Below are 72,089 nucleotides of genomic sequence, written 5' to 3'. Positions count from 1 at the left end.
TAGTGGGGGGACCATGGGTCTATATAACCGAGCTTCCAATAAGTAGATCAAGAATTTAACACTAAAATTCACTAACTTATTAATTCTTCGTTGAATCCACTCATAGAACTTAGAATTGCACTCTCAGTATATAGAATGCTCTATATGTTCCACCATATAGACACATCATTAGTTATCCATTGTTATAATCCTAATTTGATCAATGATCCTCTATATGAATGATCTACTCAGTAAAGGGATTAAATTACCGTAACACCCTACTATGTATTTTATCCTTAAAACACTTGACCCCGTATAAATGATATTTCAGCTTATGTGAAATGAGATCTCCACCATTTATTTTCGTTTGGTCAAGCTCGAAGGAGATCATCCTTTACTTACTATTCGCCAGATAGAAACTATAGATTCCATGTTTATGCTAGCGCTCCCACTCAATTGCACTACCGTGTTCCCATAAAGTACGTATCACCCTGACCTAAAAGTAGGCTTAACTTACAATTCAAGGAACACGAATAGCCTTTCAAGATTGAGCCTAATCATAACAGGATTAAGATCATTTGATCTAGGATCAACTAGGCGATATTGACTTGAATAGATTTTACGGTAAGTTTAATTAAATCTAAGTCAAAGTTCAATATCGGTCCCTTCCGATGCATACTCCATGCATCCAACCTGAGCTTTACTTTAACCAATGCTCTGGAAAGAACATAGCACTTCTCCAAATGCAAGTAAACTCTGTTGTAGACTATCATATCAGTAAAACCCTATGTCTGATAAATCTAGGAAACTTTATTCACATAGTCATGTTTACTTTCCAATGTGTTGACGGCACAATAAATAGGATCAAGTATGTGAAAAGTGTTTCAGATGAATCTATACATTATGTACATATAATCATGAAATAAATCATGTGAACCATGCAACATTAAATGTTATTTCTGATCTATATTAATAAGTAAATCTGATTATATTGAAATGAGTTTTATTTAGGGCATAAAACCCAACATGAATAGAGTTGTCAGCTCATCTAAAATGATAACCATTCTAGCAACCTTTTATTCGATCAAGATTGGAATTCAGCGTTGTCCCGTTTAGGCGAGAGTCAAGGTAATTCTATCTTATGAGCTTCCACCATTGTTTCATAATTTGCAAGTCAAGTATGGTCGCCACCATTAGGGTGATCCATACCATACAAAACACTTACAAACTACTTATCATGCGAGGTTAAACGATACGAAATTGCTAATGAACGTTCCTCCATTAGGGAGGATTACTCACTAAAACAAACGCGGTGTAAAACCCACAATGGAGATCGAATATCTTAATAATAATCAAGCTTATTATTTAAAGTGAGTTGTATTTTCTTTGATTCTCTTTATTTAATTCATTTATTTTAAATATATATTTATTTAATTAAAATTTCCAATTTAGAATGTAAAATTCTAAATATAAATTTTAATTTAATATTTATAAATTTTACTTAGATGGATATGAAAATAACATGAATTATTTCCATCTTAGTAATAATTTCCAATAAATATTTAGAAAAATATTCAGTTTAAGTTGTTACAAAATTAATTTAAATTAATTTACAACTCAAATTTAATTTTCTATAAATATATATTGCATTTCGAAAAATTAAAGTATATAAGAATACAATTTTCGAAAAATGCATGTTAAAATAAAAAATTAATCCTGGAAAAATTACTCTAATTTAATGTTGGCCCAAAATCAATTAATAAAATTAATTTACAACAAAAAATATAATTTTTCTAAATAATTAAATATATAAGAAAAATTTCAAATATTTAAGTATGATGATGAAAATCAACTTAAATATTACTTTTCTATTTAATTAAATACACTAGAAAAATACTTCAAGCAAAAATATCATCTATCTAGATTTTCCTTTGACTAATTAATTCAATTTCTAATAATATACTTTAATTTAATTTATTTTAAATTAATCAATAAATGAAAAAATCATTGATTTAAGTTGATCCAAGAATTAATTAAAATAAATAATTAATTTACAACTTAATCTATTTTTCAAGATAAAATTCGAAATTCTAGCATTTAAGAAATGCAATTTCGAAAATTGATTAATAAAATAAAAAAAATATATTTTAAAAATTATTTAAATTTAGTTGAAAAAATAAATTTCAACTAAAAATAATTTTCTATTTAATTAAATGTCATGAAAAAGAAATATTTAAGTATGATGATAAAAATCAACTTAGATATTCAATTTTCAAATTAATTAAATGTATTAAATTCAAGAAATAAATAATTAAGTGTAGAGAAGGCTTAATTATTAGTCTCTAGTTTAATACTAGGAAAAATATACTTAAAATAAATTGTACCAAAATTAATTATATAAATAATTAATTTCACAATGTACAATATTTTCCTATTTAATATTAGAAATAATAAGTAGTCTAGAAATAACTATCTAGAAAATATCTTATTTGACTAAGTATCTTTTCCACAAAATTTGAAAAAATATCTAATTTAAGTTGTATTAGAAAAAATCTAGAACTTAAATATTTTTAAATTTAAATTTAATTAAATATCAAAAATTAAGTTGTAACCACTTAATTTGAAAATATTCCATTTTAAGTTAATATTCGAAAAGATATTAACTTAAAAAATATCTAAAGAATCTTAATAACCAATGCCTAAAATTCCTCAACTTAATTTTGAAATTTGAAATTCAAAAGATATTCAGATTTAAGTTGGTTAGTTGTAGATAACTAAATATCAACTTAAATAAGAATATTTAATGAAAAATTTAAATTAAGTTCCAGAAAGAATCTAGATGGTTATAATTCTATATTTAATTAAATACAAGAAAATACATATAGTTTAGCTTAGAATAAAAAATTCTTTAAACTATAATTTTCTTAAATTAATTTCAAAATAAATGAAATTAATTATGTTGCTAATCAATTTTATTAGGTTAAACTAGTTTAATTAACCTAGTACAGTTGTTCAAATCAGGCAAATGGGCCTTCACAATTGGGGTGGTTCATGTGAGGGGGTGCTGGGTTCAGTATGTCGTACCCACTTCTATGGCTCCCAACTCTCACACAAGGCTCAAAAGAGAGGAATTTAACCTTAATAAGAACAACTGTTATTAATTGAATAAGCCCAATAACTAAATGGTCCTAAATAAATTCTATCAAGAACTGTGATAATTTATTTTAGCAACAAAAACCTATATGCATCTATAATAAAATTAAACACATAGGCTCACACAGGCACACTTTGGATGGGTCCTATCATGTTGCTAGGTCATACACAGATGAAAGAAGATTTTAAATATACCTGTTACAAATTATTATCTTGACCAAGGGAGCCATCAGATCATTAGATCTGGCAAAAAGTAACCATGGCTATTTGCAATCAAGTAATAATAGGTTTTGAAAAGTTACACATAAGCTAAAACACATACTCCTGCAACAAGGTTAGCTGGATAGTTGGATGTAGGATTTATTTAATTTTAAATTAAATATTTAATTTAGAAAATAATTAATTAAATAATAAAAAAAAATTCGAAAATTTTTAAAAAAAATTTGAAAAATTCGAAAATTAAAAAAATTTAAATTTAAAATTAAACCTACAATTTTTGAAAAATTAGGTTTTAACCAACCTAAATATCATTTCAAAAAAAAAAAAAATTGCTAACTACTTTTAAATTTTAAATGTTATTTTATAAATCAAAATTAAATAAAAAATTAGAAAAGATAAATAAATATCTTTTTCAAATTTTAAATGTAATTTAAATAAATAAGATAACAAAATTTTAAAAAAAAAATTAGCAAAATATCTTATATCATTTAAAAATTACATGATTATAAATATCATATTTTAAATTTAAAATAAGATAAGATATAATCAAATTTTAAAATAAGATAGATTTTTAAGCAAGAAGATAGATACTAATTCTATTCAAATTCAAATTACACTAATATCTTGAATTAAATTTAAAAAATATTAAATTAATTCAAAATGATAATTAGAATTGAATTAGGAATAGTAATAGTATAAATACAAAACTATACAAAAGATTGGAAGTTAATTCCATGAAAAAGCATGAAAAATCGAAGAAAAACGAAAAAATTGTGAACTGTACGGACAGATTTGCGATCGCAAGAAAAATTTCAGCAGAGCCCAGATTTTTTCAAATCTTCAAAAAATCATAACTAATTCAAATAAAATCCAAATTAAGTTCTCTAAAAGGCTAACTTGCTTAATTTTTTCTATACTATCCAATAAAAATAATTCCAGAGATAAAATCGCAATTATTTTTCACGAAAATTTTACAAATATCAATCAATCATCAAATAACACTCAATACAACATGATACCTTCCAAAGAACATACAAACAATCGTTTTAAAGTCCAAATTTCTTGCAAGTAAATCAATTACCATGGCTCTGAGGTCAGTTGTTGGAAATTATTTTACCAGGATCTTAGATCTACTCACAAGTATGTTTATTAACATCCTAAATATGAACTTTCTAAAACGATAAATGAAACACATATAAAGTTTAAGAAACCTTACATTGGGTGCAGCGGAATATAATGACTCCTTCCGTTCAGATATCTAGCTCTTGATTCCTTTCTGTAGCAGAGCATTATCAATATCTGAACCTGGATCTCTTTCTCTGAATCTTTGATGCTGAAACTCCTTTGCTGATGCTCTTTCTTCACGATCTTCCTCACTATGATTGAGGTATCACTTGATGTGTGTGGGCACTACTCATACAGTAAGGATTTCGAAATTATAAAGGAAGAGAAAGAAGAAGTGGCAGCTAAAGATAGGGAGAGAGAAGGCTCAGTTTTTTCTGAATCAGAAGTGTGAGAAGAAAAGTCTCTTTTTCCTGAAGCCTTCACTATCTATTTATAGCATTCCACTAGGGTTAGATTTGAATTATATGGCATTAAAATAATAAAAAAAATCAATTTAAATACCTACAAAGGTGGCCGGCCATACACTTAGTGGATTGGGCCTTGTTTTTGCTATTTTGCAATTTTAACACCTTTTGTATCTGATTTTCTCAAAAATGCCAATTTCCTAATTCAACCATTTAAATGCCAATTCTAACTATTTAATAACTATAAATAATTATTAAATAATATTGTCATTTATCATATTTATTAATTGAACCATACAAAGTATCATAATTAACAAATATGCCCCTATAAACTCTTTCTTTACAATTTCGCCCTTACTTAGTGAAAAATTCACAAATAGACATAGTCTATGTAAAGCCCGCTTAGTTAATTTGGAAATTAGCAATTATTTATGATTAATTATGAAATTATTTATAGCTATTTAAATAATTTATTACTGTTATTTATGGAATTCAGAAATGCATGGTTATGTTATTCAGTAGTTTTCATATTTTGCATTTCCGGTGCCCGGTATTTTGGAACTCGGCGTTTGGCTCAGTAGAAATCACAACTTAGCATGTTATTAGTTTGGGACGGGTTTTTAGACATTGGGAATGTCGGGAATGGCCGGGAATTTAGAATTTCCCAAAAATACCCCTTTAGTGATTTTTATGTGATTTTAGTATGGAGGGGCAAAATGGTCTTTTTGCCCCAATGACTTTTTGTCTTTTAGTGGATTGATTCTTTGAATTTAATTTTTTATTTTATTATATTATTGGCTGAAATGAAATATTAAGTGGCTTTTGATTCATTTATTCATTTCCTCATTTTTGCAAAATTACACTTAGAAGAAAAAGTTAGAAATTTTCAAACTCCCTCTCTCCCTTTTCCTCTCTCTCTCTCGGCTGTGCATGTGGGTGCTTGGAGCTGGGTTTTGCTCTAATTTTTCAAGTGAATTCTCATCCAAATCTAAGCATTTTCCAAGCTAGGTTAGCTTCTCTTGATTTCTTCTTTAAAATTATGAAAAAATGATGAAATTGTGAGTGAAATGCATGCTTTTTAATGATGTTGCTGCTGCTGGTTATTGTTGTTGTTTTTATGACTAAAATGTTGAATTAATTATGTTTAATTAAGTTGAATTGCATGCTTGAGTTTCTTTTTCTAGTTGATTAGATTTTTATGTGAAAAAGTTATGATTTTTGAAAGAAATGGTGTGATTTGTTGCTGTATGGTTGCTGGATGTTTTTAGTTGTTTGCAGAGGCTTAATTATGTTGGTTTAAGTAGATTCTAGCTAGTTTGAATGCATCATAGAGGGTTTTGCACAAGTTTGAGTTTAGAACTCAAAGCTTGAGCTTTAATGGCAAATTTTGTATCTGTGATTTCTGGGTAGGTTTGATGCTTTGGTTATGTTCTTTGGGGTATCTAGAGCAGGTCTGGAAAGTTTGAATCAATTTGGGGTTGAATTGGTTGAGATATGAATTTTTGAAGTTCTGTCTGCGAGGAACCGGAATTCCGGTTGTGCATCCGGAATTCCGGATGGGCTTCGAAAATTCCCAGAACCGGAATTCCGGTTGGGCAACCAGTCTGCCGGTTGGGGAATTTTCTGAACCCGTGTTTTTCCTCGTTTTTATGTTTTAAGGGGTATTGCCATGCTTTTTATCGATAGGGAAACTTTTAGTTCCTAGTTTAAGTCCCCGGGAAGTGATTTAGCGTGTCACTTATAGCGTTGTGATTTTTATGGTTTAGGAGCCAGTAATCCGCCGCTCAGCTAAAGTTACAGTCAGGTTGACCGGCACACCTGAATTCGGAATCCAGGTAAGATTAGTATAACAGTATGCATATGTAGATTACATGTTTAGCGTGCATGTAGGAAGCCTGTTAGATTACATTAGTTATGTATATTGGCTTCGAACCATCCAACCCTGTCACGTCGGTACAGGCTGGAGTATGACCAGCAGCCGGAGTATGACCCGTTCGATCGATCAGGTTGACATTTGGTTGGTGGTTCCGTGCTATTGACCTATCCCGTCGGTACAGGCTGGAGTATGACCAGCAGCCGGAGTATGACCGGTTCGACCGATCAGGAGGATACTTGTCAATAGTACCGTCCCTGTGAACGTTCAAAACTCAGTACCATGTTGGACATGGCAGTAGTGGCTCAGTACCGTGTTGGACACGGCAGTTAGAATTATGTATGAGTATTATTATGCTTTTCTTACTGAGTCTGTCGACTCACAGTTTTACGTTTATGTGTAGGTAAAGGTAAGGCTAAAGCTGATGGGCCGTGAGCGAGCTTGTGAAGATTGTACATGTCCGGGCGGTTAGGCCTGGAGCGTACGATCATCAGGACAGCGAGGCTGATTTTTGTAACTGGACGTTAGACGACCTTTATTTTGTGTATCAGTTAAACAGTTAAATCTTTTGTAAATAATTTTATAATCGGGATCCCGAGTCTTTTGTAATATTGTTTTATAAGTTTAATTAAAAAGCAAAATTTTAATTAATCACGTTTTTCCATAAACCTCGTTGATTAGAAACGAGCTGCACAGTACGTTTAAAAATCACGTAATACGCCTATGGTAGTTAGGGTGTTACAATTTGGTATCAGAGCCGCCAGGTTGTCTTCCGAAGATCGTCACGACATGTACAATCATCATCAGCAGTTAGCTCGGTTCACGGTTCAGTAAGCCTTTATTGCTTTAGTAGTTTATTTTATTCAGTTATAAAAAAAAAAAGAAAAGAAAAGCCTGTTAGGAAGCATGTTAGTAGCCTGATAGTAGAATAGGCGCATGTTTCGTTTTTAATTTCCAAATTAAGCGGCATTAGTAAGCTCTCCTTGAATACGACCTGATATGCCAACTCTTGGTTTCGCAGGCGGTTATAATCTGATGGACGCCAGGCGGACTACCAGGAGTCAGGGCAATTCCGTGGGGTCGAACCAAGGACAGGGAGCTCAGTTTCCCCCACCTGTTAGGGGCCGAGGTAGAGGTCCCCGAGGCAGGGCTCGTGGTCGGGGTGATGAGAAACCGCCACAGCTGCCTGTGCTCCCCTGCCCGATCGTGGAGCCCAGACTGGGAGTTACGGTTTGCGGAGATGCAAGCCCGGATCGAAGAGCAAGACCTCGAGATTCAGAGGTTGAGACAGCAGGTGCTCCCGCCAGCCTCGTGCTCCGTAGTTCCAAAGTGGGCACCCGCCCCCGCCGCCTGTGCCGAGATAGTGGTGGCGGCCCATAGATTGGAACCTCCGTACGAACGGTTCGAAGCAAGCACCTCCGGCTTTCCCCGGGAGGTCCTGGACGTGATGAAAGCCGAGCAATGGCTGACGGTGATCACCAAGATCCTGAACTTTATGGGTGTCACCGGTAACGACAGAGTGGTGTGCGCCACATTCCAGTTCCAGGAGGACGCGCTGGTCTGGTGGGACATGGTGTCTCAGATCCATGACGTCACCACCATGACCTGGGAAAGGTTCTAGGAACTCTTTAATGCAAAATACTACAACAAGGCGGTCAGAAGCGCCAAGAGGAAAGAGTTTGCTCACCTGACCCAGCGTGAGAACATGAGCGTCACTGAGTATACTACTCAGTTTGATCGGTTGGCGAGGTTAGCCTCGGGAATTGTGCCGGCCGACTTCAGCAAGAAGGAGAAGTATCTGGACGGGTTGAATGTCAGGATTAGGCATGATTTGATGATCACCACAGACGACAGCACCACCTATGCTCAGATGGTGGAGAAGGCACTGCGTGCTGAGGGCGCAGTTGGGTGTATGTCAGAATCAGCCAGTACTCCGGTGGGTGGCGGAGCTCCTACCCCTCCTGCATCAGGCTTTAGCATGGGGAGTAGCGGTTCGGCCATTGACCAGAGGAAGAGAGCACCCACTGCTTCCGGTGGCACGAGTCAAAACAAGAGGTTCCGGGGGAACCAGAGCAGAGGGAGTCGTCCTGGTGGTACTGAGACCCGATTCTCCTATCCCGAGTGCCCTAGCTGCAGGAGGCACAATCGGGGTGAGTGCAAAGGTCAGGGATGCTTTCATTGTGGCATGCCCGGACACTTCAAGAGGGACTGTCCCTAGCTCCGACCAGAGGCACCGCGAGCTCCAGCGATACCCACTCCAGCCAGGGTGTTCGCTATCACGCAGGCTTATGCAGATGCCACCCATCGCCTGTCACAGTCGCCTTTCTATTAATAACTCACTATATTCGTCTTTGTTTGATTCTCGGGGCTACACATTCTTATGTGGCGGCCGTAGTCTTTAGTAAATTGGGTAGACCCTATGATAGATATGAATCGTGGTTTGGAACCCCGTTACAGCGGAGAATTGGTTATCTCCAATAGGTGGATTAGGTCTATGCCGATCAGGATAGATGGTAGAGAGTTAAGTGCTGATCTGATAGAGATGAGTTTAGTCGAATTCGATATTATTTTAGGAATGGATTTCCTATCTAAATATTCGGCGAGCATTGATTGTAAAAGGAAGATGGTGATTTTCCAACCGGAAAGTGAAGAACCGTTTGTATTTGTTGGTTCAGTTCAGGGATCTCAGATCCCGGTGATCTCGGCTATGTCAGCTAGAGAGTTGTTGCACGGCGGTTGCTTAGGGTTTCTGGCCGTGGTGGTGGACACCACTCGGCCAGATACCATTCGGCCAGAGGACATCAGGGTGGTTCGGGAATTTTTGGATGTTTTTCCCGAAGAACTTCCAGGGTTACCACCTCAGCGGGAGATTGATTTCGTGATTGACTTGGCACCAGGGGTGGAACCGGTTTCCAAAGCCCCGTATAGAATGGCTCCAGCTGAACTTAAGGAATTAAAGATTCAGCTCCAAGGGTTGCTTGACATAGGGTTCATTCGGCCCAGTGTGTCACCCTGGGGAGCCCCGGTTTTATTCGTCAAAAAGAAGGATGGATCTATGAGGATGTGCATCGACTACAGGGAATTGAACAAGCTGACGGTGAAGAATAAATATCCATTACCTAGGATCGATGACTTGTTCAATCAGCTTCAGGGGAAGACAGTCTTTTCTAAGATTGATCTCCGTTCGGGTTATCATCAGTTGAGAATCCGAGAGGAGGACATTCCAAAGACGGCCTTCCGCACTAGGTATGGACATTATGAATTTCTCGGTTATGTCATTCGGACTAACCAATGCTCCCGCAAAGATTCATGGACCTGATGAATAGAGTATTCAAGGATTTCCTCGATATCTGTGTGATTGTGTTTATCGACGACATCCTCGTGTACTCTCAATCAGAAGAGGAGCATGAGTTACATCTTCAGAGGGTACTGCAACGGCTTCGAGAACATAAGCTTTATGCCAAGTTCAAGAAATGTGAGTTTTGGCTATCTCAGGTGTCCTTCCTTGGGCACATTGTGAGCAAAGACGGGATCAAGGTGGATCCCGGGAAGATTGAATCCGTCAGGGATTGGCCGAGACCGAAGACAGTGACAGAGATCAGAAGCTTCTTGGGTTTAGCTGGGTACTACCGTAGGTTCGTCGAAGGGTTCTCCAAAATTTCAATGCCCCTAACCGAGCTTACAAAGAAGAATCAGCGGTTTATCTGGTCAGATAAATGTGAAGCTAGTTTTCAGGAGCTGAAACAGAGGTTGATTACTGCTCCAGTGCTAGCTTTGCCTTCGGACAAGGAGAAGTTCGTAGTATATTGTGACGCATCCAAACAGGGTTTGGGGTGTGTGTTGATGCAAGCCGATCGGGTCATCGCTTATGCCTCCCGTCAGTTAAAGGATTATGAACAGCGATACCCGACTCATGATTTAGAATTGGCCGCAGTGGTTTTTGCACTGAAGATTTGGCGGCATTACCTTTACGGGGAGAAGTGTGAGATCTATATTGACCATAAAAGTCTCAAATATTTCTTTACTCAGAAGGATTTGAATATGAGACAAAGGCGTTGGTTGGAATTAGTGAAGGATTACGATTGTGAGATCCTCTATCATCCCGGAAAAGCCAATGTAGTGGCAGATGCCCTGAGCGTAAAGTGGTCCCGGGCAAGTAGCTAGTATGGTTCAGATCTCACCTCAGCTAGCAGAGGATATGGTTAGATCCAGCATTGAGTTTGTGGTAGGTCAGCTTCACAACTTAACGCTGCAATCTGATCTGTTGGAAAGAATAAAAGTCACTCAGATGACAGATCCGGAGTTAGTGAAAATCCGAGATGAGGTGTTGGCTGGTCAAGCCAAGGACTTTTCAGTGTCAGATAGTGGGATGCTTTTGTATAAAGCCAGGGTTTGTGTTCCGAACAGTGTGGAACTTAGAAATGAGATCTTTGAGGAGGCTCATTCTACCCCGTATTCTCTGTTGGAAATTATTTTACCAGGATCTTAGATCTACTCACAAGTATGTTTATTAACATCCTAAATATGAACTTTCTAAAACGATGAAATAAACACATATAAAGTTTAGGAAACCTTACATTGGGTGCAGCGGAATATAATGACTCATTCCGTTCAGATATCTAGCCCTTGATTCCTTTCTGTAGCAGAGCATTATCAATATCTGAACCTGGATCTCTTTCTCTGAATCTTTGATGCTGAAACTCCTTTGCTGATGATCTTTCTTCACGATCTTCCTCACTATGATTGAGGTATCACTTGATGTGTGTGGGCACTACTCATACACTAAGGATTTCGAAATTCTAAGGAAGAGAAAGAAGAAGTGGCAGCTAAAGATAGGGAGAGAGAAAGGCTCAGGTTTTTCTCTGAAGGAAAAATAGAAAATTTAAGTGTAATTTTCCTGAAGCCTTCACTATCTATTTATAGCATTCCACTAGGGTTAGGCTTGAATTATTTGGCATTAAAATAATGAAAATATCAGTTTAAATTGCCTATAAAAGTGGCTGGCCATGCTTAGTGGATTTGGGCCTCACTTTTTGCAATTTTGCAGTTTTATCTTTTCTGCATCTGATTTTCTCAAAAACGCCAATTTTCTAATTCAACCATTTAAATGCCAATTCTAACTATTTAATAACTATAAATAATTATTAAATAATATTGTCATTTATCATATTTATTAATTGAACCATACAAAGTATCATAATTAACAAATATGCCCCTAAAACTCTTTCTTTACAATTTCGCCCTTACTTAGTGAAAAATTCACAAATAGACATAGTCTAATTTGAGAATTATAATTGATTAATCAAAACCAATTACATGAGTCTTACAAGCAATATTATCTCAACTAGTGGGGGGACCATGGGTCTATATAACCGAGCTTCCAATAAGTAGATCAAGAATTTAGCACTAAAATTCACTAACTTATTAATTCTTCGTTGAATCCACGCATAGAACTTAGAATTGCACTCTCAGTATATAGAATGCTCTATATGTTCCACCATATAGACACATCATTAGTTATCCATTGTTATAATCCTAATGTGATCAATGATCCTCTATATGAATGATCTACACTGTAAAGGGATTAAATTACCGTTACACCCTACAATGTATTTATTCCTTAAAACACTTGACCCCGTATAAATAATATTTCAGCTTATGTGAAATGAGTACTCCACCATTTATGTTCGTTTGGTCAAGCTCGAAGGAGATCATCCTTTGCTTACTATTCGCCAGATAGAAGCTATAGATTCCATGTTTATGATAGCACTCCCACTCAATTGCACTACCGTGTTCCCAAAATGTACGTATCACCCTGACCTAAAAGTAGGCTTAACTAACAAATCAAAGAACACGAATAGCCTCTCGAGATTGAGCCTAATCATATCAGGATTAAGATCATTTGATCTAGGATCAACTAGGCGATATTGACTTGAATAGATATTACGGTAAGTTTAATAAATCTAAGTCAAAGTTCAATATCGGTCCCTTCCGATGCATACTCCATGCATCCAACCTGAGCTTTACTTTAACCAATGCTCTGGAAAGAACATAGCACTTCTCCAAATGCAAGTAAACTCTGTTGTAGATTATCATATCAGTAAAACCCTATGTCTGATAAATCTAGGAAACTTTATTCACATAGTCATGTTTACTTTCCAATGTGTTGACAGCACAATAAACAGGATCAAGTATGTGAAAAGGGTTTCAGATGAATCTATACATTATGTACATATAATCATGAAATAAATCATGTGAACCATGCAACATTAAATGTTATTTCTGATCTATATTAATAAGTAAATCTGATTATATTGAAATGAGTTTTATTTAGGGCATAAAACCCAACAAACTCCCACTTGCACTAATATAAAACAAAAGTGTGTTTCAAATAATCTCAACACCTTGATATACACATCAAGTGTAGTAGTAGTAAACTTCTCGTAATAAGATCTGAAAGGTTGAATTAACCACAACCTTTTCTCCACTATTACTCTTCCTTTAATCACAAAATCATTGATGATGTGAAATTCCTCTCTATATGTCTACTCTCTTGGGATACTGGATTTTATACCTTTGGCAACTACTTTTGGTTAATCAGGAAATTAACACTAGTAGTTTAAGGCAATTTGGAATGGTGCCAAAGATGTATAGAACTTTCCTTAGACTGAATAAGTACCTTTCCTGCAGCTTTAACATTCAGTCTCTCTCTGGTAGACCTAGAGACTTCAGATAGGTTTTTACACTTCTCCAAAATCACTATTCCACCCCCAGAGTAACCACCATCTTATCCGAAAGATTTTTTAGCACAAAGGCAAATTTCGAAATCTGATATGGTGTAGTCTAAGAGTTTTAAACACACCCTTATAGACTAACATATAGTTCCTCTTCTTAATCTTAGGATTTACTTGATTGTCTTCCAATGTTCTTCTCCTGGATTAATCTGATACCTACTCATTACTCCCACTCAACAGCAGGTGTCTGGTCTAAGGCATACAAAAGCATATCTAAGACCTCTCACTGTTGATTTAAGAAATTCTTTCATGGCTTTATCTTTTCTGGAATAGTTAAGACTTTTCCTTAGATAAAATCTATGCCTAAGAAGTTGTGAAGCTTCTATAGATTGCCATTAGAAAGAAAATGCTTCAGCATCTTAATAAAGTAAGTTGCTTGCATTAGAGTAAGTAATTACCTGGTATACCACAAGCCATAGGTTTAGATAAACTCAAACCTATAATACTAGGAACAGGAAGTTTTGTTAAGTCCATTGAATGGACTTATAAACGAAAATTTCCTTTTATGTCCTTGTAATAGAAAACTTTAGGTTATTCCATGTGAATGGATTAAACCATAGTTCTATTGGCTTTCTTCTTAGTTTCTTATCTTGACAATCCATTACTTGTTAAAACTCACAATGGATTTTAATCACTAGTGTCTCCCAAGTCATAAGAAGGTGAGTTCCTAGAAACTCTCCCACTACGACGAGGTACCGTGAATTATGTCTAAGAAAACTAAATGGTATTGATCTCTTCGGTTGTAACAAGACAACAGAGGCAGTGGGATCATCATATATCAAATAAGATGATAGAACACTTTTGGAATCAAGAATTAAATATCTCCTTTATTCGCTACTTGTTTTCAGACTTAGTCATTATCTTAGAAAAGTAGTATTTGTTTGAACAAACACTTTCTTATCTATTGACAATGGGATGGTCCACCCCTAATCACTTAGAACAGCTAACAAACCATGGTTAACAGTTCTAGCTTTTTTAAGATTTTGATTAGGTCATCCATGAATCTAGTAATGATTTACATTAAGTATACAACCATTACATCATTCTGAAATTGTATTACCATAGAAGGAATTAGGCAACGACTAGTAACTAATCATCAACATGCAACTCGAAATTTCTGGGGAGGTAAGTTTGGATATAATTCAAAAATCAATTTAATGATCTTTGAACTGCATATCTACTAACTATTTCTCCACCCCTATCAGTTCGCAAGATCTTTAACCACTTACCTTAATGGTTTTAACCATTGCTAGAAATTAATGAAATATTTAAACATTTCAAATTTCTTGCTAAAAGGTATAATCTAGAGTTATCGTTTTAAGAATACAACGAAAAACTCATATCCACCCCTGAATGTACATCCATCTGCGAATGAGATGAACTACTTTCAGTGGATATAGGCATATTAACTCTTTGCAGAGATTGATCTTGTCAAATCCACTATGAACAAGATACAAATACCATAGATTAAAAAAAAGTGGTAGTGTCTTTTGATGACTTAGGTATAGTTACATCAAAGAGTTCTTAGAATACTTCAAGTGGATCCTGGTCACAGAATACCTAACTCATATTCCATAGAGTTTTAATCCATTAATAGAAGATAGATATTAAACACTTGAGAAAGTGTAACGGTATTGTATTCTGGAATTAGAAATATAAGAAAATTTCAGTTTGGATTCTAAAATTAAAGTCAAAGACTTAAATTCAACCAAATATAATGAGTAATTCTTTCTTGGACCACCACTACTATTTAAACTCTAAGTCAGATTTGCCCATACAAGTAGGAGATTTCTAAGATTGAGGATTTATATCAATTGGGAATAGAATTTCGGGATTATAATCATATGCGTCATATAAAATGACATGAAATGATTTATAGACCATTCATCCAATGATATGTTTTTAAAGCTAATTCGAAATGAATAAGCTAAGAGGAATTAGGATAATTTCGTTTAAAATAAGAATCCAACGATGCTTCGATTAGCGAAAGTCAAAGTAATCTTATTTATACAATCTTCTTGTTTCATATCGTAAAAATACTAGTCTAAGGTGTCATCAATTGATGAACAGCTAGATGTCGCATATACAATATTTATCTTTCGAGATCTAACACTATTATGTATGTCTAATGGTAAAAATCCACTAGGGATTTATCTCATTAGATAAACAAACATGTTGGACCAACAATGAAGATTCGAAATTAAACTACAACTTAATAACAGAAAATAACATGGTTCAATATAAATTCATACACAATTAAGAAATTATAAACATATAGCAAGTAGGAATGACTAGTGAAAATACTAAAACATACAATCCTAAATAATTTCCAAGGTTTTCAATAAACTGATACAAAGGTCCCGTAGGCGAGAGTCAAAGCATCATTTATTGAATAGAGTTGTCAGCTCATCTAAAATAGAAACCATTCTAGCAACCTTTTATTCGATCAAAATAAGAATCCAACGTTGTCCCGGTAGGCGAGAGTCAAGGTTATTCTCATTTTATGAGCTTCCACCATTGTTTCATGTTTCATAAGTTTATCTCTAAGTAGTCACCGTAGGGGAGAGTCTAATAGAGACGAAAACTTACAAAACACTTATCAAATGAAATCTTACGGTGTTAAATGCGTTCAACGAACAACCATCCATAGGGCGACGAAGTCTAGCGTCTCGAGGTTATATTGAAGACATTTAACTTTTGTAAGACCAACAATGGAGATCGAATATCTTAATAATAATCAAGCTCATTATTTAAAGTCAGTTGTATTTTCTTTGATTCTCTTTATTTATTCTATTTATTTTAAATATATATTTATTTAAAATTTCCAATTTAGAATGAAAAATTCTAAATATAAATTTTAATTTAATATTTATAAATTTTACTTAGATGGATATAAAAATAACATGAATTATTTCCGTCTTAGTAATAATTTCCAATAAATATTTAGAAAAATATTCAATTTAAGTTGTTACAAAATTAATTTAAATTAATTTACAACTCAAATTTTATTTTCTTTAAATATATAATGCATTTCGAAAAATTAAAGTATATAAGAATACAATTTTCGAAAAATGCATATTAAAATAAAAAATAAATCCTGGAAAAATTATTCTAATTTAATGTTGGCCCAAAATTAATTAATAAAATTAATTTACAACAAAAAATATAATTTTCCTATTTAATTAAATATATAAGAAAAATTTCAAATATTTAAGTATGATGATGAAAATCAACTTAAATATTAATTTTCTATTTAATTAAATACACTCGAAAAATACTTCAAGCAAAAATATCATCTATCTAGATTTTCCTTTGACTAATTAATTCAATTTCTAATAATATACTTTAATTTAATTTATTTTAAATTAATCAATAAATGAAAAAATCATTGATTTAAGTTGATCCAAGAATTAATTAAAATAAATAATTAATTTACAACTTAATCTATTTTTCAAGATAAAATTCGAAATTCTAGCATTTAAGAAATGCAATTTCGAAAATTCATTAATAAAATAAAAAAAATATATATTTTGAAAATTATTTAAATTTAGTTGAAAAATTAAATTTCAACTAAAAATAATTTTCTATTTAATTAAATGTCATGAAAAAGAAATATTTAAGTATGATGATAAAAATAAACTTAGATATTTAATTTTCAAATTAATTAAATGTATTAAATTCAAGAAATAAATAATTAAGTGTAGAGAAGGCTTAATTATTAATCTCTAGTTTAATAATAGGAAAAAATATACTTAAAATAAATTGTACCAAAATTAATTATATAAATAATTAATTTCACAATGTATAATATTTTCCTATTTAATATTAGAAATAATAAGTAGTCTAGAAATAACTATCTAGAAAATATCTTATTTGACTAAGTATCTTTTCCACAAAATTTGAAAAAATATCTAATTTAAGTTGTATTAGAAAAAATCTAGAACTTAAATATTTTTCAAATTTAAATTTAATTAAATATCAAAAATTAATTTGTAACCACTTAATTTGAAAATATTCCATTTTAAGTTAATACTCGAAAAGATATTAACTTAAAAAATATCTAAAGAATCTTAATAACCAATGCCTAAAATTCCTCAACTTAATTTTGAAATTATGAATTCAAAAGATATTCAGATTTAAGTTGGTTAGTTGAAGATAACTAAACATCAACTTAAATAAGAATATTTAATGAAAAATTTAAATTAAGTTCCAGAAAGAATCTAGATGGTTATAATTCTATATTTAATTAAATACAAGAAAATACATATAGTTTAGCTTAGAATAAAGAATTCTTTAAACTATAATTTTCTTAAATTAATTTAAAAAAAAATGAAATTAATTATGTTGCTAATCAATTTTATTAGGTTAAACTAGTTTAATTAACCTAGTACAGTTGTTCAAACCAGGCAAATGGGCCTTCACAATTGGGGTGGTTTGTGTGAGGGGGTGCTGGGTTCAGTATGTCGTACCCACTTCTATGGCTCCCAACTCTCACACAAGGCCCAAAAGAGAGGAATTTAACCTTAATAAGAACAACTGTTATTAATTGAATAGGCCCAAAAACTAAATGGGCCTAAATAAATTCTATCAATAACTATGATAATTTATTTTAGCAACATTAACCTATATGCATCTATAATAAAATTAAACACATAGGCTCACACAGGCACACTTTGGATGGGTCCTATCATGTTGCTAGGTCATACACAGATGAAAGAAGATTGTAAATTATACCTGTTACAAATTATTATCTTGACCAAGGGAGCCATCAGATCATTAGATCTGGCAAAAGGTAACCATGGCTATTTGCAATCAAGTAATAATAGGTTTTAAAAACTGACACATAAGCTAAAACACATACTCCTGCAACAAGGTTAGCTGGATAGTTGGATGTAGGATTTATTTAATTTTAAATTAAATAATTAATTTCGAAATAATTAATTAAATAAAAAATAATTTTTCGAAAATTTAAAAAAAAAAATTTGAAAATTCGAAATTTAAAAAAAAATAAAATTTAAAATTAAACCTACAATTTTGAAAAATTAGGTTTCAACCAACCTAAATATCATTTCAAAATTTGCTAACTACTTTTAAAAAATTAAATGTTATTTTAAAAATAAAAATTAAATAAAAATTAGAAAAGATAAATGAAATATCTTTTCAGATTTTAAATTTAATTTAAATAAATAAAATAACAAAATTTAAAAGTTAGCAAAATATCTTACATCTATTTAAAATTACATGATTATAAATGTTGACCGAGGTTTTCGGCAACTATTAAAATATAATTATAATAACGAGCTGTAAGAAAGTGAGATGAAGACTTTTTACGTGGTTGGGGCGTTAATGAGCCTTAGTCCACGAGCCACTGCTATTAATGGATGTATTTAATACAGATTCTACACTTGAGAGAATGTTTTTCTCTTAAATACAGAGAATGTTCTTGGTGAGTTTTTTCTCTTCTTGCTCTTTTGCAACCAAGATTCTCCGACCCCATTAAATGAGCTTTGAGGGGGTATTTATAGTGTTTTGGTGGGGTAATCCCTAGAATTGTTCTTACACATGTGTCTGTAAGTATCCATAAAGTTGGGCATTTCCGATGAATATACCATGGGTGATGCATGGTCAAATCCCTAGGTGATGTAGGGTTTTTATGGAGAATGTCCTTTTTGTCTTATGATTGACGTGACTCTTCGCAGAGTAGCCGTCGCTAGACTTAAATGATCATTACTGTAGCGCTGCTGTTCGGGGGTTGTGCCGTCAGACTTTATTGCGTGTTACAGTCCCAACACGCTTCCTCCCATGCAACATTAAATGTGACTTGATTTCTCGGGAGAGACCTGACACATCCCGGAGGGCCTTTACGCTATACTAGCTTCCAAGAGTAACTTGTACTCCGGATGTCTCCTCCGGGACCCATGCTAATAGCGCTTCCTGGTGGCATAAAAAGACTTAGCAAATCTTTCCAAGTTATCTGATCCACGTGTCCCCTCTTGACTGGTCCACGTATTTTGGGCACATTTTGGAGAAACATTTACCCCCCAAGCCTTGTTTACTTAGTAAAGTAAACCAAGGCTTGTTCAAGTGTCTCCGGTTGACCCCTCGTTCCCCTAGCTCGAGCCTCGAGCGCGTGGGGGCACATTAAATGATGTCATTTAATGCAGCAATATGCTTGTTTGCAGGAATGTTCCCAGCCGCCTCCTCGGTCTTCTGATACGACTTGGGGGCGCGTGAAGGTGTGTCTAATAATGGCATTAAATGCGGCGATTCGCTTTTGCAGAGGTCGATTCGTTTCACGCCCCATGATTGATGCGGCGCATTGATGGTGTCAGACGGATACTCAAACGTTTCCACCGCCTTAATGGTAGATTGATCTGGTCCGTTGATCTTTTGGGAATTCGAATCGTGCATTTCCCCCACCGTGCGATTGGTAGGTGAAGACGCCTGTTCCTCATGCACTTTTGCCTATAAAAGCCACCACCTTTCCTTCATTTCGGTTACTTTCCATTCCTTGCCATTTCTGCTCGAATTTCTCAGAGAGAAAATTCCTCAAAGTAGCACAAACTGCTTTAACACTTAAACACTTCTTTTAATTTTCCAGTGTTCGATTTTGCCAGTGCTTCTCAACTCTCACTCAACCACACTCGGCACCCCCCGGCCCAACAATCAATCGTAAGTTTCTTGCATCTTTAGATAATAACATGCTTACATTTACTTCGTTTGTTTTCTGGGTTCGCACTTAGAGGCTTCTGGGTGTGTGAGCGTTTAAGTTCTTCGAGTTCTGCTTTATGTTTACTGTGTTAGTTGTAGAGTCGCCATTGTCATGCCTCTGTTGTAGGCATACAACTTTGTTTGAAGAAGGCCATGTATTCTTCGTTTAGGAATTGCTTAGGGCATAGGAAGGCTTTTCTCTTTTCTTTTCCTTTTAGCAAAACCACTTTTCTGCGATTTTACTGCACCCGACACTTGTTCAGGGATTCTCTCCTGAGTTTCCCAGGTGACACGTGTCCGGAGGGGGCCTCTTTCCAGCGGTTAGGGGACCCCCACTCCCTTCTTCCTGATTTAGGGTTTGGTATGGGGCCTAACTGCTGGGTTTTTTCTTTTTGTTTTTCTCGGTAACATAAAATGTCCGTTTTCGGCTCGAAATCTTCGAAGAAGAAAGGGAAAAACATAGCCACCCCGGAGGAGGTTTCTCTGGGACCCGTTGCCCAGGAAGGGTACAAGTCCCGCGCCACTGGTTGGGAAGCGGCCGAGCTTCGATCGACCCTGACCTGCCCTCACCAGCTGGAGAACATCATTAATGTGGCTGGGATCAAACCCTCTACCTCAGGGACCTTCCACCGGCCTCCTCGTGACTCGGAGACGCCTAATCACAACTATGACGGCTTCGGGGCTTGGAGTCAGACCCATTTGATGGCCGGTGCCATGCTCCCGCTTCAAGATTACTTTGTGAATTTTCTTGTATTTGTCGGCCTTGCGCCATAACAACTTATCCCTCAAGCTTACCGCCTGCTTTCAGGCTTATTTATTTTTTACACCGCCCGCGGCTGGGGGTCTCCCAGCCCGGCGGAAATTTTATATTTTTATGAACTTGTATCCGTCCCCAAGAAAGGGGACAAACTTAAGGATGGTTTTTATGGGTTCCGGATCCACCCCCGCTAACGAGGGGTGGTTCCATATAATAGGCGGAGACTCATGTTAAGGAGTACCGCCACCGATTTTTCTTCTCGTCCGGTTCGTGGCCGTGGACCACCCAGAGCTTCTCACGGAGTGGGTGCGGATCCCACCTTACCAGCGGACGCTCCCCACTCAGGCTTTCCTTCGAAGGGCCCAAGCCTTCGCCTCCTACAATCATGCCGATCTTGATGTCGGCCCGGTCACCACGGAGAATTGCAGGAAGGCTAAACTTATCCTTTCTCATCAATCCGTGGATGACTCCAACCTCTCAAAGGTCATCTGCCCCAATGTGAGGGCGCCGGTCGCGGAGAAGGCCTTCCGGGATGAGCTCATTGCTACGGCAGAGAAGAAGTACCAAGATTTTCTCTACCGGAAGGCCCAGGAGAAGGCGTATTCTAAGGCCCAGGCTGCCTCTGGGAGAGGGCTTCGCGTGGGGAGTCCGGTGGTGTGAAGGAGCCAAGCCATTGGCGGGAAGTCCGAAGCTAAATTTTTTGACAAGATACTTCAAGAAGAGATTGGGGGTCCTTCCGCCGGGAGGCCCCTTCGTCTTGAAGGTTCTTCTGAGAACCCGACTTCCCGGCCTCGGCCTTCGGCCCCCGAACCAAACTCGGGTGCTCCGTGCTAGCACTTCCGGTGCGGTGGTAAGTCTCCCTTGATAATTCGCTATGTTCCTTCCGTTGATGAATATACCAGTCATAGGCCCATAGGGTTTGACGAGCGTCTCCGTAGGTTTAAGATGCCGTCGACTCGGTGGGGGGATCATTTGAAGGAATTTTATTTTACGAACTTAGGAGATTACCTAGGTCGGTCCCGGATGGGCCCCGGCCCTCCGGAACCTATTCCCTTAGGTCCGTCGGCTTACATAGCGTCCAGCTGGTTTCGGCCCTCGGACAGTTATCTCGGAGGTGATGCTGCCAGCATTAAAGTTCGGGACTTTGCTAGGGCCGAATTAGGAAGTTCGGGTAGGAGTAGTTTATTTGTCTTTGCACCTTTTATAAGCTTTCTCACGAACTTCTAACACTTGCTTATTTTATTGGAACAGTACCTCCATGGATGCCATCCCGGAACAGCTTGCGGGGTTCATACTCCCGTGGCTCCTCCGGCTTTCACCCCCTCTCCCCCGCTCCTTCCTTGAAGGTTCCTTCCGGCGCTCCTCCCGAAACCATTGACTTAGTGGATGACGAGGAGGTGCTTCCGGGAGAAGGCCAAGGGAAAGGGTGGGACTTCTCGGAGGAAGCCGCCGAGGGTACTGGAGAGCCTCAAGCCCTTCCAGTGGTAGCAGAGGAGGACGAGGAGGAGCCTGAAGTGGCTCTGATTCGCAAGCGTAAGGGCAAGATGATTGCCCAGGACGAGCCGAAGAGGCCTCGGAGGGCCGACACTCCCGCTCATGGCCTAGACGGCGGGGTTTCTCCGATGGAGGAAAATCCTGCTCCTCCTCACATTGATCTTACCCCGATTCCGGGGGATGAGGTGAGGCAGGAGCTTCGCATAGCCAAACACAACTACGCTATGGACGAGTACTCCCGGGGTATGCCGAGGTGGAGGCCCTTAGGAGGATTCTGGGGGCTGAGGTTGAGGCGAGCATCAACCATCCGGACTATCATGATCCGTGGAACCTCAACCTGGACCCTTTAACGGACTGGTTCCGTCCCCTCCTAGGGCCCACTTTGGCTCCCTTTGCCGCGGAAATGACCGGTGAGTTCGCTTCTCAGCTTACACGCTGTGCGCCCAAGCGGTTTGCCACTTGCGCTTCCCTGAACTCCATCTTCCAGGTCCAGGACCTCAGCCATTCCCTCGCAAAGTTGGTAAGTACTTTGCAATTTCTTGCGTTTCCTTTTTGTTGTTTGTATTTTGTTTTCTTCCTTTGAGCAATTTTTCCTTGTGCCCCGTTACGGTTCGGCCTTTGCCGCCGAGGCCGGTCGCCTCTCCCGGGAACATCATAAACCATGGCTTCGCTCCGTCCGACTTTGGGGACATGAACGACGTCGGAAGGTCCTCCAAGACCTCACGGCGGAGAGGCGGATCTACTGTGAGGCCGCCGAGCGCCAGAAGCGACGGCCAAGGCCAAGGAAGAGAAGGCCAAGGCCAAGGAAGAGGAGGCCACCCGGAGGGAGGCTCAGGCGGAGGCCATGATCCAGGCCGAGGCCCAGCGGAGAGGCAGGATGGAGGCCCATCATCAGGAGGAACTAAGGGCTCAAACCGAGGCTGCCGAGAAGGCCAGGCGAGATCTTCGGGAGGCCAGGGAGGCTTTGGATGAAATGGCCGCCAAGGTGAGGTCTCTAGAGGAGACTCACCAGTCGGATATCGAATCCAAGGCCGCTCTAGCTGCGGAGTTGAAGGAGCTTCGGGACTACAAAGATCAGTCTACCAGAAGGCCAAGAGGGCCGAGCTCCTTTCTCCTCGTCTCCGGCGCCCGTGCACGAAGCGCTTTGATGATGGTGTCTACATGGCTTGGGCCACCAATGATCAGAGTATCAAGCTTACTTTTTATCCCAAACCCGAGGACATGATTGCCAAATTTCGGGAAAAGAAGAAGAGGCTTGATGCTGAGCTTGAGGCACGGATTGGACCTCGTCTTCCACCGCGGCCGACCGAGCCGCCGTATTATTGACCCGCATTCTACCCGTTCTTCTTATAACTTTTTTTTTGTTTGTACATATTTGCCGCCGCCTTAGAACAATTTACATATAGGCGACGCCTTTTATTTGAAGGGGAGACAATTATATCTTAAGGCCTCGTCCCCGGCCATTTACATGTGTATGACCTACCCTTCGGGCTAGGATATTTTTTTTTTTATTGATATATATATGCGATCTTTTTTTTTCACACTTATATATTTCAACTTTGTCCTTTGGCTCGGGGTTTTTATACTTACGCTCTTTATTTTTGCGCATATTTTTTGACCTCGCCCTTTGGGTCGGGATATTTTACTTAGATTGACCCGCCCTTTGGGTCGGGATATTTTACTTAGATTGACCTCGCCCTTTGGGTCGGGATATTTTACTGAGATTGTTCTTGTTTGTCCGTGCGGTATACCCTAGTACCCCCCTGAGTGGCATAGAAACTTTGTTTTTAAGGCACTCGGTTTTATTTAATATAGAGGAGGCATACATTTGGACGGTACAAACCCTTTGAACAAAATCTAAGTTTAATTCGCTATCGGTAGTATTTTCCGAGGTGATCGGCATTCCGGGCTCTTGGGACGGTAGTTCCGTCCATTCTTTTCGGTTTGTAAGTGCCGTAACCGATTTCGTCCTCGATTTCATATGGTCCTTCCCAATTTGGTCCAAGTACCCCCACTCCGGTTCTTGGGTGGCCGGGAAAACCCTTCTTAGGACCATATCCCCAATAGCGAATTTTCCGTTTTTAACCTTGGAGTTAAAATACTTGGTCACCTTCTTTTGATAAGCGGCCATCCGTATTTGGGACTCATCCCGGAGTTCTTCGACTTGATCCGCAGCTTCTTGGAGCGGGGCTCGATTGGTGGCCGGATCGTAAGTCGTCCTCCCGTGGGATGGGAATAATGTTTCCACCGGACAATTGCTTCACAACCGTACGCCATCGAGAACGGCGAGTGACCGGTTGTGGTTCTCGGGGGTCGTCCGTAGGCCCACAATACCCTTGGCAATTCTTCAGCCGCTTATTTTTACAGCCAGCGCCTTCTTTTTCAAGGTGACCTTTAGGATTTTATTGATCGCTTCCGCCCGGCCGTTTGTCCGAGGCCGGCTACCGCGGAGAAGCTTTTTACCAATCCGTGTTGGTTGCAAAAGTCGCAAATTCCTCGCAATCAAATTGCTTTCCATTGTCCGAGACTATCTTGTGAGGCAAGCCGTATCGACACACTATGTTTTTGATAACAAAGTCCAATGCCTTCTTAGCAGTTATTGTCTTCATAGGCTCGGCCTGCTGTCCACTTGGTGAAGTAGTCCACCGCTACTATTGCATACTTTACCCCTCCTTTTCCCGTAGGTAGAGACCCGATGAGATCTATGCCCCAGACCGCGAAGGGCCAGGGGCTGGTCATCAAAGTGATCTCATTTGGAGGAGCTCTCGGTATGTTCGCGTACCTTTGGCACGAGTCACACTTTTGGACATAGTCTATACAATCTTTTTTCATTGTTGGCCAGAAGTATCCCTGCCTCAATATTTTCTTTGAGAGGCTGGGTCCTCCCGTATGATCTCCACAGAACCCTTCATGGACCTCCAGCATGATTTGTCTAGCTTCGTGGTCCGATACACACCTTAAATAAGGCATGCCGAGTCCTCTCCGTAGAGAATTTGATCCATCATTACATAACGATGAGCCCGATACTCGAATCTTTCGAGACAAAGTGCCCTCTCTTGGGGCAACTCACTCCGTGGTTATGTATCTTATGATGGGGACCATCCAGCTGGGTTCTTGCCCAACCGTTTGTGTGGTCTCTTTTATTTTGATGCTTGGCTCTGCCAAACGTTCCACTGGTACTACCCCCAGCTCTTCGATTTCGCTGTCCGAGGCTAACTTAGCCAGACAGTCCGCGTGAGCGTTCTTTTCTCGGGGGATTCTTTCTATTTTATAGTCCATGAACTCGTGGAGCAGTTCTCGGACTATTGTTACGTACGCGGCCATCCTTTCGCCGCGAGTTTGGTATTCTCCGGAAACTTGGTTTACGACCAGCTGAGAATCGCTGTAGACTTCCACCTTCTTGGTTCCTACAGCTTTAGCCAATTTTAGCCCTGCTATCACGGCCTCATATTCGGCTTCATTATTCGAAGCTGTGAAGTTGAATCGGAGTGCTGCCTGGAGCCGCAACCCAGTAGGTGATATCATAGCCACTCCGGCTCCTGAACCGTTTTCATTAGAAGCTCCATCCACAAATACTCTCCAAGTGGGGATGGGTGGCACCGGTGTATTGGCTGTTGCCTCGGCTTCATTACATTCGGTGATGAAGTCCGCCAAGGCTTGGCCTTTTATGGAAATCCGGGGCACGTAATGTAAGTCGAACTGACTCAGCTCCATTGCCCACTTGAGGAGTCTTCCGGATGCTTCAGGCTTCTAGAGAACTTGCCGGAGTGGATGATTGGTCAAAATTCTGATCGGATGGGCTTGGAAGTATGGTCTCAACTTCCGTGATGCCATCAGGAGGCAGAATACTAACTTTTCAATAACCGGGTACCTTGTCTCGGCCCCTACCATGCGTTTACTAACATAGTACACGGGGTGTTGAATTTTTTCTTCCTCCCGGACTAGTGCGATCGACCGCATGCTCGGAGACGGCCAAGTAAAGGAACAAGTCTTCTCCAAGGACGGGTTTTGATAGGATAGGAGGTTTGGCCATGTGGTCTTTTAACCTTTTGAATGCCTCCTCGCATTCATCTGTCCATTCGAACTTTTGGCATTTCTTCAGTATGTTGAAGAAGGGTATGCACTTGTCCGTGGACCGTGAGATAAAGCGGCTCGGTGCGGCTACCTTCCTGGCCAAACTTTGCACGTCCTTATGTTTCTTGGGGGATGGCATGTCCAGGAGAGCTTGGATTTTCTCCGTGTTCGCCTCGATCCCCCTTTGGCTGACTATGAAGCCCAGGAATTTTCCCGACTTGACCCCGAAGGTGCATTTTTTCGGGTTGAGTTTCATGCCGTATCTCCGGACGACTTCGAAACATTCCTCTGAGTCGCTTGCATGGTCGTTGCATGCTTTGGATTTGACGAGCATGTCGTCTACATATACTTCCATGTTTCGTCCCGGAGGCTTTTAAACATCCGGTTAACCATTCTTTGATAGGTTGCTCCGGCGTTTTTCATCCGAAAGGCATGACTAGGTAACAAGATACCCCCTTATCGGTCACGAAGCTAGTGCACTCTGGTCCGCCGTATGCATTTTTATTTGGTTGTACCCGCATAGGCATCCATGAAAGACAAAGAACTTAAATCCGGACGTGGCGTCCACCATCCGGTCGATCCCGGGCGGCGGAAAGCGATCCTTTGGGCGGAGCTTTGTTTAGATCTGTGAAATCTATACAAACCCGCCAAGTCCCGTTTGGCTTGGGCACCAGGACCGGATTGGCCAGCCATTCCGGATAGTATACGTCGCGGATCATGCTATTGGACAAAAGTTTATCCACCTCTTTCTCTAAGGCCTCGGCTTTCACCGAGTCGAGCGGGCGTCTCTTTTGCTGTACAGGGGGCATGTCTGGATTGACATTGAGTACATGGGTGATGACATGAGGGCTGATGCCGGTCATGTCTTCTTGGCGCCATGCAAAAATGTCGATGGCGCCCTTCAGTGTTTTTATTATTTTATCTTTTTCCTCCGGATCTAGGCTTCGCCCTATCCGGAGTACTTTGGTGGAGTCGTCGTCGCACACCGGTATTTCTTCGACGTCCTCCATTGGTTCTACGACCCTTTCGGCATCCTATGCGAGGATCCAGCTCGTCTTCTTCAGCCTTCTCTATTTCAGGGGGCCCCCGGACCATGAGTACTGGCAAGTGGGTGGCAACATTGTAACATTGCCTGGCCTCTCCTTGATTTCCCCTCACCGTTCCGACTCCGGCTTCCTGGGTAGGGAATTTTAGGCATAGGTGTCGGATTGAAGTTATTGCACCAAAGTCGACGAGGGCCGGTCGGCCTAAGATTGCGTTGTAGGCTGTTGGACAGTCTACCACCACGAAGGTGCAATACTTGAATGTGCTTTGGGGGGTATCCGAGCACAGGGTAACTGGGAGCCTGACTTTTCCCATCGGGATTAGCGTTGTCCCGTTAAACCCTGTGAGCTGCGATCCACTAGGAGAGAGGTCCCGGTCGGTCAACCCTATCGCAGTGAAGGCTTCTTTGAAGAGCAAGTTCACGGAACTTCCATTGTCAATCAGGACCCTAGCCACCACTTTATTTGCGATGGGGGTCTCTATGACCAGCGGGTCGTGATGAGGAAAACGCACCGTCTTGGCGTCTTCTTCCGTGAACGTTATGGGTTGGTCCATTAGCCGAGGCCTTTGAGCTGGGAGTTGAGTGACCTCCCACACCTCACTGTGTCTTGCGGCCTCGGCACATCTCTTTCGCTCCTTTCGAGTGTTTCCTCCGATATGGGGACCTCCGGAGATCATGGCTACCCGTCCATTAGGCCGGGGCGGTAGTCCGGGTATATGCTGGGTGTCACCTGCGGGAGTAGCTGGAGGCAATACTCCTACTGTACCCCCTGGTGTTCCCGAAGGCATACCCCCGCCACCTCGCCCGGTTAAGGTGGGGCAACCTATTTTTGATCCACTCATAGAGGTGGCCCAAACGGATCAGATTCTCAATCTCATCTTTGAGATTTTTACACTCATTGGTGCTGTGGCCAATGTCGTTGTGGTACTCGCACCTTTTACTCGGATCTCTTCGGGAGCTGTCTCCGTACAATGGCCGGGGTCTCCGTAGTGCGTGTTACGCCTTGTGGCAAAATATACACGTTCCCGAGAGTCCGTGAGCTCGTGTACCGGGTGTATTGGGGTGTGTACCCCTTCTTTTGGCGCTTCTCTCCCGTTCGGGTGCCGCCCTTGGAAGACCTTTTGCTTCTCGACCCCCGGGTAGGGCCTCGTTAAGCTAGCGCGGAGCAGCCCGTGAAGGAGCCCGTCCATTCACCCCGGACGGTTGCCGTGATGGGAAGATGCCGGGGGCAAAGCTTGGCCCCCGGCCGTATCCGGAGTGGCGTAAAACCGTATGCCACTTATCGGAGGGGTCGCGGTCGGGACGCACCCGAGGGCGATACTCCCGGCATGTATCCCGCTATCCCGTGGGATAATAGCCTCCGTAAGCCACGATCTGGGCTTCTTCGAGGTTAATATATTTTTGGACTCGCTTCTGGAAGTCCTGAAGGCTAGCAGCGCCTTCTTGCTGTAATTCGTTCCAGAAGGGAGTCCCGGTGCGGATTCCTGCTTGGAGAAGCGCAAGCTGTTGTCCGTCGTCGACCTTCTTGGTCTTCGAGGCTTCCTCTCGGAACCTCTTGATGTAATTCTTCAAGGTCTCGGTGGGCGCTGCTTGATGTTGGTCAAGGCACTAACCTCCAAGTTGACCTTCCCGCGGCGACAAATTGTCTCCGAAGTTGGTTTGGAGTTTGTTCCAACATCCCACCGATCCCGGTTCCAATTTCTTGAACCATTCCTCTCGCCGATCCGCTCAGAGTGAGGGGGAAGCATAGGCATTTGGCGTCATTGCTGACCCGCATGACTGTCATGACTCGGTTGAATCGTGACAAGTGATCACTGGGGTCGGAGTTCCCAGTATATGCCGCCATCTCGGGCATCTAAAAGTTTTTAGGGAGCTCCGCCTCCAGGATATGTTTGGCACAAGGCTCCCGATCCTCACTGTCCGAGTCGGAGTCATCTCCCTTCTGCCTCCGGGAGACTCGGGCAATATCTTTTCGAAGTATGGCAAGCTCTGCCATAATCCCTTCGTTTACAGTACCCGAGGAGACTACGGGTCTGTATCTTTTTTGGTCAAGGTGATCCCGGAGGTCACCTTGATTCCCATTGATTTGATTTCTCAGATCAATGGGTGGACATCTCTGTCCTCCTCTTCCTCTACCCCCTGGTTCCTGGTGCACGGAAACGCTTTTCCGGTCCCCTTGATCCTGAGGGCCAAGACTCCCTCTTTGGGGCTTGCCCCTCTGCGGACCTTTCCCTTTAGGGAAATCCGAGCGGACCTTTCGCGGATCCTGCGCCCTTTTCTTTCGACCAGGGGCAGAAGTAGGGTTTTTTGTTTGGTTTTCCTCAGAAGGGTGCCTTATAGGGCTAGGTTCCCTAGGCCTTTGCTGCTTGGAATTAGGCGAAGACGTCGCTGGCTCCCCGTCGAGTCCAGCGGCCATCGCCTTGGGATGCACATGAATACCAGCTGCCTCCATGGCTTTCTGCATGGCTAGCATCACTTCATGCATTTTTTGATTTTGCACTTTCTGAGCTTCGATCTCAGCTTCATGATCGATAGCTTTTTGTCTGAGGAGCACCAGCTCTTGGTAGCTTCCATCATCATAAGCATACTCGTCGAGGTGTTCCTCGTGGTTTTCATCGGGAACTATTCCTTCTTCTTCTTCCTCGGACTCCTCTGCTGCCCTTGAGGCTACATCTTCCTCATTGGGATCTTGAGCGTCTTCTAGAGGGCGAGGATGACGTGTAGCTCTTGTCTCCACCATTATCGTGAAGTTAAATGCTTGTTGTGAAGCAGCTTTCCTCAGCTCTCAATGAAAGCACCAAAATGTTGACCGAGGTTTTCGGCAACTATTAAAATATAGTTATAATAATGAGCTGTAAGAAAGTGAGATGAAGACTTTTTACGTGGTTGGGGCGTTAATGAGCCTTAGTCCACGAGCCACTGCTATTAATGGATGTATTTAATACAGATTCTACACTTGAGAGAATGTTTTTCTCTTAAACACAGAGAATGTTCTTGGTGAGTTTTTCTCTTCTTGCTCTTTTGCAACCAAGATTCTCCGACCCCATTAAATGAGCTTTGAGGGGGTATTTATAGTGTTTTGGTGGGGTAATCCCTAGAATTGTTCTTACACATGTGTCTGTAAGTATCCATAAAGTTGGGCATTTCCGATGAATATACCATGGGTGATGCATGGTCAAATCCCTAGGTGCTGTAGGGTTTTTATGGAGAATGTCCTTTTTGTCTTATGATTGACGTGACTCTTCGCAGAGTAGCCGTCGCTAGACTTAAATGATCATTACTGTAGCGCTGCTGTTCGGGGGTTGTGCCGTCAGACTTTATTGCGTGTTACAGTCCCAACACGCTTCCTCCCATGCAGCATTAAATGCGACTTGATTTCTCGGGAGAGACCTGACACATCCCGGAGGGCCTTTACGCTATACTAGCTTCCAAGAGTAACTTGTACTCCGGATGTCTCCTCCGGGACCCATGCTAATAGCGCTTCCTGGTGGCATAAAAAGACTTAGCAAATCTTTCCAAGTTATCTGATCCACGTGTCCCCTCTTGACTGGTCCACGTATTTTGGGCACATTTTGGAGCAACAATAAATATCTTATTTTAAATTTAAATAAGGTCAAAATATCTAAAAAGATTTAAAAAAAATCTTAAAAGATAAGATATAATTAAAATATCTTAAAAGATAAGATATCTTAAAAATATCTTAAAGGATTTTATAAATATCTTATAAAATCTGACCTTTAATTTTAAAAAAAATATAATCAAATTTAAAAATAAGATATATTTTTAAGCAAGAAGATAGATACTAATTCTATTCAAATTCAAATTACACTAATATCTTGAATTAAATTAAAAAAATATTAAATTAATTCAAAATGATAATTAGAATTGAATTAGGAATAGTAATAATATAAATACAAAACTATACAAAAAATTGGAAGTTAATTCCATGAAAAAGCATGAAAAATTGAAGAAAAACAAAAAATTTCGAAACTGTACGGACAGATTTGCGATCGCAGGAAAATATCAAGATGTACCCCCCGATTTTTTCAAATCTTCCAAAAATCATAACTAATTCAAATAAAATCCAAATTAAGTTCTGTAAAAGGCTAACTTGCTTAATTTTTTCCATACTATCCAATAAAAATAATTCCAGAGATAAAATCGCAATTATTTTTCATGAAAATTTCACAAACATCAATCAATCATCAAAATAACACTCAATACAACATGATACCATCCAAAGAACATACAAACAATCGTTTTAAAGTCCAAATTTATTGCAAGTAAATCAATTACCATGGCTCTGAGGCCAGTTGTTGGAAATTATTTTACCAGGATCTTAGATCTACTCACAAGTATGTTTATTAACATCCTAAATATGAACTTTCTAAAACGATGAAATAAACACATATAAAGTTTAGGAAACCTTACATTGGGTGCAGCGGAATATAATGACTCATTCCGTTCAGATATCTAGCCCTTGATTCCTTTCTGTAGCAGAGCATTATCAATATCTGAACCTTGATCTCTTTCTCTGAATCTTTGATGCTGAAACTCCTTTGCTGATGATCTTTCTTCACGATCTTCCTCACTATGATTGAGGTATCACTTGATGTGTGTGGGCACTACTCATACACTAAGGATTTCGAAATTCTAAGGAAGAGAAAGAAGAAGTGGCAGCTAAAGATAGGGAGAGAGAAAGGCTCAGGTTTTTCTTTGAAGGAAAAATAGAAAATTTAAGTGTAATTTTCCTGAAGCCTTCACTATCTATTTATAGCATTCCACTAGGGTTAGGTTTGAATTATTTGGCATTAAAATAATGAAAATATCATAGGGAAAACCCTACAAAAGTGGCCGACCATGCAAGGTGGATTTGGGCCTCACTTTTTGCAATTTTGCAGTTTTATCTTTTCTGCATCTGATTTTCTCAAAAACGCCAATTTTCTAATTCAACCATTTAAATGCCAATTCTAACTATTTAATAACTATAAATAATTATTAAATAATATTGTCATTTATCATATTTATTAATTGAACCATACAAAGTATCATAATTAACAAATATGCCCCTAAAACTCTTTCTTTACAATTTCGCCCTTACTTAGTGAAAAATTCACAAATAGACATAGTCTAATTTGAGAATTATAATTGATTAATCAAAACCAATTACATGAGTCTTACAAGCAATATTATCTCAACTAGTGGGGGGACCATGGGTCTATATAACCGAGCTTCCAATAAGTAGATCAAGAATTTAGCACTAAAATTCACTAACTTATTAATTCTTCGTTGAATCCACGCATAGAACATAGAATTGCACTCTCAGTATATAGAATGCTCTATATGTTCCACCATATAGACACATCATTAGTTATCCATTGTTATAATCCTAATGTGATCAATGATCCTCTATATGAATGATCTACACTGTAAAGGGATTAAATTACCGTTACACCCTACAATGTATTTATTCCTTAAAACACTTGACCCCGTATAAATGATATTTCAGCTTATGTGAAATGAGTACTCCACCATTTATGTTCGTTTGGTCAAGCTCGAAGGAGATCATCCTTTGCTTACTATTCGCCAGATAGAAGCTATAGATTCCATGTTTATGCTAGCGCTCCCACTCAATTGCACTACCGTGTTCCCAAAATGGTCGTATCACCCTGACCTAAAAGTAGGCTTAACTAACAAATCAAAGAACACGAATAGCCTCTCGAGATTGAGCCTAATCATATCAGGATTAAGATCATTTGATCTAGGATCAACTAGGCGATATTGACTTGAATAGATATTACGGTAAGTTTAATAAATCTAAGTCAAAGTTCAATATCGGTCCCTTCCGATGCATACTCCATGCATCCAACCTGAGCTTTACTTTAACCAATGCTCTGGAAAGAACATAGCACTTCTCCAAATGCAAGTAAACTCACATTTGTAGATTATCATATCGCAAAACCCTATGTCTGATAAATCTAGGAAACTTTCTTCCCATAGTCATGTTTACTTTCCAATGTGTTGACAGCACAATAAACAGGATCAAGTATGTGTAAAGGGTTTCAGATGAATCTATACATTATGTACATATAATCATGAAATAAATCATGTGAACCATGCAACATTAAATGTTATTTCTGATCTATATTAATAAGTAAATCTGATTATATTGAAATGAGTTTTATTTAGGGCATAAAACCCAACATTCTCTGCATCCCGGCACCACCAAGATGTACCAAGATTTGAAACCGTACTTCTGGTGGAACGGTATGAAGAAGAATTTGGTAGAATTCGTATCGAGATGCCTAACTTGTCAGCAGATTAAGGCTGAACATCAGAGACCAGCAGGGTTGTTGCAGCCTCTAACCCTACCAGAATGGAAATGGGAGGATATTACGATGGATTTTGTGGTCGGGTTACCTAGGACCACGGGATTATTTGATTCCATCTCGGTAGTGGTGGATCGATTTACGAAATCTTCTCATTTTCTGCCGGTTAGAACAACATTTACAGTGGATCAGTTGGCAGAGTTGTATGTCAGAGAGATAGTGAGACTTCACGGGGTACCGAAGTCGATAGTTTCGAACAGGGATCCGAAGTTCACCTCCAAATTTTGGCAAAGTTTGCAACGGGCAATGCGTACAAAGCTGAAATTTAGTACATCATTCCATCCTCAGACAGATGGTCAGTCCGAAAGGACAATTCAGATATTGGAGGACATGTTGAGAGCCTGTGTTATGGACTTTGAAGGCTCATGGAATAAATATCTACCGTTGATAGAATTTTCTTACAACAACAGTTATCAGAGTACGATAGGGATGGCTCCCTATGAACTGTTATACGGTAGGAAATGTAGATCCCCTATCCACTGGGATGAGACAGGGGAGAGGAAATACCTAGGTCCAGAGTCAGTGCAGCGGACAAATGAGGCAATAGAGAAGATAAAAGCTAGAATGATTGCCTCACAGAGCAGACAGAAGAGTTACGCAGATTCGAAACGCAGAGATGTTGAGTTCCAAGTAGGGGAACATGTGTTTTTATGGGTATCTCTGATGAAGGGGATTAAATGTTTCGGGAAAAGAGGCAAGTTATGCCCTTGATTTACAGGACCTTTCGAGATTCTCGAGAAGATAGGTCAAGTGGCATATCGGTTAGCATTGCCTCCAGCCTTATCAGCAGTTCACAACGTATTCCATGTCTCGATGTTGAGAAAATACGTTTCAGATCCCTCTCATATACTCAGTTATGAGAGCCTTGAGCTACAGCCAGACATGACTTATGAGGAACAGCCAGTGCAGATCCTAGATAGAAAGGATAAAGTCCTTCGGAATAAGACCATAGCATTGGTCAAGGTTCTCTGGAGAAACAGCAAGGTGGAGGAAGCCACCTGGGAGCTAGAGTCAGATATGAGAGCTCAATATCCAGAGTTATTCAGGTTAGATTTCGGGGACGAAATCCTTTTAAGGGGGGGATAGTTGTAAAGCCCGCTTAGTTAATTTGGAAATTAGCAGTTGTTTATGATTAATTATGAAATTATTTATAGCTATTTAAATAATTTATTACTGTTATTTATGGAATTCAGAAATGCATGGTTATGTTATTCAGTAGTTTTCATATTTTGCATTTCCGGTGCCCGGTATTTTGGAACTCGGCGTTTGGCTCAGTAGAAATCACAACTTAGCATGTTATTAGTTTGGGACGGGTTTTTAGACATTGGGAATGTCGGGAATGGCCGGGAATTTAGAATTTCCCAAAAATACCCCTTTAGTGATTTTTATGTGATTTTAGTATGGAGGGGCAAAATGGTCTTTTTGCCCCAATGACTTTTTGTCTTTTAGTGGATTGATTCTTTGAATTTAATTGTTTATTTTATTATATTATTGGCTGAAATGAAATATTAAGTGGCTTTTGATTCATTTATTCATTTCCTCATTTTTGCAAAATTACACTTAGAAGAAAAAGTTAGAAATTTTCAAACTCCCTCTCTCCCTTTTCCTCTCTCTCTCTCGGCTGTGCATGTGGGTGCTTGGAGCTGGGTTTTGCTCTAATTTTTCAAGTGAATTCTCATCCAAATCTAAGCATTTTCCAAGCTAGGTTAGCTTCTCTTGATTTCTTCTTTAAAATTATGAAAAAATGATGAAATTGTGAGTGAAATGCATGCTTTTTGATGATGTTGCTGCTGCTGGTTATTGTTGTTGTTTTTATGACTAAAATGTTGAATTAATTATGTTTAATTAAGTTGAATTGCATGCTTGAGTTTCTTGTTCTAGTTGGTTAGATTTTTATGTGAAAAAGTTATGATTTTTGAAAGAAATGGTGTGATTTGTTGCTGTATGGTTGCTGGATGTTTTTAGTTGTTTGCAGAGGCTTAATTATGTTGGTTTAAGTAGATTCTAGCTAGTTTGAATGCATGATAGAGGGTTTTGCTCAAATTTGAGTTTAGAACTCAAAGCTTGAGCTTTAATGGCAAATTTTGTATCTGTGGTTTCTGGGTAGGTTTGATGCTTCGTTATGTTCTTTGGGGTATCTAGAGCAGGTCTGGAAAGTTTGAATCAATTTGGGGTTGAATTGGTTGAGATATGAATTTTTGAAGTTCGTTCGCGAGGAACCGAATTCCGGTTGTGCATCCGGAATTCGGATGGGCTAAAATTCCCGTAACCGAATTCGGTTGGGCAACCGGTCTGCCGGTTGGGGAATTTTCTGAACCCGTGTTTTTCCTCGTTTTTATGTTTTAAGGGGTATTGCCATGCTTTTTATCGATAGGGAAACTTTTAGTTCCTAGTTTAAGTCCCCGGGAAGTGATTTAGCGTGTCACTTATAGCGTTGTGATTTTTATGGTTTAGGAGCCAGTAATCCGCCGCTCAGCTAAAGTTCCACACGAGTTGACCTACACACCTGAATTCGGAATCCAAGTAAGATTAGTATAACAGTATGCATATGTAGATTACATGTTTAGCGTGCATGTAGGAAGCCTGTTAGATTACATTAGTTATGTATATTGGCTTCGAACCATCCAACCCTGTCACGTCGGTACAGGCTGGAGTATGACCAGCAGTCGGAGTATGACCGGTTCGACCGATCAGGCTAACATTTGGTTGGTGGTTCCGTGCTATTGACCTATCCCGTCGGTACAGGCTGGAGTATGACCAGCAGCCGGAGTATGACCGGTTCGACCGATCAGGAGGATACTTGTCAATAGTACCGTCCCTGTGAACGTTCAAAACTCAGTACCATGTTGGACATGGCAGTAGTGGCTCAGTACCGTGTTGGACACGGCAGTAGCGGGACTCAGTATCGTGTTGGACACGGCAGTTAGAATTATGTATGAGTATTATTATGCTTTTCTTACTGAATCTGTCGACTCACAGTTTTACGTTTATGTGTAGGTAAAGGCAAGGCTAAAGCTGATGGGCCGTGACCGAGCTTGTGAAGATTGTACATGTCGGGGCGGTTAGGCCTGGAGCGTACGATCATCGGGACAGCGAGGCTGATTTTTGTAACTGGTCGTTAGACGACCTTTATTTTGTGTATCAGTTAAACAGTTAAATCTTTTGTAAATAATTTTATAATCGGGATCCCGAGTCTTTTGTAATATTGTTTTATAAGTTTAATTAAAAAGCAAAATTTTAATTAATCACGTTTTTCCATAAACCTTGTTGATTAGCAACGAGCTGCACAGTACGTTTAAAAATCACATAATACGCCTATGGTAGTTAGGGTATTACAGTCTAATTTGAGAATTATAATTGATTAATCAAAACCAATTACATGAGTTTTACAAGCAATATTATCTCAACTAGTGGGGGGACCATGGGTCTATATAACCGAGCTTCCAATAAGTAGATCAAGAATTCAGGACTAAAATTCACTAACTAATTAATTCTTCGTTCAATCCACGCATAGAACTTAGAATTGCACTCTCAGTATATAGAATGCTCTATATGTTCCACCATATAGACACATCATTAGTTACCCATTGTTATAATCCTAATGTGATCAATTATCCTCTATATGAATGATCTACACAGTAAAGGGATTAAATTACCGTAACACCCTACTATGTATTTTATCCTTAAAACACTTGACCCCGTATAAATGATATTTCAGCTTATGTGAAATGAGATCTCCACCATTTATTTTCGTTTGGTCAAGATCGAAGGAGATCATCCTTTGCTTACTATTCGCCAGATAGAAGCTATAGATTCCATGTTTATGCTAGCGCTCCCACTCAATTGCACTACCGTGCTCCCAAAAAGTACGTATCACCCTGACCTAAAAGTAGGCTTAACTAACAATTCAAGGAACACGAATAGCCTTTCAAGATTGAGCCTAATCATAACAGGATTAAGATCATTTGATCTAGGATCAACTAGGCGATACTGACTTGAATAGATTTTACGGTAAGTTTAATTAAATCTAAGTCAAAGTTCAATATCGGTCCCTTCCGATGCATACTCCATGCATCCAACCTGAGCTTTACTTTAACCAATGTTCTGGAAAGAACATAGTATTTCTCCAAATACAAGTAAACTCTTGTTGTAGATTATCATATCAGTAAAACCCTGTGTCTGATAAATCTAGGAAACTTTATTCACATAGTCATGTTTACTTTCCAATGTGTTGACGGCACAATAAACAGGATCAAGTATGTGAAAAGGGTTTCAGATGAATCTATACATTATGTACATATAATCATGAAATAAATCATGTGAACCATGCAACATTAAATGTTATTTCTGATCTATATTAATAAGTAAATCTGATTATATTGAAATGAGTTTTATTTAGGGCATAAAACCCAACATAGCGCTCCCACTCAATTGAACTACCATGTCCTCAAGATGTATATATCTGCTAAAACCATTGGTTAGCATCCACCAACAACTTGAAGAACATAAATAATACAACTAAGCCCTAACCATATCAGGATTATGATCCATAGACCTAAGATCAACTATTGATATTGACTTAGAAAGATATAACGATAAGTTTATGATATATTTTTCAAGATCAATATCGGTCTCTTCCAATGTATACTCCATATATCTGATACTGATAAACATTGCCAATGCTCTGGAAAGGACATAACACTTATCCAAGGTGTAAGTATACGTTATCGCTGATTATCATGCCAGTCTAAATCCAGTGAACTGACAAATCATGGGAATTAAACTTTTGAATATATAATCATGATTATATTTCACTCTGCTGACGACACTATAATCATGAACAAATATATATATACATATTTTTATATGTTCTGTACTTAGTAGAATTTATACATTAAATATAATCATGAAATAAATCATGTGAACCATGCAACATAAAAGTGACTTCTGATCTTTTATTAATTAGTAAATCTGATTATATTGAAATGAGTTTTATTTAGGACACAAAATCAAACAACACGATTCGGCTTGGTTCCTCCAACTACATACTCTGAAAACATGGCTTGGAGACGAGGTAAGTTTTTAAGAATTTTTACGTCTTTGGTTTTTAAAGACTTTGTCTAACATTTATTTAATCACTAACATATTTATTTTTATGTTTTAGCATTTAGATGCGACATTTCATTTGATGAGGACAATACTTTTATTCAGAGGTGTATCCAAATACATGTGTCATCATGCCTCACATTTTCCATTAGGAATTATTGGTCGGTGGAAAGTGTTGGGTTTTGTGCCTTAAATAAAACCCATTTCAATATAATCAGATTTATTAGTTAATAAAGAGCAGAAATAACATTTTTATGTTGCATGGTTCACATGATTTATTTCATGATTATATATATAATGTATGAATTCTATTTAAGTCCAGAACATATGAATTTGTTAATGATTATAGTGTTGTCAACACAGTGGAATATAATCTTAATTATATGTTTGAAAGTTTATTTCTTAATTTGTCAGTTCACTGGATTTAGACTGACATGATAATCAGCGATAGGTATTCTTACACCTTGGATAAGTGTTATGTCCTTTCCAGGGCATTGACAAAGTTTACCAATATCAGATGTATGGAGTATACATCGGAAGGGACCGATATTGAACTTTGATTAGATATATTAAATTTATCGTAATATCTATTCAATTCAATATCACCTGTTGATCCTAGATCAAATGATCTTAATCCTGATATGTTTAGGTTCGATCTCAAGAGTATTATACATGTTCTTTGATTTTTTAGTTAAGCCTACTTTTGGGTCAGAGTGATACGTACATTTTGGGAACATGATAGTGCGATTGAGTGGGAACGCTAACATAAATATGGAACCTATAGCTTCTATCTGACAAATAGAAAGTAAAGGATGATTTCCTTCGAGCTTGACCAAACGAAAATAAATGATGGAGTACTCATTTCACTTAGCTGAAATATCATTTATACGGGGTTAAGTGTTTTAAGGATAAAATACATTGTAGGGTGTTACGGTAATCTAAACCCTTTACAGTGTAGATCATCTATATAGAGGATCATTGATCAAATTAGGATTATAACAATGGATAACTAGTGACGTATCTATATCGTGGAATATATAGAGCGTTCTATATACTGAGAGTCCAATTCTAAGTTCTATGCGTGGATTCAACGAAGAATTAATAAGTCAGTGAATTTAAGATATAAATTCTTGATCTGCTTATTGGAAGCTCGGATATATAGACCCATGGTCCCCATACTAGTTGAGACACACTGCTTGTAAGACTCAGTTAATTGATTTTGATTAATCAATTATAATTCTAAAGTTAGACTATGTCTAGTTTATGAATTTTCACTAAGCAAGGGCAAAATTGTAAAGAAAAGAGATTCTAGGTTTATTTGTTAATTAAGAGACTTTATATGTCTAATTAATAAATATATTAAATGACAATATTATTTAATAATTAATTTTTAGTTATTAAATAATTAGAATTGGCATTTAAATGGTTAAATTGGAAAAATGGCGTTTTTGAGAATATGGGATGGAAAAATGACAAAATGGCAAAATTGCAAAGTGGGCCCAATCCACAATCCATGGCCGGCCACACTTAGTGTATTTTACAATTTATTTTTTCATTATTTTAATGCCAAATAATTCTAACCTAAACCTAGGTGGTTACCTATAAATATATAGTGATGGCTCTCAATCACACTTAACTTTTGTAAACTTTGTCAGATGAAAACTGAGCCTCTTTCTATTTACCCTAGCCGCCACTTCTTCTTCTCTTTTCCTCTTCAATTTTTCGAACCTTGAGTGAATGAGTGAGTGCCCACACACATCAAGTGGTATCTCAATCATAGTGTGTAAGACTGTAGGAGATTCCAAACAACAAGAAGGAGAATCAGCATCAAAGGAAGGAGAGAAAGAGATCCAGGTTCAGATCTTGGTGATGCTCTGCTACAGAAAGGAATCAAGGGCTAGAGATCTGAACGGAAGGAGTCATTATATTCCGCTGCACCCAATGTAAGGTTTACTAAACTTTATATGTGTTTATTTTCATTGTTTTAGAATTCATATTAGAATGTTAATGAAACATACATGGTAGTAAATCTAGATCCTGGTAAAATATATCCAACAGAAAGCTGCGGGTAATTGCTGGGTTTTGTGCCCTAAATAAAACCCATTTCAATATAATCAGATATACTAGTTAATAAAGATCAGAAATAACATTTTATGTTGCATGGTTCACATGATTTATTTCATGATTATATATATAATGTATAAATTCTATTAAGTTCAGAACATATGTATTTGTTAATGATTATAGTGTTGTCAGCAAAGTGGAATATAATCATGATAATATGTTCGAAAGTTTAATTCCCTGATTTGTCATTTCACTGGATTTAGATTGGCATGATAATCAGCGATAGGTATACTTACACCTTGGATAAGTGGTATGTCCTTTCTAGGGCATTGGCAAAGTTTACCAGTATGGGATGTATGGAGTATACATTGGAAGGGACCGATATTGAACTTTGATTAGATATGTTAAATTTACCGTAATATCTATTCAATTCAATATCACCTAGTTGATCCTAGATCAAATAATCTTAATTCTGATATGATTAGGTTCGATCTCAAGAGTATTATACATGTTCTTTGTTTTGTTAGTTAAGCCTACTTTTCGGTCAGGGTGATACGTACATTTCGGGAACATGATAGTATAATTGAGTGGGAGCGCTAAACATAGAAATGGAATCTATAACTTCTATAGGTATTTAGAAGTGAAACAATGATTTCCTTCGAGCTTGGATAAATAGAGATAAATGGTTGAGTACTCATTTCACTTCGTTGAAATATCATTTATACTGAGCTAAGTGTTTTAAGGATAAAATACATTGAAAGGGTGTAACGGTAATTTTATCCCTATGCAATGTAGGTCATCTATTAGAGGATCATTGATCAAATTACGATTATAACAATGGATAATTAATAGTTTATCTATATCGTGGAACATATAGAGCGTTCTATATGACTGAGAGTGCAATTCTAAGTTCTATGCGTGGATTCAACAAGGAATTAATAAGTTAGTGGATTTACTTGGTAAATTCTTGATCTGCTTATTGGAAGCTCGGTTATATAGGCCCATGGTCGCCATACTAGTTGAGACCATCCTGCTTGTAAGACTCAATTAATTGATTTTAATTAATCAATTATAATTCTAAAGTTAGACTATGTCTAGTTTATGAATTTTCACTAAGCAAGGGCAAAACTGTGAAGAAAAAAGATTCTAGGTTTTATTTGTTAATTAAGAGACTTTATATGTCTAATTAATAAATATATTAAATGACAATATTATTTAATAATTAATTTTTAGTTATTAATAATTAGAATTGGCATTTAAGTGGTTAAATTGGAAAATTGGCGTTTTTGAGAAAATGGGATGGAAAAATGACAAAATGGCAAAATTGTAAAGTGGGGCCCAATCCACATCCTATGGCCGGCCAAACTAAGAAATTACCATTTATTTTTCTATTATTTTAATGCCAAATAATTCTAACCTAAACCTAGGTGGTTATTATTACGAATTTTATGTTTACTACGCAAGTATACGCAATCAAGTAGTATCTCATGCAAGTGAGGTCGAACCACAGGGAATTGGATTAAGTACTACTAAACTATACTTATGATTCTATTTGGTAAAATAATAATTTTGCAATTTAAAAGTAAATAACTCAGAAAATTAACAAGAAAATAAACGACGATTAATCAAGATGAGAGATTAGGGAGGTGAATCCTATTGATAAGCTACCAATGTTAATACCTAATTGCTATCCTTATCTCAATGTGAATGACAAATTATAAATTAACCTAACTCTTTTCAAATCTTTTAGGTTCTAAATCTTATGTTCTCTAATTAACTTCTTAATTAAATCAACACAAAATCAGCATTAAGCAATAATCTTTTCATCACTGAGGCTATGTAAATACTTTCGTTTCACATCAAAACCTAGACTATCCAAATTTTAGCTTTCTCAATTCTCACTTTTCAGATTTTGAATTGAGATCATTAAACATGTAAAAGGTGATCAAGCTTGCACATGGAATTAAACACAAATATAGATAGTATTCACACATAAGATGAAGGAATGACAATTATTTATTAACTAGGCATAAACTTAAACAACATTTATCATCCTCCCTTATTGGGAAATTTAGTTCAACATAACTCTAAAAACATCCATGATTAATTCAGAAACAAAAACAAACATAAAGAAGAAATTAAGGGTAAAAGAAAGAAACTAGAAGGTGATATCGCTCCGGGTCTTCAAGATAGCTTCCTCTCCACTTGCATCCACTATTTGGGTCTACTTCTGCTTTCTTTGACCTTCAGTGTTGTATTCCTTATATAGGGATGAGAAGTGTGCCTCCAATTGAGCTAAAAATCAAAATTAGGTCAAATCTGCGATTTCCGTACCAAGTCGCGACTAACATTTAAGCTGGTCGCGACTACAGGCAAAACTCGAAAAACCGAGTTTCTGCCAATTCTCGAAGTCGCGACCAGGGTCGCGACCAGGAAAAAGGGTCGCGACCTGGCTCTCTGAAGGTCGCGACTACTGATGCATCTGGAGCCGAATTTTCTAATTTTTTCCAAGTTTGTCCCAATTTTTTTCCATTTGACTGAATTCGACTTTTAACACCCCAGGAACCTGAAATAATGAAAATCAAGCATAAAACTGCTCCAAAAGACACCAATAGACGAGATAATGCTAACTTTAAAGACCCGAAATATAGGCTAATTATAACCTAACAAGATCCCCCAAACTAGATTTTTACTCGCCCCCGAGTAAGATAAAAAACTAACTACGCTATCAGATAATTTCTACGCTGCTGACTCATGCTCTGTTTTATTCCTTGCATAAACTAGATTTTCGATCCTACTAACTCTAACAATTAACTCAGATGCTCAATTATAACACTATGTACAACTGTAAAAATTTATTCAAATGTGAAACATTGTGATAAAAGTTTTACTCTTTCCAACAGTTCCACAGCCCGATAACTCATAAGCTTGCATGCTTAACTTTCTCCACTAATGTTGAAGTATTCTTTGGAATCATTAGGTCTTTTCAAGGCTTAGGTAGTATGGCTCAGATATTCAAGGATAGACAAAAGACAATTTTGGCTCAAGATATCATAAGCACATAAACAGAACCCACAAGCTTTTTACTTTTCTTTTTCAAAACCCCCTAGTGTTCCCAAATTTTCCAGGATTGAGAGAAGATATCTCCAATATTTCCCCAACATCACTGAATTTTTTTTTTCAAACACATTCTTACTTCGTATTGTGTTTTTTTTTCTTTTCGTTTTTCATTCCTATTTCATCATCATTTCATTTTTTTTTTCAGTGACATTGAATTACACATTTTTTCTCTTCTCAATCTTACAAGTTCTTCTCCCTCTAACTATTTTCCCACACTAAATATTTTCCTCTCCCAAACTAATTACTTAGCTTATGATATCCTGCATATAATGGTGAAGAAAAATCAATAGTATGGTTAAAAAAAATTTCTTTTCGGATCAATGGGTGAAAAACATAACAGGTTTAGTCTCAATAGGGTTAACTAGGGATAAACATTATTATGGTAGGCTTGAAAGGCGCAAACTATCCAATATGCCTAAGTCATATTCCAATTGAACACTATCAAGGATTTCGCCTCAAAAGAATAAACATGCAAGTTTTAAGCTATCATGTCAATCTTACCACAAACCATAGTAAAACAATTATAACAATTTTCACAGATTGAGTATTTGTAGAAAAACACAGGTTTCTAAACATCCGAACTAATCCAAAGAGTTAACAAAATCAAGCACACAGTTATTTTACAGTTTCAGATCACATCACACTAATCAGCAATATACAATTATCGTCAAGCTTATTGCCATTCCTTAACTAAAACAAAACTAAAACAGAAAATTAAAATGCAGAAATTAAAGTGTAGAATTTAAAATTTTTTTAAGTCTCTCCAATTTTTAAGTCTCCCCCCCCCCCCCAAACTAAATATGACATTGTCCCCAATGTATACAATAACATGCAGAGAGAAGAGACTTACCTAAGACCCTCTTAGAAAGGGTTGGGTGGACCCTTTTCATCCAAAAGAGCCCTCGTACTAAATGAAGAAAATTGACCACCAATAGTGTTGATTTCAGAGTTTTGCACAAGAGTAAGCTCACCTTCAGAACTATCACACATCAATCTTTTCCAACGACGCTGAATCGTTCGAAGTTGCTCTTTAGGCTTTACTTTCTTTTTATCAGCTTTGACAAAAGAACCCTTCACCATCTCAATCTTGCAACAGGTAGGAATGTCAGTTGGGGCAAAAACATTAAAATTGACCTCTTCATCTCGCACTCGCAACTTTAACTCCCCCCTTTGAACATCTATTAATGCTCGGCCCGTGGCTAAGAATGGTCTTCCCAAAATAATGGGAATAGGTTAATCTTCCTCCATATCAAGAATTAGGAAATCAACAGGGAAGATAAACTTACCAACCTTCACCAGTACATCTTCAATTATCCCACGAGGATGATTCAAAGAATGATCTGCCAGTTGTAAAGTCACTGTTGTAGGCTTTGCTTTTGCCAATCCTAGCCTTTTGAAGACAGACAATGGCATTAGATTAATGCTTGCTCCCAGATCACATAGAGCTTTAGTTTCCACCGAACCCCCTATAGAGCATGGAATATTGAAACTACCCGGATCTTTAAGCTTGGGCGGTAGTTTCTTTTGCAAAATGGCGCTACACTCCTCAGTTAATGCCATTGTTTCATAGTCCTCCAATTTTCTCTTCTTAGACAATATCTCCTTCATGAACTTCACATAACGGGGCATTTGTTCCAAGGCTTCAGCAAAAGGAATGTTGATGTGTAGCCTTTTGAAGACCTCTAGAAATTTTGTGAACTGCTTGTCTAGATTTGTCTTTCGGAGTCTCTGAGGATAGGGTATCTTTACATGATGATCAATACTGATTGGTGGAGACTGTTGTGGTGGTGCTGGGCTATCATTAGCCTTCTCTACTGTTGGTGTTGGGGTTGGCACTGGTTGAACTTTAATCTCCTTATTTACATCAATTGGTTGTGTCAATTCAAGCCCATCATACTTCTTACCGCTCCTCAGGGTAATTGCATTGCAGTTTTCCTTAGGATTAACTTCAGTTGTACTAGGCAAATTTCCTTGAGGACGGGTTGCTACCTGAGTTGCTAGTTGGCCCATCTGAGTTTGCAGGTCTTTGATTGAAGATCTAGTTTCAGTCATGAATTGAAGCAGTAAATCTGTTTGCAAACTAGAATTTCCACCAGAGGCTTGTTGCTGATTAAACTGTTGGTTCTGATTCTGGTTCTGATTTCGTTGCTGATAGAACCCACTGTTTCTTCGGTTATTACCCTGGTTGAACCCATAATTGTTGTTGTTATTCTGCGAAAAATTTCCAATGGCTTTAGCTTCATCCATTGGAAAATCATCCACATGTGCTTGACACTCTGAAAAGTGATGATTTCCTCCACATAACTCACAAACAACTTGGGCTTGTTTAGCTTGCCCTGCAATTAGCTTTGTCAATGCCTCAACCTGAGCTGTCAACTTTGTGATGGCATCAACCTCTAACACACCAGCTACTTTCTTAGATTGACTCCTTTCAGTTGGCCACTGCTGATTGTTTAGAGCCATCTCCTCCAATAGATCATAAGCCTCATTAGCACTCTTTCTCATAAAAGCTCCACCAACTGCTGCATCTATTAGAGTTCTAGTGTTACCAACTAACCCGTTGTAGAAGTTGTGGACCAGCATCCACTTCTCTATGCCATGATGAGGGCACTTTCTAATCAGATCTTTAAACCTCTCCCAAGCCTCATGGAGAGATTCATTATCTTGTTGGCAGAAGTTGTTGATTTCTCCTCTCAGCTTTGCAGACTTGGCTGGAGGAAAGAACTTTGACAAGAATTTTGTTGCCAGATCATTCCAGGTGGCAATAGAGTTGGGTGGCAAGGAGTTTAGCCAACTCTTGGCTCGTTCTCTGAGCGAGAATGGGAACAGTCTCAGTCGAATGGCATCATCACTAACTCCATTAACTTTAAAAGTTTCACAAAGTTCCATGAAGTTAGAGAGATGCAGGTTAGGATCTTCAGAAGAGAGGCCACCACACTGAACTGAAGACTGCACCATTTGAAGTATGGCAGGTTTAAACTCAAAGTTGTTCGCATCCACTGTCGGTGGCCTGATACATGACTGCACTCCCGTCAGAGTAGGGAGAATGTAATCTCTCAAGCTACGGCCATTAGCTTGATCTTCCACGGCGCCACCATTATTAATGTTATTACCTCCATTGTTCGCAGCATTAGCATTCACATTAGCAGCCATGATTTCTGAAGTTTCAACAGTTGCTGAAACTCCTTCTTGCCTCTTGTTCTTTCGGTTTCTCCTACAAGTTTTTTCGATTTCAGGATCAATTGGTAATATGACAGCTTGTCCTTGCAGCGCATACACTTAGGATTCCTGAAATGGATCACGAAAATATTGCGAGAAAAAGGTTAGAAAAATCAGCAAGAGAAAATATACCAAAGTAGAAGTTAGTATAATTTTGTGTAATATTAATCTTTAAACAATTCCCCATCAACGACGCCAAAAACTTGTTACGAATTTTATGTTTACTACGCAAGTATACGCAATCAAGTAGTATCTCACGCAAGTGAGGTCGAACCACAGGGAATTGGATTAAGTACTACTAAACTATACTTATGATTCTATTTGGTAAAATAATAATTTTGCAATTTAAAAGTAAATAACTCAGAAAATTAACAAGAAAATAAACGACGATTAATCAAGATGAGAGATTAGGGAGGTGAATCCTGTTGATAAGCTACCAATGTTAATACCTAATTGCTATCCTTATCTCAATGTGAATGAAAGATTATAAATTAACCTAACTCTTTTCAGATCTTTTAGGTTCTAAATCTTATGCTCTCTAATTAACTTCCTAATTAAATCAACACAAAATCAGCATTAAGCAATAATCTTTTCATCACTGAAGCTATGTAAATACTTTCGTTTGACATCAAAACCTAGACTATCCAAATTTTAGCATTCTCAATTCTCACTTTTCAGATTTCGAATTGAGATCATTAAACATGTAAAAGGTGATCAAGCTTGCACATGGAATTAAACACAAATATAGATAGTATTCACACATAAGATGAAGGAATGGCAATTATTTATTAACTAGGCATAAACTTAAACAACATTCATCATCCTCCCTTATTGGGAAATTTAGTTCAACATAACTCTAAAAACATCCATGATTAATTCAGAAACAAAAAAAAAAACATAAAGAAGAAATTAAGGGTAAAAGAAAGAAACTAGAAGGTGATATCGCTCCGGGTCTTCAAGATAGCTTCCTCTCCACTTGCATCCACTATTTGGGTCTATTTCTGCTTTCTTTTACCTTCAGTGTCGTATTCCTTATATAGGGATGAAAAGTGTGCCTCCAATTGAGCTAAAAATCAAAATTAGGTCAAATCTGCGATTTCCGTACCAAGTCGCGACTACAGGCAAAACTCGAAAAACCGAGTTTCTGCCAATTCTCGAAGTCGCGACCAGGGTCGCGACCAGGAAAAAGGGTCGCGACCTGGCTCTCTGGAGGTCGCGACTACTGATGCGTCTGGAGCCGAATTTTCAAGTTTTTTCCAAGTTTGTCCCAGTTTTTCGCCATTTGACTGAATTCGAACTTTAACACCCCGGGAACCTGAAATAATGAAAATCAAGCATAAAACTGCTCCAAAAGACACCAATAGACGAGATAATGCTAACTTTAAAGACCCAAAACATAGGTTAATTATAACCTAACAGTTACCTAGTGTGTAAGAGTGTGAAGAATCCAATCAACAAGAAGGAGAATCAGCATCAAGGAAGGAGAGAAAGAGATCCAGGTCCAGATCTTGGTGATGCTCTGCTACAGAAAGGAATCAAGGGCTAGAGATCTGAGCGGAAGGAGTCATTATATTCCGCTGCACCTAATGTAAGGTTTTCTTAAACCCTTATGTGTTTATTTCATTTTTTTAGAATTCATATTAGGATGTTAATGAAACATACTTGTTAGGAAATCTAGATCCTGGTAAAATATTTCCAGCAGTAACGACCACTCTAACTTTTAGTGGGATGACGACATGTTGGATTTGATTCGAGGGGATGATGTCCAATACTTTTAGAGTTGTAAGAATAAGGACAGAATATATATATATGGCCCTCTTCTTTGACAGTGCAAAGCATTGGGTGACTTCAGAGGCAGACCTTGATCGTTGAATGCTGACCATATTTGAATCGAGCCTTGGATCAATTCTCCCACATGAATTGAAGAGTGACTTGACATTGTGGGAAAAGTTATTCCCAACTTTGTTGCTGCAATCTAGCTTATTCAAGAATCATGAAATGATTGTCATGCCTCAATCGACAATCTTAGAGTGCCACGTTAGAAATTTCAATTCAGAAGTCATTGACGGGAAGATTGTACGACAAACAGAATCAAGGTAACTGAATTACAATTGATTTTTTAATAATTAACTTGATTTAATTTGCATACTTTTTTAATTATTTTTAATTGTCTCATACAGTGGCGATTGCGAGATCTATGTAATAGAGCACATCGAGCATAAAATGCTAGAACTTCCGTTTGATAATGTAAACAATGAAAATATGAAGAAATTTAGAGAGGAGTGGTGTGTAGATTTGTTTTACTAAAATTTAGCATGAACTTTTATGTTTCTTTTCTTATATATATTTATCTATCTACACATATGTATTTATTAAGATAACAATGTAACTAGTTTCATTTATTTGTATGATTATGTTCATAAAAATTGAACTTAAATTTTATGAATTATTTTATTTTAAACATGGGTGACTATTCAATGGTTACATTTTTATTGTAACCGTATGGTTACATTTTTTTTTTAACCTGTAATAGCAGGTTACAAATAGGTAGACTTTCCTTTTTTAGATTTAATTAATTATAATTAACTATTTTCTTAAAATAATTAATTAAATAGTAGACATTCCTTTTTTAGAATTATTTAATTATAATTAACTATTTTCTTAAAATAATTAATTAAATATTTAACAAGACCTCTTTTAGCAATTAATATTTATATTTAAATCCTTACTTGAATTATTTTAATAATTAAGTCATTTAATTATAATATTTACAATAAAATTTATTTTTTTTTACAAAAATTAAACTTCTTTTGACACAAATGAAAATTCTCTTCTTATAATAAATTTTCAAATAATTAATTATTTTTAAATGATATTTAATTATTTTGTTACAATTATATGAATTAAGTATGAGGCCTCAAGCTAATCAATCGATAACAAGTGCAGCCTTTTTTTTCTAAAAAATCCTTCAACTTATTTCATTTTTTACTTTTTAAATATTTAAATAAAAAAATTAAATAATTAAGTGTAATAATTTTAAAATTAAGATTACAAGTATAATAAAATTTAAATTATGAAATTATATGTGTATAATTTTAAATTATAAAAAGTTTTGCTATAAAATTTTAAATAATTTAAGTATAAAAATATAAATTGCTAAAAGATCTTTATATAGTAATAAATTGCAAAAAATTAATTAATAATTATAATTAATTTAATTTTAAAATATAATTAATCTTAATTAAAGTTTTATAAGGAAATAAATGATTAGGTCACTTTCAGGTTACAAGTTATTTATTATTTATTTTTATTTAATTTCCAAATTAATCACAACCATTTAATAATAATCCAATGGCTTAAAAAAATGTAACCATGATGGTTACAATAAAAATGTAACCATTGAAACCTCTTCCTTTAAACATATGTTTTTGTAAAAGGACAATAGTGGATGATACATAGGCCGATAGTGTTTGATGGTGGCGTATTATTTCATAACAATTTTAGGCCTTCCAGCTATGCCACAAATTATAATAATTATTAAAAAATAAAATACCACAAATTTTAATGTTTTAAAAAGTCCAACATGAATTCAATAACAATACATAATAACACAACAAATCACAATACGAAAATTTAAAATTCATTTTTAACCTTGGTAGGTGGAAGTGCTTCTGTTGTGCTCCTTGGCACCGCACTTCCCTCAATTTTGTGGTATGATAATCATTTCACCATTACAAGCAGTTCAGTTTGACTTAATTCTTCCAACCATTTTTTTTTTAGGTCGCCCTACTAATTGCTTCTCAATAGGCACTCCAACTGTCATGTTCTTTATGTCATCAGGAAATTCCCAATCATCCTCGTCACGAACTGGCATAATTCTGCCTTCATATGTGCTCCTCCAATATTATGTTGTGTAATATGGCGAGCATAGTGCATACATGCTAATACTTCATTGCTGACCTGCAACACATGCATGAGGATAAGGAAACTTCATGATTTGGAACAAGCCGCAAGTGCAAGTCCACTACGCCACCGGTCTCAATTGTTCCTCCAGGGTGAACTTGCAATGTGTAAGGTCCACATGTCTCAACATTCAACTATCGAGATTTTTCAAAATTCAATGCCAAGTCCTCCTTCATTTTTGGTGCTAGGGTCTTCGTTCACTTGTCAGTTTTTTCTTTTCGCGTAGCAAACCACTGTTGGACTTTGGACCTCAGGAATGCTATAGCAGCAGTGATCGGAAAGCCTTTTGCGTCCTTAGTTGTGTTGTTGAAGCTCTCAGCCCAGTTACTCGTCATTACTATGTAATATACCCGTAGAAAGTACGACTGAACCCATTTTTCAAATCCAATTTCCTCATGATATTGTGCAACCGCAACATTCATTGCCCAAATGTTCTCAAATTCTCTGTAAAACTCTAATTTTAAATACGTGTAGGAACATGTAGGGGTGTACATAAATTTTTATAAACCGCCCAACCTGAACAACTCCAAACCGAGATAACCCGACGAAAAATGCAAACTAACATACTCAACGAAAATATAGTCCGCCCAATCTTTATATTAGGCGGGTTAAAAATAATATCAACCTGGCCAATCAACACGAACTAACCCAACCAACCCGATTAAGAGAGTTTTTTTTATATATATACATATTTTTTAATGATATATAATCTATATATCATATAATTTATATACATAGTTATAAAAAATAGAAAGTTCAAACTAATATATTATATATTTTTTATGGCGAATGGTTTGAACTTTATATTCAATCTTTATATTTATCTCATTATCAAAATAATTAAAATATAACAATTGAATGTGAAAAAAAAAAATAAACATTAGTGCTTGATTTGGATAGGTTAACCCGACTAAACTGACTAATTCATTGGGCGGGTTGAAACTTTTTTTTCTTAATTGGGCAAGTTACACTTAGATTTTTGTGACCCGATCTTTACATTGGGTTAAATAAAATATAACATAAATTGACCAAACTGACCGACGTACACCCCTAGGCACTTGTGTAAATATGATTCGTGAAGACATCAGTCTTGAACTTGTGGTTGATGTTCATAATAATGTGGTGATAGCATGCACCGTGGTGTGCATTAGGGAACACGATCTCCAAAGCATGAACAATGCTTTGTTTGATGCCTATCCGACACAAAGGCTAAGTTCTCAACATCACCAATCACTTTTTTCAATTTTCCCATAAAATAGGTCCAAGAATTATGGCTTTCACTGTCAACTACAGTGAAAGCTATCAGAAAATATAGCTACCTGCATCTAGTGCCACTGAACACAATATTTGCCCACCATACCTAGTCTTCAAGAAAGACCCATCAACGCATACAACAAGTCAGTAAAACCTAAATCCACGCCTATAAGGACCTAGAAAGAAGAAATAATACTTATAGCGACCATCCTCTACCACAAAATCTGTGATTGTACCTGGATTTCTCCAATGTAGCATGTGCAAGTAACAAGGTAATTTCAAGTATGAATCTTCAAGTGTACCCCGAACTAGGTGTAGTGCCTTCTCTCTGCACCTCCAAGCCTTTTCATAACTCATTTGGCTCACGTAATTCTTGTGCATATCTTTCCTTATATCAAAGGCCAAATAATCTGAGCCGTCAGTTGCGAACTTATCCTTAATTAGATGGGCAACTATCAAAGGTGATGCTTGACAGTTATCTTTTCCTCGAAGATCAAGGGAACATGTATGTGTTGGAAATCTTTTACCAGGATCTAGATTTACTAACAAGTATGTTTGATTAACATCCTAATATGAATTCTAATACAATGAAAATAAAATCATAAGAGTTTAAGAAAACATTACATTGGGTGCAGCGGAATATTATGACTCCTTCCATTCAGATCTCTAGCCCTTGATTCCTTTCTGTAGCAGAGCATTATCAAGATCTGAATTTGGATCTCTTTCTCTCCTTCTTTGATGCTGATTTTCCATAGTCTTACATAATATGATTGAGGTACCACTTGATGTGTGTGGGCACTACTCATTCACTCAAGGGATTTCGAAAACAGAGAAGAAAAGAGAGAGGAAAGTGCTGGCTCAGGAATTCACTCTGAAAAGAATGAGATACAATTCTCTGTCAAAATTGAAGCCTTTACCTTCTATTTATAGAATACCACATAGGGTTAAGGTTGAATTACTTGGCATTTAAAAATGAAAAATAAAATGATAAAAGGGAAGCAAAGTGGCCGGCCATAGAAAAATGGAAACAAGCCTCTCACTTTTGCAACTTTCCTATTTTATCATTCGTAATTTCCCATTCTTCAAAATTGCCAATTTTCTCATTCAACCACATAAATGTCAAATCTAATTATTTAATAATTATAATTAATTATCAAATAATATATTGTCATTTATTTTATTTATTAATAAAACTAATCAAAGTTTCCCAATTAATAAATGTACCCTTTAAACTCTCTATTTACTGTTTACCCTTGCTTAGTGAAAATTCATAAAGTAGACATAGTCTAACTTTTAGAATTATAATTGATTAATTAAAATCAATTAACTGAGTCTTACAAGCACGATTGTCTCAACTAGTATGGGGACCATGGGTCTATATAACTGAGCTTCCAATAAGTTGACCCGAATTTACCAAGTAAATTCCCTAACTTATTGATTCCTTATTGAATAGACTCTTAGAACTTGGAATTGCACTCTCAGTCATATAGAACGCTCTATATGTTGCACGATATAGACACGTCATTAGTTATCCATTGTTATAATCCTAATGTGATCAATGATCCTCTATATAGATGATTTACACTGTAAAGGGATTAAATTACCGTAACACCCTACAATGTATTTTATCCTTAAAACACTTAACACTGTATAAATGATATTTCAGCTAAGTGAAATGAGTACTCCACCATTTATTTTCGTTTGGTTAAGCTCGAAGGAAATCATCCTTTACTTTCTATTCGCCAGATAGAAGCTATAGATTCCATATTTATGTTAGCGCTCCCACTCAATTGCATTACCGTGTTCCCAAAATGTACGTATCACCCTCACCCAAAAGTAGGCTTAACTAACAAATCAAAGAACACGAATAACACTCTTGAGATTGAACGTAATCATATCAGGATAAAGATTATTTGAACTAGGATCAACATGTGATATTGAATTGAATAGATATTACGGTAAATTTTAATATTTCTAATCAAAGTTTAATATCGGTCCCTTCCGATGTATACTCCATACATCCGATACTGGTAAACTTTGCCAATGTCCTGGAAAGGACATAACACTTTTCCAAGGTGTAAGAATACCTATCGCTGATTATACCATGTCAGTCTAAATCCAGTGTTCTGAGAAATCAGGGAATAAACTTTCGAACATATAATAAAGATTATATTCCACTGTGCTGACAACACTATAATCATTAACAAATTCATATGTTCTGGACTTAAATAGAATTCATACATTATATATATATAATCATGAAATAAATCATGTGAACCATGCAACATAAAATGTTATTTCTGATCTTTATTAATAAGTAAATCTAATTATATGAAATGAGTTTTATTTAGGGCATAAAACCCAACAGTATGTACAATATGAAATGTACACACCTCAAACATGTTAGAAAGTGTGTTTATTTCTAAGGCGTGTGAGGTACCCCTACTTCCTCCATAGCGAAGAAGAAGAGGATCACCCAAAAGCCTGCCAATTCAGTCACGGTCAGCAATGATTCCATCGAAGAGACCCCTTCGATCCAAGGGTTAGTTTCTGAAGGTGAACAGGTCGAAGAGACACCTGTGAGAACTTTATGTTAGATACTAGAATAGAGCTTGGTGGTGAGCAACAGAGCTCTCATATTTCACCAAGAACTTGAAGCTGGGCTGAGGAGGTTGAGAAAGTTGATTTTCATTCAAATGCAAAAGACATATGGAGCAAGTTCAATGCTAACCAGGTACCTAATCCTTCATCTAGACTCAAGTATACTAAACCTATTTGTGTAGGTGATCAGATTGTGGCCAAACTTGACCTAGAAGAGATTGAGGTTCAGGGTTTGTTTTGGAAAAATGCTATTGTATGTATCGTCTTAGGTGATAAACCTCCTTTTAAGGTTTTTGAAGGATTTATCAAAAGAATTGGGGGAAATTTGGGTGTTGAGAAGATTGTAAGAATGCACTCGAGCTGCACTCTTGTCAATTTTAGGGATGAGGCAACTCGTGATCTAATTCTTGAAGCTGGAGTTATTCACTTCAACAAAAAACCTGTGGTGCTTCGACAATGGTCAACTGAAATTGATTCTGCCCAAATAGTGAATTATGTACCTGTTTGGATTCGGCTGAATGGGTTGGGGCTTTAATATTGGGGAAGAAATAATCTTAATGCTTTGGTAAGCACAATTGGGAAACCGGTGATGATTGATAAGGTTTCTCAAGAGCGATCTATGGTGAAGTTTGCTTGTTTCCTCGTTGAAATTGAGATTTTACATGATCCAACAAAGACCATATCCTTCATTAATGAAAGGAAACAATTGGTTGAGCAGCCGATTGAGTATGAGTGGCTCCCAACTAAATGCTCAGTTTGGACTAATTTGGGGCATACTACTGCTAGCTGCAATAAAAAGAAGAAAGTCATATGGAAGAAGAAACAAGGTACTGAGAAAGAAAAAGAGAAAGACAAGCAACAAACTAATATTTTCTAAGACAAAGAGCCTGTTGGGTTTTATGCCCTAAATAAAACTCTTTACAATCTGATTAGTAATCAATATAAGAAATTTGAAGTGATTAATGTTTGCATGAATTTTACATGCTAATGGTTTAATATGTTTATTACATTCACACACAAAATCAGTTAAATCCAGATCATATGTTTATTCACAATTATAGTATCGTCAACACAGTGGAATGTGATTGTGATCATATGAATCAAAAGACTAAGTCCCTGTTTCATCAGTGTTTTGGATTTACACTAATGTGATAATCAGCGATGATGTGTACTTACACTTGGAGTAAGTGTTATGTTCTTTTTAGAACATTAGTAAAGTATACTAGTTTCGAATGTATGGAGTATACATTGGACTGGACCGATATTGCAACTTAGTTAAGATATTACAAACTTACCGTTATATCTTTCCAAGTCAATATCAGTAGTTGATCTTAAGATTAAAAGAATCTAAATCCTAATATGCGTAGGCTCAACTCAGGAGTACTATTCATGTTCTTTAATTTATTAGTTAAGCCTACTTTTGGGTCAGGGTGATACATATATTTTGGGAACATGATAGTATGATTGAGTGGGAGTGCTGAACATAAATATGGAATCTATAGCTTCTACTGGTGCATAGAAGTCAAGTGATGATTCCCTTCGAGCTTAGCAAATAGAAGTAAGTGGATGAGCTCTTGCTTAAGTGACTAATTCTTAGATCACTAAACACCATTTACAGGTAGCTAAGTGTTTTAAGAGGCAAAATACATTGAGGGGTGAGAACGGTAAAATTATCCCATCTCGATGTAAATCATCTATATAGAGGATCTTTGATCACAATAAGATTATAACAATGGTTAAATGAGATAGCATATCTATATCGTGGAACATATAATATGCTCTATATAAGTCTGAGAGTGCAATTCTAAGTTCTAAGAGTGGATTCAATGAAGAATTAATAAGTAGGAATTTACTTAGTAAATTCGGTTCACTTATTGGAAGCTCAGCATATAGATCCATGGTCCCCATTCTAGTTGAGCACATACTACTTGTAAGACTCAATAATTGATTTGTGATTAATCAATTATAATTCTAAAGTTATACTATGTCTAATTTGTGAATTTTCACTAAGCAGGGGCGAAATTGTAAAGAAAAGAGATTCTAGGTTTATTTATTTATTAATGGCCTTTATATGTCTAGTTAATAATTAAATTAAATGACAATATTATTTAATAATCTATTTTAGTTATTAAATAATTAGTTTTGGCATTTAAATGGTTAGAATTGGAAATTTGGCGTTTTTGAGAAAATAGAAATAAAATTTGTTAAAACTGCAAAATCAAGTGGGGCCCATTATCTACACCTTGCCCGACAACTTATTTAAGTTTTTCAAATTGATATTTTCATTATTTTAATGCCAAATAATTCCTAACCTAAACCTATTAGTAACCTATAAATAGAAAGTGATTGCTCAGTCAAAATTAAACACTTTTTTCATTATTCTTCTGACAGAAATTTCTCTCTTCAGAAAAACTGAGCCTTCCCTTTTCTATACCTTGGCCGAACCTCTCTCTTCTCTTTTCTTCTTCTATATTTTGAACCCTAGTGATAGAGTGTTGGAAATTATTTTACCAGGATCTTAGATCTACTCACAAGTATGTTGATTAACACCCTAAATATGAACTTTCTAAAACGATGAAATAAACACATAAAGTTTAGGAAACCTTACATTGGGTGCAGCGGAATATAATGACTCCTTCCGTTCAGATATCTAGCCCTTGATTCCTTTCTGTAGCAGAGCATTATCAATATCTGAACCTGGATCTCTTTCTCTGATTCTTTAGTGCTGAATATCTTAAAAGATAAGATATTTTTAAAATATCTTAAAAGATATTATAAATATCTTATAAAATCTGACCTCAAATTTAAAAAAAAATATAATCAAATTTAAAAATAAGATAGATTTTTAAGCAAAAAGATAAATACTAATTCTATTCAAATTCAAATTACATTAATATCTTGAATTAAATTAAAAAAAAAATTAAATTAATTCAAAATGATAATTAGAATTGAATTAGGAATAGTAATAGTATATATACAAAACCATACAAAAAATTGGAAGTTAATTCCATGAAAAAGTATGAAAAATTGAAGAAAAAAGAAAAAATTCGAAACTGTACGGACAGTTCTGCGATCGCAGGAAAATATCAAGACAAATTTCCGATTTTGTCAAATCTTCAAAAAATCATAACTAATTCAAATAAAATCCAAATTGAGTTCTGTAAAAGGCTAACTTGCTTAATTTTTTCCATACTATCCAACAAAAATAATTCCAGAAACGAAATCACAATTATTTTTCACGAAAATTTCACAAACATCAATCAATCATCAAATAACACTCAATACAACATGATACCATCCAAAGAACATACAAACAATCGTTTTAAAGTCCAAATTTCTTGCAAGTAAATCAATTACCATGGCTCTGAGGCCAGTTGTGTGAAATTATTTTACCAGGATCTTAGATCTACTCACAAGTATGTTGATTAACATCCTAAATATGAACTTATTTCTAAAACGATGAAATAAACACATATAAAGTTTAGGAAACCTTACATTGGGTGCAGCGGAATAATATGACTCCTTCCGTTCAGATATCTAGCCCTTGATTCCTTTCTGTAGCAGAGCATTATCAATATCTGAACCTGGATCTCTTTCTCTGAATCTTTGATGCTGAAACTCTTTTTGCTGATGATCTTTCTTCACGATCTTCCTCACTATGATTGGGGTATCACTTGATGTGTGTGGGCACTACTCATACACTAAGGATTTCGAAATTCAAGAGGGAAGAGAAAGAAGAAGTGGCAGCTAAAGATAGGGAGAGAGAAGGCTCAGTTTTTTTTCTGATTCAGAAAGTGTAGAAATTTAAGTGTAAATTTCCTGAAGCCTTCACTATCTATTTATAGCATTCCACTAGGGTTAGGTTTGAATTATTTGGCATTAAAATAATAAAAATATCAGTTTAAATTTCCTACAAAAGTGGCTGCCCCTATACTAGTGGATTTGGGCCTCACTTTTTGCAATTTTGCAGTTTTACCTTTTCTGCATCTGATTTTCTGAAAAACGCAAATTTTCTAATTCAACCATTTAAATGCCAATTCTAACTATTTAATAACTATAAACAATTATTAAATAATATTGTCATTTATCATATTTATTAATTGAACCATACAAAGTATCATAATTAACAAATATACCCCTATAAACTCTTTCTTTACAATTTCGCCCTTACTTAGTGAAAAATTCACAATTAGACATAGTCTAATTTGAGAATTATAATTGATTAATCAAAACCAATTACATGAGTCTTACAAGCAATATTATCTCAACTAGTGGGGGGACCATGGGTCTATATAACCGAGCTTCCAATAAGTAGATCAAGAATTTAGCACTAAAATTCACTAACTTATTAATTCTTCGTTGAATCCACGCATAGAACTTAGAATTGCACTCTCAGTATATAGAATGCTCTATATGTTCCACCATATAGACACATCATTAGTTATCCATTGTTATAATCCTAATGTGATCAATGATCCTCTATATGAATGATCTACACTGTAAAGGGATTAAATTACCGTTACACCCTACAATGTATTTATTCCTTAAAACACTTGACCCCGTATAAATGATATTTCAGCTTATGTGAAATGAGTACTCCACCATTTATGTTCGTTTGGTCAACCTCGAAGGAGATCATCCTTTGCTTACTATTCGCCAGATAGAAGCTATAGATTCCATGTTTATGCTAGCGCTCCCAATCAATTGCACTACCGTGTTCCCAAAATGGTCGTATCACCCTGACCTAAAAGTAGGCTTAACTAACAAATCAAAGAACACGAATAGCCTTTCAAGATTGAGCCTAATCATAACAGGATTAAGAACATTTGATCTAGGATCAACTAGGCGATATTGACTTGAATAGATATTACGGTAAGTTTAATAAATCTAAGTCAAAGTTCAATATCGGTCCCTTCCGATGCATACTCCATGCATCCAACCTGAGCTTTACTTAAACCAATGCTCTGGAAAGAACATAGCATTTCTCCAAATGCAAGTAAACTCTGTTGTAGATTATCATATCAGTAAAACCCTATGTCTGATAAATCTAGGAAACTTTATTCACATAGTCATGTTTACTTTCCAATGTGTTGACGGCACAATAAACAGGATCAAATATGTGAAAAGGGTTTCAGATGAATTTATACATTATGTACATATAATCATGAAACAAATCATGTGAACCATGCAACATTAAATGTTATTTCTGATCTATATTAATAAGTAAATCTGATTATATTGAAATGAGTTTTATTTAGGGCATAAAACCTAACACCATGGGTCTATATAACCGAGCTTCCAATAAGTAGATCAAGAATTTATTACTAAAATTCACTAACTTATTAATTCTTCGTTGAATCCACGCATAGAACTTAGAATTGCACTCTCAATATATAGAATGCTCTATATGTTCCACCATATAGACACATCATTAGTTATCCATTGTTATAATCCGAATTTGATCAATGATCCTCTATATGAATGATCTACACTGTAAAGGGATTAAATTACCGTTACACCCTACAATGTATTTATTCCTTAAAACACTTGACCCCGTATAAATGATATTTCAGCTTATGTGAAATGAGTACTCCACCATTTATGTTCGTTTGGTCAAGCTCGAAGGAGATCATCCTTTGCTTACTATTCGCCAGATAGAAGCTATAGATTCCATGTTTATGCTAGCGCTCCCACTCAATTGCACTACCGTGTTCCCAAAATGGTCGTATCACCCTGACCTAAAAGTAGGCTTAACTAACAAATCAAAGAACACGAATAGCCTTTCAAGATTGAGCCTAATCATAACAGGATTAAGAACATTTGATCTAGGATCAACTAGGCGATATTGACTTGAATAGATATTACGGTAAGTTTAATAAATCTAAGTCAAAGTTCAATATCGGTCCCTTCCGATGCATACTCCATGCATCCAACCTGAGCTTTACTTAAACCAATGCACTGGAAAGAACATAGCATTTCTCCAAATGCAAGTAAACTCTGTTGTAGATTATCATATCAGTAAAACCCTATGTCTGATAAATCTAGGAAACTTTATTCACATAGTCATGTTTACTTTCCAATGTGTTGACGGCACAATAAACAGGATCAAATATGTGAAAAGGGTTTCAGATGAATTTATACATTATGTACATATAATCATGAAACAAATCATGTGAACCATGCAACATTAAATGTTATTTCTGATCTATATTAATAAGTAAATCTGATTATATTGAAATAAGTTTTATTTAGGGCATAAAACCTAACACCATGGGTCTATATAACCGAGCTTCCAATAAGTAGATCAAGAATTTATTACTAAAATTCACTAACTTATTAATTCTTCGTTGAATCCACGCATAGAACTTAGAATTGCACTCTCAATATATAGAATGCTCTATATGTTCCACCATATAGACACATCATTAGTTATCCATTGTTATAATCCGAATTTGATCAATGATCCTCTATATGAATGATCTACACTGTAAAGGGATTAGATTACTGTTACACCCTACAATGTATTTAATCCTTAAAACACTGGTCAAGCTCTCCACCGTTACACCGTTACAGCTTATGTGAAATGAGATCTCCACCGTTTATTTTCGTTTGGTCAAGCTCGAAGGAGATCATCCTTTGCTTACTATTCGCCAGATAGAAGCTATAGATTCCATGTTTATGCTAGCGCTCCCACTCAATTGCACTACTGTGTTCCCAAAATGTACGTATCACCCTGACCTAAAAGTAGGCTTAACTAACAAATCAAAGAACATGAATAGCCTTTCAAGATTGAGCCTAATCATAACAGAATTAAGAACATTTGATCTAGGATCAACTAGGCGATATTTACTTGAATAGATATTACGGTAAGTTTAATAAATCTAAGTCAAAGTTCAATATCGGTCCCTTCCGATGCATACTCCATGCATCCAACCTGAGCTTTACTTTAACCAATGCTCTGGAAAGAACATAGCACTTCTCCAAATGCAAGTAAACTCTGTTGTAGATTATCATATCAGTGAAACCCTATGTCTGATAAATCTAGGAAAGTTTATTCACATAGTCATGTTTACTTTCCAATGTGTTGACAGCACAATAAATAGGATCAAGTATGTGAAAAGGGTTTCAGATGAATTTATACATTATGTAAATATAATCATGAAATAAATCATGTGAACCATGCAACATTAAATGTTATTTCTGATCTATATTAATAAGTAAATCTGATTATATTGAAATGAGTTTTATTTAGAGCATAAAACCCAACATAGAGTAAGTGCCCACACACAGCAAGTGGTAACTCAATCATAGATTGGAAGACTGTGAAGGATCAAACACAAAGAGAAGGACATTCGGGCTCAGATCTTGATAATACTCTGCGACAAAAAGGATACAAGGGTTAGAGATCTGAGTGGAAGGAGACATTAATTCTGCTGCATCAATGTAAGGTTTTCTTAACTTTATATGTGTTTATTTAATCGTTTTAGAAAGTTCATATTTAGGGTGTTAAACAACATACTTGTGAGTAGATCTAAGATCCTGGTAAAATAATTTCAAACAACTGGCCTCAGAGCCATGGTAATTGATTTTCTTGGAAGAAATTTGGACTTTAAAACGATTGTTTGATGTTTTGGATGGTATCATGTTGTATTGAGTGTTATATGATGATTGATTGATGTTTCTGAATTTTCGTGAAAAATAATTGAATATCTGTCTCTGGAGTTATTTTTATTGGATAGTATGGAAAAAATTAAGCAAGTTACCTTTTTACAGAACTCAATTTCGATTTAATTTGAATTAGTTATGATTTTTTGATGTTTCCAAAAAATTTCGGGATTGAGCAACAAGGACACGCGCGCGGAAATCATGCAATTTCCTCCCTGCGTCGTGTCCCCTCGCCCAAGCATCCCTCATGCACGCGAACGGGTATGCACTGCATACCGTCCGTACAGCTCGCATTTTTTTTCGTTTTTCTTCGTTTTTCATGCTATTTCATGGATTTAAGTTCCGATTTTTTGTGTAGTTCTGTATTTATACATTTACTATTCCTAATTCAATTCTAATTATCATAATTAATTTAATTAATATTTTTTAAATTTAATTCATGATATTAGTGTAATTTGAATTTGAAAAATAGTAAATATCTATTTTTTTTTGCTTAATTATCTATCTTATTTTTAAATTTTATTATATCTTATCTTATTTTTAAATTTAAGGTCAGATATTATTTTTTTTAAATTAATTTTTTTTAAATAATTTGACCTAATTTAAATTTAAAATAAGATAACTATAATCAGGTAATTTTAAATAGATGTAAGATATTTTGCTAATTTTAAATTTTGTTATTTTATTTATTTAAATTACATTTAAAATCTGAAAAAAGATATTTATTTATCTTTTTTTTTTAATTTTTATTTAATTTTTATTTATAAAATAACATTAAATTTTTAAAAAATAGTTAGCAAATTTTGAAATGATATTTAGGTTAGTTGAAACCTAATTTTTCAAAATTGTAGGTTTAATTTTAAATGTTATTTTATTATTATTTTCGAAAAAAAATAAATATTTTTTTTATTTTTTCCGAAAATTAAATATTAATTTTATTTATTTATTTAATTATTTTATTTTTCGAAATTTAATTATTTAAAATTAAATAAATCCTACATCCAACTATCCAGCTAACCTTGTTGTAGGAGTATGTGGTTTTAGCTTGTTTGTAAGTTTTTAAAACCTATTATTACTTGATTGTAAATAGCCATGGTTAACTTGTTGACAGATCCAATGATCTGATTTTAACTCATGGCTCCCTTGGTCAAGTAAATAATTTGTAACAGGTATATTTTACAATCTTCTTTCATCTGTGTATGACCTAGCAACATGATAGGATCCATCCAAATGTGTGCCTGTGTGAGTCTATATGTTTATTTTATTATATAGATGCATATAGGTTGTTGCTAAATAAAATGTCACACCATGATAAATTTTATTTAGGTCCATTTAGTTTTTGGACCTATTCAATTAATAACAATTATTTATTTTAAGGTTAAATTCCTCTCTTTTGGGCCTTGTGTGAGAGTTGGGAGCCATAGAAGTGGGTACGACATACTGAACCCAGCACCCCCCTCACATGAACTACCCCAATTGTGAAGGCCCATTTGCCTGATTTGAATAACTGTACTAGGTTAATTATATTAGTTTGACCTAATAAAATTGAATTAGCAACATAATTAACTTTTAAAATATATGAAAATTTATTTTCATTTTAATATTTTAAAGTTAATTTTAAGAAAAACACTTTTAGTTTTAGATATTATTTCTAGACAAACTATTTGTATTTTTCTTGTATTTAATTAAATAAAGAATTTTAATTAACTAGATTCTTTCTGGAGCTTATTTAATTGAATATTCCTATTTAAGTTATAAATTTGTTATATTAACTGATTTTTCATATCTAACTTAAATTTGAATATTTTATTTAAATTTAATATTAAGTTGAGGAATCCTAGGCATTAGTTATTAAAGATTCTTAAGATATTTTTTAAGTTAGTTTTAAACTTAAAATGGAATATTTTTCAAATTAAGTGGTTATAACTTAATTTTTTTTTTTTTTGATATTTAATGAAATCTAAATTTGAAAATATTTAAGTTCTAGATTTTTTTTTCTATACAACTTAAATTAGATATTTTTCAATTTTTTGTTGAAAAGATACTTAGTCAAATAAGATATTTTCTAGATAGCTAATTCTAGACTACTTATTATTTCTAATATTTAAATAGGAAAATATTATACATTGTGAAATTAATTATTTAAATAATTAATTTTGGTACAATTTTATTTAAGTATATTTTTCCTTGTATTAAACTAGAAATTTATAATTAAGCCTTCTCTACTCTTAATTATTTATTTCTTGAATTTAATACATTTAATTAAATTGAAAAATTAAATATTTAAGTTGATTTTCATCATGATACTTAAATATTTATTTTTCATGACACTTAATTAAATAGAAAAATATTTTTAGGTTGAAATTTAATTTTTCAACTTAAATTTAAATAATTTTCAAAATATATTTTTCTTTATTTTGTTGATCAATTTCGAAAATTTCATTTTAATTATGCAATATTTTTGAATTTTTCTTGAAAAATAGATTAAAGTTGTAAATTAATTATTTATTTTAATTAATTCTTGGACCAACTTAAATCAATGATTTTTTCATCTATTAATTAATTTAAAATAAATGAATTTAAATATATTATTAGAAATTGAATTAATTAGTTAAAAGAAAATCTAGATAGGTGATATTTTTGCTTGAAATATTTTTTCTAAGTATTTATTATTTAGTTTTTTCGAAAATTTGTATAGTTTTACACTTTATTTTTCAAAATATAATAAATATATTCTTGTAAAAAATTATTTTAAGTTGCTAATTAATTTAAATTAATACAACTTAAATTAATTTTTCTTAATATTTATATTTAAAATTACTACTAAGATGGAAATAATTCATTTTATTTCAATCACCATCTAAGTATAATTTTATAAATATTATATTAAATTCTTATTTTGAATTCTAATTCTAAATTCGAATTTAATGAATATATTTATTAGAATAATAAGAAAATATATTTTAAAGAATGAGCTTTATTATTATTAAGATATTCGATCTCCATTGTTGGTTTTACATCGCGTTTGTTTTAGTGAGTAATCCTCCCTAATGGAGGAACGTTCATTAGCAATTTCGCACCGTTTAATCTCGAAAGATAGGTAGTTTGTAAGTGTTTTATATGGTATAGATCACCCTAATGGTGGCGACCATATTTGACTTGCAAATTGCGAAACAATGGTAGAAGCTCATAAGATAGAATAGCCTTGACTCTCGCCTTAACGGGACAACGCTGGATTCCAATCTTGGTCGAATAAAAGGTTGCTAGAATGTTTAACATTTTAGATGAGCTCACAACTCTATTCAATAGATGGTAGCTTTGACTCTCGCCTAAACGGGACACTGATATCAGTTTGTTGAAAAACCTTGGAAATTATTTAGGATTGAATTTTTTTTAAGCATTTTCTCTTATCATTCCTATTTGCTATGTGCTTATAATTTCTGAATTGATTTTGTGTTAAACCATTATTGATTTCTATTTGTTGATTTCTATTATTTTGCAGTATCCTGTTTAATCATGATGAATTCCATGTTATCACTGTTGACTGAAAATAAGCTAAATGGATCTAACTTTCCTGAATGGAATGAGAACATTAATATTGCTCTCATAGGAGAAAGTGCCTTGTTTGTTTTAACTGAGCTGTCACCTGAAGTGCCGGGGGATAATGCATCCAAAGTTGTGAAAGAAAAGTATGAGCGTTGGCAGAAAGCAAATGATAAAGTTCTATACTTTATGCTTTCCAGCATGGTTGACACCCTCAAAACTCAGTTTTCTAAAACCGAAAAGGCTGTTGAAGTAATGACAAAGTTAAATGAGCTATTCGGTAAGGCATCACTTCAGTCTCGCTTTGATGCGACTAAGAAGTACATCAATGCACGGATGGAACCCCATCAAAACGTGTGTGATCATGTTCTCCTCATGGCAAGTTATTTCCAAGAAGCCCAGGATCATGGTGCTGAAATGGATAACATTACTTAAGTAAGCCTTATCTTGAATAGTCTGACTCCAGCATTTCTACCATACACATCAAATTATGTCATGAATAAGAAAGACATAGACTTTCATGAGTTAGTCAATGACCTTCAAACTTACGAAAATTTGATTGGAGGACCCAAGAAGAAAGGGAGTAAACCTCAAAATCCTAGGAATGGTAATGGGACGATCAAACCTGAAGCAAATATTGCATCTGCTTCAAAATCCAAATCAAAGAAGAAGTGGAAGAACACCAAGAAGCGTGCAAAAGCCATGAAAAACAAAAAGGCTGCTGCTTCTGGTGATGCTACACTCAAAGGAAAGTATTTCTACTGCAATGAGAAAGGTCATTGGAAATCACAGTGTCCTAAACTTCTTGCAAAGAAACAAGGTATTTCTTTCTATAAACTTTAAGAGTTTTAGTGAATTATTATCCACTTGGATTTATGATTTTGGACTAACTTTGTTTATTTTTTTCTTCTTCTTATAGGCCAAGCTCCTTGAACTTAGATGAGTTGGATCGGAAAGCTGGACCAAGGGTGAAATCGTCCAGATGAAGATGAAGCTCTTCTATCTATTTTTGAATTAATTGTTTTAGTTTAAAGACAATTTTGATTTCGAATTTTAGTTAGGGATATTTATCCCTGTTTTTCTCATATTGTTGCAATATTCTTTTTATTATTAATAAAGTTTATTTTATTTTCGAATTCAAACCAATTGCAATTTATGAGATTGAGCTTCATTTATTTTATCTTCATCAACAATTACAACATTATATTTATATGTTTGTATGTGTAAGTGTTTTTATTATTGATGCAAATTCTATAATATTGAATAAACAATAGAAACTAATTCTATGTTTATTAATAATTGTTAATTCTAATACAATTATTAAGAATTTGTTTAATAAAAAGGATCTTTTGATCTGATAGGGGTGGAGAAAAGTTAAGAAAACTATGCAGTTCAACGATCTTTTATATCTAATGAACTCTAGATAGTATTCAACTCCACATAAACTCTATCACACTTAGAGAATCATGATTTTTACAACCTTTAGAGGTGGATCATAATCTCTATATACTTAGGGGTGGAGTTTATCCACAATACCCTATATGTATATACTTAGGGGTGGAGTCTATTCCACAATACCCTATGTAACACATATTTTCTTTAAACATTGAAGTAATATAATGACTTAGCTATTATCAATATAAATCTTTGATCTTGATTGTATGTTCCAATTCGTTTTACTGTTGTAGTAAAAATTGATACCTATAAAAGTTCTTTAATAATGTTTCACACTACCTTAATTGAGTGGGAGAATTTTAAAATTTTATTACCCATCTTCATTAGGTTGACACTTGTGATAGGAACTTAAGAACACTACCGAAAAGCAAATCTAACCATTCATGTGGATAGATATAACTTATCAGAATTATGAGAATAAGATACAAGAACTCTAGTTCAGTCTATTCGAATGACTTGAACTATAAATTCTTAATCCTCATAAAATTTTATGGTATCTTAATTTTGATTACTTAATCTCTGGCATGTATTTTTCACTTCAAATACTAGTCTGCTATGTTGATGACTTAGTCTTAACTTAAAGTTTCAGACTAATAAGTCACAACTAGATAACTCTCCAAACAATAAAGAGGTTAAATGCATTATTTAACCAGACATCTGTTATTGAGTGGGAGCTATCTGAGATGTAATCAAATAAGGATCATTAGAAGATATTCAAGAAAGATTTATGAAAGTGATCTATATGTTAGATATTAAGAAACTGAGTATCAATTATCCTTGTATCTCACCAACTCATTCCAAATTCTTGAGATGGTGCTTACTTTGGGGGTGGATGAGTTATTCTATAATAATTCAAGGTCTACCAGAGAAGAATTATAACTTTGTAAATTTAAAATTACCAGAAAGTTATATTACTGAAGAAAAGTCTACGCTGTATTATCTCAATTTCATATTTTAAAATATGAGAGATATGTCTTCTGTTTATTTAGATGTACTTTAAAACAGTAAAGATTTCAGTATCCCTTAATGAGTAAAGCATATTGTAAAGAATGTTTCATAAGTGTATTTATGAACTAGCTTCCAGAAGCTTGGGTGGATTCAAATATACTACACTTGGTCTGAAGATCAAGACATCAGATCGGCCTATTTGCACACTTTGTTTTATATTAGTGCAAGTGGGAGTTTGTTGGGTTTTATGCCCTAAATAAAACTCTTTACAATCAAATTAGTAATCAATATAAGAAATTTGAAGTGATTAATGTTTGCATGAATTTTACATGCTAATGGTTTAATATGTTTATTACATTCATACACAAAATAAGTTAAACCCAGATCATATGTTTATTCATAATTACAGTATCGTCAACACAGTGGAATGTGATCGTGATCATATGAATCAAAAGACTAAGTCCCTATTTCATCAGTGTTTTCGATTTACACTAATGTGATAATCAACGATGATGTGTACTTACACTTGGAGTAAGTGTCATGTTCTTTTCAGGACATTAGTAAAGTATACTAGTTTCGAATGTATGGAGTATACATTGGACTGGACTGATATTGCAACTTAGTTACGATATTACAAACTTACCATTATATCTTTCCAAGTCATTATCAGTAGTTGATCTTAAGATTAAAAGAATCTAAATCCTGATATGCTTAGGCTCAACTCAGGAGTACTATTCATGTTCTTTGATTTATTAGTTAAGCCTACTTTTGGGTCAGGGTGATACGTATATTTTGGGAACATGATAGTATGATTGAGTGGGAGTGTTGAACATAAATATGGAATCTATAGCTTCTACTGGTGTATAGAAGTCAAGTGATGATTCCCTTCGAGCTTAGCAAATAGAAGTAAGTGGATGAGCTCTTGTTTAAGTGACTAATTCTTAGATCACTAAACACCATTTACAGGTAGCTAAGTGTTTTAAGGGGCAAAATACATTGAGGGGTGAGAACGGTAAAATTATCCCATCTCGATGTAAATCATCTATATAGAGGATCTTTGATCACAATAAGATTATAACAATGGTTAAATGAGATAGCATATCTATATCGTGGAACATATAATATGCTCTATATAAGTCTGAGAGTGCAATTCTAAGTTATAAGAGTGGATTCAACGAAGAATTAATAAGTAGGAATTTAATAAGTAAATTCGGTTCACTTATTGGAAGCTCAGCATATAGATCCATGGTCCCCATTCTAGTTGAGAACATACTGCTTGTAAGACTCAATAATTGATTTGTGATTAATCAATAATAATTCTAAAGTTAGACTATGTCTAATTTGTGAATTTTCACTAAGCAGGGGCGAAATTGTAAAGAAAAGAGATTCTAAGTTTATTTATTTATTAATGGACTTTATATGTCTAGTTAATAATTAAATTAAATGACAATATTATTTAATAATCTATTTTAGTTATTAAATAATTAGTTTTGGCATTGAAATGGTTAGAATTGGAAAATTGGCGTTTTTGAGAAAATAGAAATAAAATTTGTTATAACTACAAAATCAAGTGGGGCCCATTATCTACACCTTGGCCGGCCACTTATTTAAGTTTTTCAAATTGATATTTTCATTATTTTAATGCCAAATAATTCCTTACCTAAACCTAGTAGTTGCCTATAAATAGAAGGTGATTGCTCAGTCAAAATGAAACACTTTTTCATTATTCTTCTGACAGAAATTTCTCTCTTCAGAAAAACTGAGCCTTCCCTTTTCTATACCTTGGCCGAACCTCTCTCTTCTCTTTTCTTCTTCTATATTTCGAACCCTAGTGATAGAGTAAGTGCCCACACACAGCAAGTGGTAACTCAATCATAGATTGGAAGACTGTGAAGGATCAAACACAAAGAGAAGGACATTCGGGCTCAGATCTTGATAATACTCTGTGACCATAAGGATACAACGGTTAGAGATCTGAGTGGAAGGAGACATTAATTTCGCTGCTTCAATGTAAGGTTTTCTTAACTTTATATGTGTTTCTTTTATTGTTTTAGAAAGTTCATATTTAGGATGTTAAACAACATACTTGTGAGTAGATCTAAGATCCTGGTAAAATAATTTCCAACAGAGCCAAGGGAACTACTTTTGGCAACTACTTCTTGGTTATTCAGGAAGTAACACTAGTAGTTAAGGCAAGTTGGAACGGTGCCACAAACGTATAGAACTTTCCTGCAACTTTAACATTCAGTCTCTTTCTGGTAGACTAAGAGACTTAAAATAGGTTTTTACACTTCTCCTAAATCACTACTCCACCCCCAGAGTAATCACCATTTTATCATCAGACTTTCTAGCACAAATGCAAGTCTTGAAATCTGATGTGGTGTAGTCTAAGAGTTTTAAACATACCCTTATTGACTAACATATAGTTCCTCTTCTTAATCTTAAGATTTACTTGATTGTCTTCCAATGTTCCTCTCCTGGATTAATCTGATACCTACTCATTACTCCCACTCAACAGAAGGTGTCTGGTCTAAGGCATACAAAAGCATATCTAAGACCTCTCATTGTTGATTTAAGAAATTCTTTCATAGCTTTATCTTTTCTGGAATAGTTGAGACTTTTCCTTAGATAAATAAAATCTATGCATAGAAGTTGTGAAGCTTCTATAGATTGCCTTTGGAAAGAATATGCGTCAGCATATTACGAAAGTATGTTGCTTGGATTAGAGTAAGTAATTACCAGGTATACCACAAGCCATAAACTCAAACCTATAATACTAGGAAAAAGAAGTTTTGTTAAGTCCATTGAATAGACTTATTAACGAAAATTTCCTTTTATGTCCTTGTAATAGAAAACTTTAGGTTACTCCATGTGAATGGATTAAACCATAGTTCTCTTGGCTTTCTTCTTAGTTTCTTATGTTGACAATCCATTACTTGTTTAAACTCACAATGGATTTTAATCACTAGTGTCTTTCAAGTCATAAGAAGGTGAGTTCCTAGAAACCCTCCCACTACGACAAGGTACCGTGAATTATGTCTAAGAAAACTAAATGGTATCAACCTCTTCGGTTGTGTCAAGACAACTGAGGCAATGGGATCATCATATGTAGAATGAGATGATAGAACACTTTT

The 72,089-nt window shown here is 35.8% G+C and overlaps 1 non-coding gene across 1 annotated transcript; it reads left to right on the top strand.

The window, feature by feature from the left end:
• Nucleotides 1-46,900: 46,900 nt before the first annotated feature.
• LOC133031639 (small nucleolar RNA R71) lies at nucleotides 46,901-47,007 on the top strand. Its single transcript, XR_009684740.1, has one exon. It is a non-coding gene; the product is annotated as a small nucleolar RNA R71 (small nucleolar RNA).
• The last annotated feature ends 25,082 nt before the right edge of the window (nucleotides 47,008-72,089 follow it).

Source organism: Cannabis sativa, chromosome 9 (assembly GCF_029168945.1).
Source record: "Cannabis sativa cultivar Pink pepper isolate KNU-18-1 chromosome 9, ASM2916894v1, whole genome shotgun sequence".
Classification (NCBI taxonomy): Eukaryota; Viridiplantae; Streptophyta; class Magnoliopsida; order Rosales; family Cannabaceae; genus Cannabis; species Cannabis sativa.
Note: the sequence above shows the minus strand (reverse complement) of the source record. Positions and strands in the feature narration are given on the sequence as shown.